Source organism: Sminthopsis crassicaudata, chromosome 3 (assembly GCF_048593235.1).
Source record: "Sminthopsis crassicaudata isolate SCR6 chromosome 3, ASM4859323v1, whole genome shotgun sequence".
Lineage (NCBI taxonomy): Eukaryota > Metazoa > Chordata > Mammalia > Dasyuromorphia > Dasyuridae > Sminthopsis > Sminthopsis crassicaudata.
The window spans coordinates 62,555,471-62,616,418 of record NC_133619.1 but is presented as its reverse complement, the minus strand read 5'-3'; the positions used below and the strand labels follow the sequence as shown (position 1 = coordinate 62,616,418).

General features: G+C 46.6%; 2 protein-coding genes across 12 annotated transcripts; both read left to right on the top strand.

Annotated features, from left to right (window-relative positions):
* The first annotated feature begins 992 nt into the window (after positions 1–992).
* STK11IP (serine/threonine kinase 11 interacting protein) lies at positions 993–13,298 on the top strand. The gene is made up of 24 exons (XM_074298643.1): positions 993–2,212; positions 4,671–4,876; positions 5,089–5,163; positions 5,360–5,455; positions 5,551–5,658; positions 5,749–5,820; positions 5,986–6,112; positions 6,235–6,338; positions 6,487–6,585; positions 7,565–7,606; positions 7,823–7,969; positions 8,163–8,247; positions 8,732–9,094; positions 9,202–9,389; positions 9,526–9,642; positions 9,773–9,941; positions 10,247–10,474; positions 10,796–10,899; positions 11,005–11,102; positions 11,193–11,371; positions 11,558–11,639; positions 12,067–12,137; positions 12,542–12,786; positions 12,975–13,298. Exons 1-24 carry the CDS (start codon positions 2,161–2,163, stop codon positions 13,131–13,133), a joined length of 3,216 nt encoding a protein of 1,071 aa, XP_074154744.1. The 5' UTR covers positions 993–2,160; the 3' UTR covers positions 13,134–13,298.
* A 740-nt stretch (positions 13,299–14,038) lies between these two features.
* Positions 14,039–49,595, top strand: SLC4A3 (solute carrier family 4 member 3). Of its 11 annotated transcripts, none has more exons than XM_074298632.1 (23): positions 14,039–14,056; positions 32,605–32,730; positions 33,051–33,216; positions 33,869–34,155; positions 34,392–34,507; positions 35,363–35,592; positions 37,312–37,460; positions 38,604–38,784; positions 40,669–40,804; positions 40,945–41,128; positions 42,705–42,804; positions 43,120–43,304; positions 43,817–44,042; positions 44,395–44,613; positions 44,768–44,916; positions 45,114–45,308; positions 45,692–45,922; positions 46,291–46,380; positions 47,093–47,259; positions 48,001–48,254; positions 48,476–48,645; positions 48,863–49,036; positions 49,243–49,595. In XM_074298632.1, exons 2-23 carry the CDS (start codon positions 32,677–32,679, stop codon positions 49,318–49,320), a joined length of 3,741 nt encoding a protein of 1,246 aa, XP_074154733.1. In that variant the 5' UTR covers positions 14,039–14,056; positions 32,605–32,676; the 3' UTR covers positions 49,321–49,595. The 11 variants fall into 11 exon arrangements, with proteins under 11 accessions (XP_074154733.1, XP_074154734.1, XP_074154735.1 ...); XM_074298633.1 differs by lacking the exon at positions 14,039–14,056 and adding an exon at positions 31,885–31,902; XM_074298634.1 differs by lacking the exon at positions 14,039–14,056 and adding an exon at positions 31,968–32,196 and having other exon boundaries at positions 35,393–35,592.
* Positions 49,596–60,948: the final 11,353 nt, after the last annotated feature.

The following is a 60,948-nucleotide window of genomic DNA, read 5'->3' as shown; positions in this document are numbered from 1 at the left end:
AGGAAGGTTAACAATCACGGGCTAGGTTTTGGGGTAGAAACAATGAATGTTGTACTAGTTACAGGAAAAACAGATTCGGAATGGGCACTCAAGGAAGACTTCCCAGAAGTGGGGCTTGACTTAAATACCTTGAAAATTGAGTAGAATTTGCCAAGAAAGAAAATTCAAAGAAAGCCTCTTTTTCCTCCCTCTTTTACATCTGAAGAGCCAAGGATAAATGGCCTATTACAAAGCTGTGTCAAACAAAAGGATTTGGGTATATTGATCTTTGGCCACTTCATAGGGACATGGCAATCACCGGAAAGCGCGTGTGCCAAATGAGTGGACGCCTTTTTTGTGGCCCTGTGGTACCCGGGGTCCCCAGTGCAGATGCCAGACTGGGCCAGGATTGGGGGGGAGGGGGGGAGAAGAGGCTGTCAGTCCCTGTCTAGTCCCCAGTGATTCATATCGGAGGCAGATCCCAGACCAGCCAGCAGGCAAAACTCGTGCTTGGCTTTGAAAACCGCAGGAACCAAAAAGCTTCACTTCGGCCGGATTCCAATCTTGCGTTCCGGGTTCAGTTCCTGCATTCGATTCAGCGTCCATTAAATGGCTATGTCTGCGCCAGCTGCTTGCCCCTCTATGAGACCTGGCCTGGTCCCACCTCAAAGGCAGAGCTGGCTCTAACCACAGGGGGAGCATTTATTAAGTGCCTTTGTCTACACCTGCTTTTCTGCAGCCGATGAGACAAGGAAGTGGCACAGAGGGTTCGGCTAGGAGTCGAAGTTTTAGAGCAGGAAAACTTAGCCAGGGTCTGCCTAGCGCATAGTAGGTGCTATATAACGTAAGCTGCTTTCAGTATTATTCCCCTTTTTACAGTCCAGGAAGATCTGAGTTCAAATGCAGTCTCGGATACTTCCTAGCTGTGTGACCCCGGGCGCTGCACCTGCCTGACTCAGTTTCTCCATCTGTAAAACAGGGATAATAACGGCATTCACATCCCAAAGTTGTTGTGAGGAGATAATTTTTTTTAATAAAATATTTACCAAAATACTTTATTTATTATGGGGGATCGCTAGATAGAATCGCAAGATTGTGTGGGAAAAACTCAACACTTTTCCCCCCAGGACTGGTGACGCTTGGATTGGACAGAAAAAAGGGAACTTTATAGTTCTTTACACACTGAAATATCTGTTGATGACCTTTTTCTTTGCATAAAACCGTCATAACCTACTTATCATAAAACCGTTTATTTTTTCCGAACAGGAAGCCCAGACAGCAAAGTTGTTGCTGGAAAGCATTCCCTCCCGGGACCCGAATGCGAAATGCCCGAACCCAGACCACGCCCTCCCAGGGAGTAGAGAGCCGCGCCGTCCGAGGCGTGGAAGAGACGAGGAGGGGTTCACTGATATTTTGCTGGTTAAAATTCTAGTTTGAAGTCTCTTTTAGGTTTCTGTCTTATCAGAATACTAGTGTGTGCTAAGAATTAAACCCAACACTCAAAAACCCAGAAAAATATTCAGAAGGAAGGGATACAAAGTGCAAGCGAGTCAGAAACGAGTCCTCGCGCAGGCGCACACGGGAGAGGAGGCCCAGGTGGCCAGGCCGGGGCCTGGGGTCATCAATCTCGGGCCCAAGGCTCCGCCCCCTGGAGGGAGCAGAAAGAGCAGGCGCGACAGTCCGGCTGTCTCAGGCCAGCCTCTTCCTCCGCGGACTCGTACGCTGCTCCACGCTCACCGCTCCGCGGGACCGAAGCCGGGCTCCGCCCCCTTTTCCTCTTAATCGCCGAAAGAGCCGGAAGTTTCTAAGCTCAACTTCCGTCCCGGTGGTGAGGAGCTTCCGCTTTTTCCCTCCCCAGCACGGGTGTCCGGCAGCCGATCCCGTAGGAAGGGGTGAGCCTCGGAAGGATCGTTCCGGAGTCTCTCGAGGCCGGCCGCGTGCCCTCTTCAAGGGTCCTGGGCCGCTGGCGGACCCGGCTTTGCTTTCCGCACCGCACTTTCTCCTCCTTCCTGGAGCCGTGAAGTGTCCCTTTGCCAGGCCCCCTCCTCCGCCTCAGCTGACCTTAGTGAGGTTGGGGGAGGGGGGGCCGGGGTGTGATCCCTCGATTCTTCCCTCTGACTTCCCGGAGTCATCTTCCCCCGCCCTTCTTTTTTCGGCTCCGCCCCCAAGCTCCCCGTTGCTATGACGACGAGTTCCTTAGTGTGGAAACTAGCGGGACTGCTGCAGGACTCGGGTAAGGGAGCTTCCGGGTCAGGGGGCGAGGGCCTGGGGAGGGGGAAGGAAGGGAGTGTGTTGTAGCTGGCGTGACTAGTTCCTCCTGGAGACCCCGAAGCTCGAGACTTGGGTGTCGGCCCGGAATGGGAACACCTGAGTTCAAATGCTACCCATGCACTTAATCATGCCAAGTCTCTTCCCTTCCCCCTGTCACCATACAAAGGTAATAGTGAGAGCGACCTACCGCATGCGGTGTTGTGACAGCCCAGCGACAGTTTTAAAGGGCTTGTTTAGTACAGTGCCTGGCACATAGTAGGTGTGCCATAAACGTTAGATGTTAGGATTCACATTTTTTCAAGAGATTATCCTGGCACTTTAGAAACGTTGTCTATCACTGAGTAACAGAGTTGTAAACACAGTGCCGAACACATAGTAGGTGCTTTGTGAGTGTTAGCTATCATCGTTATTACCTAGATAATTGCAAAAGCATAGTAGGTACTTTATAAACATTAGTTATCATTATGGAGATTGTAAACGCTTACTTAGCATGGTGCATGACACGTAGGAGTGTTATAAGTGTTAGCTATCAGATGCCCGAGACAATTGTAAAAGCTTATTTAGCACAGTGTGTGACACAGGTGCCAGCTCCACCGTTATCATTACGGAAATAATTGTAAAAGTGCTCATCACATAGTAGGTGCTTTAGTTAACTATTATTGTGTTATGAGGCGATACAATCACAAAAGGGCAGAGAATGCTACCTGACACGTAGTAGGTCTCCTTACTCTGTAACCTGATAGTCTGCACTCCCACTCACCGCCCTGGCCCCCTCCCAGCTCGGGCACGGCCAGAGGCAGTCCCGCGGAGCTGGCCGTCGCCACCACCGCCCCCTGCGGGCCGCGGTCTCGGGCCTTTCCGCCTCTGCCTCCCCTGACCAGGTGCAGCGTGCTGCGCGTGCAGCCAGCGTTGTGTGGCTGCTCCTCCTAGGGATGTTACCGGTGCTGGGGCCCTGGGGCACTTCTTTCCTCTCCCCCTCTCCCCAGTGCTCTCCCAGACTCAGCCTCCCCTCCTGGAGCCCCGCCCCTCCTGGGAGCTCCGCCCCTCGGGGGCTGCTTTCTGCCACTGTCTCCTCTGATAGGAGAGCGGCCTTCTCCTGGAGTCTGACCCGCGCCCGCTGCGGAGGCGGCCCCGTCCCGGCTCTGTCACTGCCGCCGGCCCCTCCCAGCCGCCCACTACCTCTCCCGGCTGTCACCAGGGGCCTCTTTTTCCCAGACCCCGTGCCCCGCCCCCCATGGCCCTCCCTGCTGCCTCTCCGTGGGCCATGCATGGCCTTGCAACCTTGTCGCTCCCCCAGACTCAGTGACCCCCTGCCTTTCGGACGTTCCTTCAGGATGTCTGGCAGACTTCCCAGCGGAAGTGGTTATCCTTCTTTCCCCTGGAGCCCCTCCCCTCCTTTGCCTTCCTGAGGGTCCTCCCATACCCAGGCTAGTGCACGGCGAGGATCCTCTCCTCTGAGCGGCCTCCCGGACGTGGGGGGTAGTGACTGGCAGGGCCCTCCTTTCAGCCACGCCCCCTGCAGGTACCTCCGGCTGCGGGTCCACCACTCCTCCAGCCTCCCTGGCCCCGGGGCTCGCCGGCCTCCCGTTCTGGGCCAGGCAGCCAGAGGCCCCCCTTCCACAGGAAGCATTCCCCAGCCCTCTGCCTATGGGCCAGAACTTGAAACGAGGAGCTCGGGTACTCAGTCCCCACCTTTAAAGGAGTTCGCACAGTAGCTCACGCCCCAGAGAGCACGTGTAGCCGGGAGCCTCAGCGAGGATGGCCTGGGGAGAGCCACTGTCAGAGCGGAGTCCCGCTCCCGCTGCCGCTGGCCGGAGACATTGGGAGGAGAGCGCTCAGAACCAAGGGGAGAGAGCGGCCTCTAGGAAAGCTAGCCGGCCCAGGAAAAGACTCAGGCCTTTGAAGGAGAGAATAAAGGAGGTGGACTGGCTGCATTTGGGGGTGAAAACCCCATTAAAAAGGAGGTGATCACGCCCCCCTGACTTCTCAGGAAGGGAGATGAAAACACCAGAGGAAATGGAGAATCACATCAGATTAGCAGGTCCTGAAGGGCTGGCTCTTAAAGCGGGTGTACGCAAATCCGTCGGTGTGGGAGGTTTTACATAGACCACATAGATTACATTAGCACATAGCAGTATACCACAGGCTACAAGTGATGTCACAAATAATGTCACAAATAACATGAACCAACATGAGGAAGGACACACGTCTGGAATCTAGCCCGGGTCCTGCTGGACGGGAGCCTCACAGATCCTAGACTTGGACTCCACCTAGGTCAGTGCCCTCATTTTGTGGGGAGGAGGCTCGGCTCGGGCAGCCCGGTAAGAACGGCCCGTCGTGGGGCCTGCGAGGGCTAGGCCGGCGCTCACGGGGTCGTTCCCAAGCTCACACTGTCTGCCTTCTCTCTCCCCTCCCCGAAGGTGACCTGGTCCTGTCTGGCTGCAGCACGCTGACTCTGCTGACCTCCACCCTGCAGCAGCTGAATCACGTGTTTGAGCTTCATCTGCGACCCTGGAGCCCCTTGCAGGCCGGCTTTGTGGCCCTGCCCTCCCACCCTGCCGACTCCCCCACTATCCTGCAGCTCCAGTTCCTCTTTGACGTGTTGCAGAAGACGCTCTCACTCAAGGTTTGGGTCTGAAGGGAGCATGTGGGGGTCGGGAGGCTGGGAGCTCCACCTGGCTACGTTCTCAGGGGGCTGGGTCTGCAGAGGCTGCCTTAAACCTGTGGGCCCGAGGTCCGGATAGCAGTGCGTCCAGAGAGGGCGACCCTTGTAATGAGGGGGCACTGTGCTGAGGGAGAGGCATTACTCCCCACCTGAGCTCTGTTCTCTTCTCTCAGCTGGTGCACGTCCCAGGCCCTGGCCCTCAAGGCCCCATCAAGATCTTCCCCTTCAAGTCCCTGAAGCAGCTGGAGGTAGGAGGAGATGGGGGGGGGGGGAGGTGATGGTGTATGGCTCAGCTCAGAGGGGGGGTCCTTGGGAGGGTCCTGTCCTCAAGTCCCTCTCTGCTATCCTTCTGTTTGACTGACTGAGTCCAGCAGAACGTGGCTCTTGTGTGTTCGATCCCCTCCCATCCTTGTCTCCCTCCCTGATTTGGAGCCTTCTCCCCAGCTGCGAGCGGTCCCTCTGCACTGTCTGTGTGGCCTCCGTGGAATCTACTCTCAGCTTGAGACTCTGGTCTGCAGCAGGAGCCTCCAAGCGCTAGAGGTGAAGGACAAGGAAGGCTGAGGCCAGGCTGGTCCTGGTGGGGAAGGGTCTGCGGGGGAGGGGCTGCTGGCACTGACCTTTTCTCCCTATCTCAGGAACTCCTCTCGGCTTGCGGCGGTGACCTCTGCTCTGCCTTGCCCTGGCTCGCTCTGGTTTGTGCTGATTTTAGCTATAATTCGTTGACTGCCTTGGACCGATCCTTGGTGAGTGGGGCAAGGATTTACCAGAGGGCCTCAGAGGGAGGGGGAGCACGTAAGGCACCCCGAGTGATCTTCCCGACTCGTTTCCCTCAGCACCTCCTGTCAGCTCTTCAGGTTCTGAATCTGAGCCACAACCGAGTCACCGACTGTGAAGACTTCTTGACTGTGAGTCTGGGGCTCGAGGGGATCTCTGCATCCCTGAATGGGGTACTTCCTTCTGCCTGATGCAGCCACCTTGTACCAGATCTCTGCCCAGTTAGGCTGTTTTGCACCCCCCCCCCCCGTGTGGGCACGCCCTTACCCTGGTCTGATGCCATCTTGGTCCTGCAGGCCCTGTCTGAGCTGCGGCATCTGGATGTCTCTTACAACCGCCTTCAGTCGGTCCCCGTGGTGAGCCCCGCGGGGGCCGTGCTCAAGACAGTTGTGCTGAGGGGAAATGAGCTTCGAAGCTTGTGCGGTGAGCGGCCCACCAGTGAGAGGGGCCAGGCTGGTGTGAGCCTGCTGCCTGGGTGGGAGGGCCGGCCCCGAGGCCAGTGGGGCTGGGCAGAAGTGCCTGACGCTACTGGTCTCCCTGCTCAGGGCTGGATCAGCTGAAGGGCCTTCGGCATCTGGACGTGGCGTACAATCTGCTGGAACAACACAGGGAGCTGATGCCCTTGAGGGCGCTGCCCGAGCTCCAGAGAGTGAGTGGGGACCTTGGGGGCGGGGAAGGAGTGGGACCCAAGCACCCAGAGTCCACGCGTGGCTGCCAGAAGGCAGGAGTGGCAGCCATGTCCCTTTGGCCTCAGAGCAGTTGTGCTGGCTGCTGCTCATCTCCTTTCTCGTCCACAGCTGCACCTGGAGGGGAATCCTCTGTCCTTTCACCCCAATCACCGAGCAGCTACCGTTCAGTGTCTGTCACCACAGGCCAGAGATGCTTCTCCTCCTGGGGTAAGCTGTCCCCCTTCCCTCGTCTCCCCCCATTCTGGTTTTTCCCTTCATTTCTCCAAATTTTTAAAGCAGATTTTCTTTTATTGGTCTCTTCTGTTTTCACATTGCCATCGTTTCTCCCCAGTTTTTTTTTTTTCTTAAACCAAGGAAAGGATAAAGAAGATAAAAATCTATAAATTTAACATGTCAAAAAAGTCTGATGTCATATGCCCTGTGTGATTGAGCCTTTGACTTCAGGCTGAAAGGAGGAGGGAGATGTCTTCTCCGAGCTGTTTTTGGGATGAAATACTTCTTTTTAATTTTGTAACATTCAGTTTTGATTGTTATTGTTTGTTGTTGGAGAACTTGTGTCTACCTCTTTTACTTTGCATCCATTCATGCATGTGTTTCTCTGTGCCCAGTCTCACTTGTTTCTTACATCACCAGTCTCCCACTGAATTCAGGTAGTGCATTGCTTCACCTGTTTCCAGTAAGTAGGCATCCATGCTGCTCTTAAGCTTTATAAGTCTCAGAGTCATGATGCTCTGCTGTTGTTTATTTGATCACATTCCTTCCCTTCTTCCCCCAAGAGAGGTCTCTCCTGTCACAAATTAGAACAGTCAGGTAAACCAAAGGCAGGAGGCTGAGGTCACGCTTGGGCTTCCTGAGTCACGATGGTCATCGGTCCCTCCCAGAGCTGACATCTTCAGGGTTATTGTCTTTTGTGGTCGTGTTAAGTGTTCTCGCACACCTGCTTACTTTGCTTCCCCCAACTTCCCTTGCTCCCTCTTGTCCCCTGGGTTGTAGAGCCAGCCCTGAGACCTAGGGAACATGAATGGGACCTGTTTTCTCTTGGGCCTGTTCTTGGTGTGTCCTGCACTGCTTCTCTTGGCCTGCCCTCTCTCTCCTCCCAGGGTCGGGGGCAGGATGGGGTGCTCCTGTCCCTTCCACGCTACCTCCCCCTTTCCAGCACGTACTCACTGGCACTTTTTTCTTTCAGTTTCTTCTTGATGGGGAGCCCCTGTCGCCTGCTGACTTGCAGGTCAGTCTTGCCAGGAGCCAGCAGGGGCTGAAGGGCTGGGGCAGGCTGGTTAGAGGGTGCTGGAGAATGACCGGGGCGGGATGGGCAGGGAAGTGAGGGCACCTCCCTGCCAAACCAGCAGCTGTACTCCTGTTCCTTACCACGATTGGGCAAGGAAGAAGAAGCACTTGATCCTCTGTTGTCCTTATAAAAGTGGCTCTCTTTGTGTGCTTCCAGCCTCCCACATCTTCTGGGCTTTACTCCTTGGCCCTCTCTCTAGCCCCCACAGTGGGAAGTGCCTCAGAGACCTCTTATGGCCCTGACTTGAGTGACAGCCCCTCTTCGGGAGGTGTTTTGGGTCGCCTCCTCCCTCGTAAGGCTAAGGTGAGCTACCCTGTGTCTGTGACTGGGGGGGACTCAGGATTCTGGCATTGTTACCCTGCCAGGGATGAAAAGTATCCCCCTCACCCTTGGCAGGTTTCTGGGTTGGAAGAGGGTGTTGGTACCTAGAGACAAAGGGTTTGGTGTTCTGGGGTCCCTCTTTACTCACAAAGGAGCTTCCTTTTGTCATCCTCAGAGCCGAGTCCGTGTGAGGCGGGCGAGCATCTCAGAGCCAAGTGATACTGACCCAGAGTCCCGAACTCCAGATCCCTCGCCTACTAGTGAGACCCAGCTTTTCCTTTTTCCTATTTCCTCCAGATTTTCACTTTTGTGACTTAGTTAGTTGTGCCTTCCTTATTAGTCTCCTCCTCACCCCTCCAGCCCTTGTCTAGTTTTCCACTTGGGAAATGCATCCTTCACTAAAAATGCATCCTTCTGTGGTGCCTTCCTGATTGTGGTGTGTGGCTGGCCCTGGCTTCTCAAGTCCGTGCTCATGGGGACGGGAAGTTCTAATACGTCCCGCCAAGTTGGGAGGTTTTGGGGAACGGTCTAGTGAGGGACCGTGCGGGGCTTCAGAAGGCCTGGTTCCTAGGTGGGCCCAGCGAGCATCTGTGAGGGCCCGGAGGAATTTCATCCCGCACCAATGGAGGCAGCGCCGCCCTCTGTCACTGAAGTCAGAGCTCCTTGAAGCATGGAGGGATCGTGAAGGGCATGAAAACGCTGGAGGACGTGCTCTGGCTGCTCACCCCATTCCTTCTCTTCTAGGCTGGTTCGTGCAACAGCAACGGGAGCTTGAGCTCATGAACAGTTTTCGGGAGAGATTTGGTTGTGATTGGCTTCAGTACCGTAGCCACCTAGAGACCCCTGGGACACCCCCTGTGGGGACCCCTAAGGCCTCTAACTCAGGCACAGTCTCCATGGACCCCCCAAGACCTCAGAGCCTTTCTAGCCCACTGCAGCAAGGGGAAGGGAACAGTAGTTTGGACGAATCTCTCCTGATTGGGCCAGAGCAGGACAAGGTGGAAGAAGAGGTGGCTGAAGAGAAGGAGGTGGTAACAGAGGAGGTGGCTGCAGAGGAAGAAATCAAAGGGGAAGAGGAAGAGGAAGTAGAAGATCAAGAAGTGGAGGGTGAGTGGTCTTGTTCTTGGAGGAACAACAAAGAGAGGCAGAGGGTGCAGGAATGGTGTCAGGGCAGGGAAGTGGAGTCTGAGCCCTTGCATTGGGTCTCTTGGCAGTGGAGCTTTGTCGTCCTATGCTGGTGTGTCCCCTGGAGGGGACTGCCAGGGCACGTGGCCATGAGAGGTTTCTGAGGGTCATTTCGGGGCACTTACTGGAGGTGGAGCTGCAGGCGGCTCGGACCTTGGAGCGACTGGACCTCCGGAGCCTTTGGGCAGCTGAGTTAGAGACAGAGGCGGAGTCTGTGGTGAGAGCTGCAGCTTAGGGAGTCGGTGGGATTACCAGTGAACAGGAGGGAAGGGCTCTGGGGACCACCACCAGCCCGGGCTGGGAGGGGAGCTTTGTCCTGGGCCACAGAGCATATCTCTCCTCCGCCTTCCCAGGATCCTGACTGTGCTGCGGGTGGCCCCGTTATCATCCTGCGCTTCTCCTACATCCGTTCTGACCGGCAGCTGCGGCGATACCTGGTGGTGGAGCCCGACGCCCATGCTGCTGCGGAGGTGATGGCCTGGTATTGGGTCCAGGGCTGCGGGAGGTTCAAAGATCCCAGGGGGGGGGAGGTTGGTAAGCGGAAGGGGGATGATGATGAGGAGGAAGATGACCCTCCTTTGGGATGCATGGACATTTCAGGAGCTGCTGGCTGTCTTGGCCCCCGCTGCAGCTGCTTCAAAGCTTCAGGTGGGGGCAGCGCGAGGCCCGTCTGGAGGCTGGCTTCGGTGTCTCCGTTGTCATCAGATCAGTGAGGTGATGGCTCCGCAGGAGGAGCTGGGTGCCCACGGCAGATGGATGTCCAAGCCCGGTAGGGAGCCCTCCCTGCCCTTCCTCCCTTCATAGATCTGGACGCTTTTCTTCCCTCCTGCCCATCCTGCCCAGCTTGGGGAGGGAGCAGCCCAGTAGAAGGCATTGAGGAGGGCTTTGACAGGAGAGAGAAGAGCTTGAAGGGAGGTGTAGGGACTGTGAAGCTCCATGGAGAATAAGCCGGGAGGGCAGAGGGGTTGGGGGGGCAGGAATAGGATGGGACAGTGGACATGGGAACCTTATTGATGACTGAAGCATGGGGCCTGCTGGGAAGTACCCAACCTTAAAGTCCGCCTCTCTCCACAGACTCCCCACTTCTGTGTCCCATGTGTGGCAGTGACCACGTCGTCTTGCTGCCTTACCATGATGAAACCCCCAGAGAGGAACAGAGGGAGGGAGAGCTGCACTCAGCTTGCTCTGCCCCCCCCAGCACTCCTCCGGGCTCTCCAGATGAGGGTGATGGCGATAAGTCCAGCAGTCCCTGCCTCCGGGCCCAGCTGCCCCCTGAAGCCGACAGCTGGGGCCTTCATCCTCGTGAGTATGGAGAGGACATAGGGGACGTTAAATGAGGAAAGGTGCTGGCTTCAGAGTCAGAAAGCCTGTTTCCAGAGAAGGACTCCAAGTTTCCCCATCAACAAAATGGGAACAGTAATATAATAGCTGCCTTCTAAGCTTGATGTGAGGAAGTGATTGGCAAACCTTTAAGTGCCATCTAAGTGGAAGATTTTGTCATTTATTGTTGAGAGGATCATTTGGTAGTTTTGGGGGAATGATGAGGGGAGACGGGGGATTGACTAGGGAAGGTGTGTGCAGTTAGTAGCTGTCTGGCTGCACCTACTCTGCTCTGGCCTTTAGCTTCTGACCGCTCTGGGCTCCGCTCTGTGGACCACCGGCTCCGGCTTTTCCTGGATGTGGAGATATTTGAAGATGTCCAGGAAGAGTTCCAGTGCTGCCTCAAGGTGGGGCCCCAGTTCTTCCTCTGCTCTTGGGGTGTTCCTCGGCATCCCCTACCAGGCCTGTCCCCGCCCACTTCTGAATGCTCCACATGCTCTTACACACCCCAGGTGCCGGTAGTGCTGAGTGGCCAGGCCGAGGAGTTTCCTTCCCTTGTTGTTGTGTCTGATCTCAGGCTTTACATCTTGGAGGTGACTGGGGAGATCCGGTGAGTGAGGGCCTGAGCAGGGACTGGTGAGGAGGGGCCTGGGCTCCTCAGCTCCCCTCCTCAGTCACGCATCCTTCCTTCTGTCCTCAGAGGCCAGCCCTCCAGCTGGCTGGAGCTGCGCCTCGCCGCCCCCCTGCAGGACCTGAGCTGCCTGAAGCTCGGCCTGGCTGGGCAGAGCCTTTGGCTGGAGTGGGCCGGGGCCGGAGGCTGCTGTGCTCTGCTGGCCCGGGAGCCCCGCTGCTGTCACGCCTTCCTGGAAGAGCTCACTGGTAAGTGGGGGGGCAGGGTTGGAGGGGTGCAGTGGGGTGCTGGAGCATTGGAGGCCTCCAGGATGTCCCTGGGAGTTCAGAGCCTGGGAATGTGAGGGCCGAGGCTGGCAGGGATGGAGGAGGCTTTCCTGGCAGTGAGGTGAGAGCTTGAGCTTCCTCACTCCCCATCTCCCCGGCCTTCTCCAGCCATCCTGCAGCTGCTGCCTCCTGGCCGGAGGTGCCACGTTTCTGCCACCAGAGAGGAAATGACTCCTCAGCACCGGCTCTGGTGAGTCCTGCCAAGTCCCCCACCCCACTTTCCCAACCAGGAAAACCAAGATGGGGTGTGGGGCTAAGAGCTGGTCTGTGAGCCCTGACTGGAGCGGCATCCTGCCCACTGCCCTCCATTCTGCTCTTGCCAGCCACACCCCTCTTGCCATTTGGGGGGCCTTTTTCCATGGACCCCTTCTTCTATTACCCGTATTCTTTTTTTTTTTTTTTTTTTCCCTGAGGCTGGGGTTAAGTGACTTGCCCAGGGTCACACAGCCAGGAAGTGTTAAGTGTTTGAGACCAGATTTGAACCCAGGTCCTCCTGACTTCGGGCTGGTGTTCTATCTATTGCGCCTCCTAGCTGCCCCCTGTTAACCATATTCTCCCTGCCCCTCCACTCAGCCTGGCACTGATACCTATTTCCTCCCATGGCCCCTGCCTCCCAGGCCATTGCTAGATCCCGACTCCAGCCCCGAGGACCCCCAGTTCTTCTACTTGCAGGCGTTTCTGGTTGAAGGTACTTTGTCTCAGGGGGAAAGGGGAGAGAACCTCCTGGGAAATCCCCTCACAGTGGGCATACTGTGACGGAGGGGCCTATCGGCCCCTGCTCTGAGCAGGGTTGGGAGTTTGGGGAGAGGGTCAGAGTCAGTGTGCTGCAGCGGGCTGGTTCTCTACTTACGTGAAGTCTGTCCTATTGGGGGTCCTAGTGGGACCTCCACCCTGATGGGAAACCAAGGCTGGCTCCCCTTTGTCTTGCTGGGGCTCGGAGCTCTCGGGACTAGTGGCGGGACCTCAGAGGGGTCCTTGGGTGTTGGGAGGAATCAGTGGTGGCTACTGATGCTATTGCGCCTCCACGGCCTGGCAGTGCTGGTCTTGGGCGGGCAGGGCGCCCTTCCCACTGTCTCGGGCCTTTCTCTTCAGGCTCCTCGTCCCGCCCGGTGTCCCTGTTGGTAACTCCATCCACCTTGTATCTGCTGGGTGAAGATCCCATGGGGTCCCAGCCCAGGCCCCCTGCAGAGGGACCTGGAGAAGCGCCTGCCATGACTCTTTCCCCGAGGCTGGACCCCTCCGTCTGCATCTACGAGCAGCAGCCACTCAGCAGTCTCAGCTCCATTCAGGTCTATAAGGCGGCCCCCAGGGACTTTCGTCTGGCCTTGTATGATGAGGTGCGTGTGTCTAGAGGGAAGAGGTGGGAGGTGGGCGGAGAAAGGCCCCACAGAGGGCAGGGACCGACTAGGGATCCTTGGGGAGAGGCCAGGGGAGGCGGCTGTGGGCGGGGGCAGAGGAGCGGTGCTGGGGGAACGTTGGCCCTTCATGCCCTCCCAGCCTCCTGGCCCGCTCCTTGGTCCTCTAGGTCTTGCGACTTGAGAGTTTTTGGCCTCTGCGGGTCGTGTGTCCAGAGCAATTGACTGCCCTGTTGGACTGGATCCGAGGTCCCTGGGAGGAGCTTTTTTCCATCGGACTTCGAGTGCTGAGCCAGGAGGCTCCAGACGCTGCGCCGGTTGAGAGCTAGGCAATCGGGGTCTGGCCTGGCCCACTGCTCCGGCCTGGGGAGGGATGAGACGTGCTGCTACGTCCCAAAGCAGAGATGGCGGTCCGGGGGTCAGCCCACCGTGGCCTTTGACAATGGGACGTTGACTGTTTCTCAGGTGCCAATAAAGTTCTTTTCCTTTCCTGAGTGCTTGGCTGCATCTGGGTAAAGGAGCCACCAGGCAGTTGGCTGGACTCTTGGAGTCTTGGTCAGGCTTTCATGGCGCGGGCCATTTGCCCAATGGGGGAGGGGTCTAGGGGTTTTCAGGGCTGGGGGGGATCCCGGCTTTCCTCCTCTGGGCGAGCCATGTGCAGATTCCACCTCGGGGATGTGACATTTCTAGAAAGCAGATGAAGTTTCTCCAGATTCCCTGTTTCGGTGGCGACCCAGGGAGACTAAAAAGCCAGAGGAAAGCTGGGGGTTTTTCCCCCTTTTCCCTGTGACCAGCTGTGTCTCCTTGTTTGATCTGCCACAAGAGGGCAGCGTCTTCAGCCCCTCCAGGGCCTTCTCTTACAAATAGGCCTTGTGGGCCTGGTCACCCTGGTGGTTAGATCTCTGTTAGGAAGGCAAGGGCCCCCTGGGGGCATTCGGGACTCTGCCTCGGCCTTCTTGGACTGGTCAGCTTCTCTCCCAGGGTCTGGTCACAGAGGCCCAAGGGTGTGGAGGCTCCTAGCCTGGAACCAGAGGTTCTTCTTCACCATGAAGCCGTGTTCTGCTGGGAATCAAACAAAATCTTGGACACAGAAAACTTTTCTAACCGCAAATTGCCAAATGAGCACGAGTTGTTGTTGTTTGGTTGGGGGCAGGAAACAGAGTGGGACTTGTGCTGACTCTCTCCTGAACCTCTTAAACTCCATCCTGGGGATCACTGTCCCCATCATCTCATAGAAGCAAAGATCATAAAGGTTAGTGCTGGGAGTGACCCAAGAGATTATTTAATATTTATTTATACAGTCCTCATTTATACAGTGTGTTATGGTTTACAAATATTATTTCATTCGAGTCTCACAACAGCCCTGGGAACGTAGGGGCTGTTATTAATCCTGTTTTACAGAGACAGAGTGTGAAGTGACTTTTCTAAGGTCACACAGCAAGTACTGAGTATCTGAGGCAGCATTTAAACTGGTTTCCTGGGTCCAGAACTTTAGAGACCAAGAATAAGAGTATGCAATTCATCCTAGAGGCAATAGGAAGTCATTGGCATTTAATGAGTAAAGACAGTGGCGAGGAAGGCCTGTGCTTTAGGAGCATCATGATTGCAGCTGTGTCCAGAATAAAGGGTAGACTTGCAGCAGGGAGATCCAACTAGGAAGCCCCTGGGACAGTTGAGAGTTGCGGAAAGGCCTAACCAAGAGGCATGAGTAGAGAAGAAGGGACGCTTGGCAAGAAATGTGCAGGCTGCTGGATTTGGCGAGGGATTGTGAAGGGGAAAGTCGTCCTCTGGCTTCAGTGAACACTGCAGCAAAGGAGGCCTTTGCAGAGGTTAGTTTTAGGGGATAGGGTTGGGCCGAGGTAGACAGCAAAGGCACAGAGTGGGAGGCTCTGACTTAGGAGAGGAAGGAGAGAACTGTACCATGAAGAAACACTGCCCTACTTCAGTTTTTCCTAAGGCAGGCCTTGCATGCCCACTAGTTGTTGTTGTTGTTGTTGTTTTTAATCTCAGTGAAGTTTTAATGAAATTAAAATTAAAATCTTCCAAAAATATTAGCACACATTTAGTAATATGCTTGGATAGCATCTCTTTTTGCCTCAGTGATTTTATACAGACAGGAACTGACCCCATAGTTTTACTGGGATAAATGAGTTGTCTTCCTCAGTGATACAGGTCACTATCTAGAATAGTCTTAAAAAGTTCCCAGGGGAATACAGAGAGGTTCAGCTGCTTATCAGAGTCACACAGCCAATGTGTGATGGAGAACCACATTGGACAATGATTTTTTGTAATTTAGAAACCAGAGCAAGTATTTCACATTGTAAACTATAAAAAGTCAAGCAAGACTTTATCTTAAAAACAAAAACAAACAGTTCATTTGAGATCTTGCAGATTATAGGATTCAAAGGAGAAAGAAACCTTAGCTCACTCTCATTTCTCACAGATAACACAACTAATAGGCTCGGAGAGTCTCTCTTTGCCCGGAGCTGAACAATGCACAGGCACTTCAGGAGTAGGAGCTAGGCGCTCTGACTCCTGTCTCGGGACACTTCCCAACTCCACAATGAGGCAGCTAAGGTTAGAGTTTGTGACCCTGGACAAGACACTTAATCTCTGTCTTTCAGGTTCCTCATCCATAAAATGGGGATACCTAACAGTCATTCTGAGAATTAAATGAAATAAATATGCACAGTAATTTTGGAAAGTCCTTAAAGTGCTCTGTAAATGCTAGTTTTTGTACTATGCTGATTTTCATATATTGACTTTGAAGGAAGTAACTATAATCTATGGGAGGAGATTAAACTTTGTAACCCACAAAGGTAACAAAATTGCTCCTGATTTGCAAACATTTGAGATTTGAGATTGGCTTGTTTGGACAGGAGCTATTTTCATTCCTTCAGAGGTCAGATTCCTTGCAAATGTCTTCAGTTTCTTTAAGGTTGGGAAATGGTCTTCCTGCAGTTGTTCTTTGAGGCATGCTGCTGTATTAGGGGTGTTCCAAGAAATGTTTAAAAACTACCTCCCAGGAAAAAACATGGACACACTTTAAAATTTATTCTGCATCACTTTCTTAAGTCTAGACAATCTATAGAATTCCGAGGAAGTCTAAGCTGAAAATCCCAGTTTCTTAATATGATCTGAGGGGCACCGTGTCCAGAGCCCCTAGCCTGGTATGGCCAGGGCTGAACACAACTACCGCTTTTCTTGTTTTGGACAATATAACTCTAAATGCAGCTGAGAACCAATCTAGCTTTTCTAGTTGTAATGTCAACATTATCGACCCATGTCAAGCGTGGAGTCTACCAAATCTCCAGATCTTTTTTCACACATACTGGATTCTTGTTGCACTTCTCCCAAGAGACTGATTGTTCTATTCACATTCTGCTCCATTTTGTTATTCAGCTAATATTTATTGAGCACCTACTGTGTGCTCGGCATCATGCAAAGCTTTGAGCGGTATGAGGAAATAAGCAAAAATGGCCTGAACCAAGAAGCTTTAAGAGGGTCAGGAAAAATTAAAATTTAAAATGGGACACATGCAGGAAGCTGTGACATAACAATGTGAGACTAGAATAATATGTGCTGCAAGGAGGTCAGCAGGCAAGGACAGAACCACAGATTTAGCATTGAAAAACCTGTGCTAAATCACCTAGTCCAATTCTTGCATTTTACTAGTGAAGAAACTCAATCAGTCGGCCAATAAACATTTATTAAGCATTTACTATGTACCAGGCACAAACGGGCTAGGGAAGTGAGTGGTGACTGACAGGGCTTTTCTTGCTTCTAAACCCAGTGAGTGCATCATTCTCCTGAGGTCCGTGAGATGTTCAGTGAGGTGTGACATTACTGCTGCTTCCATCCATTGTCATTTCCATAGGCATTTTTAGTGACTTTGGAAAATATGATCCCCTAATTTGGTTTGTTATTGCCATGAATTCAATCGAGCCCCCCTTGGCTCTGCATTGCAGTCTCCAAATAGAGTGAGATTAAACCTGAGATTTCATTCATAAAGGCAACTCCCAGAAGAGCAAATTCCTTCCACCAGTACAAGTTTACACCTTTCAGCAGTTTGGTTTTAGAGAGCTTCCAGAAGCATCAGGTAACTTGTGGAGAAAAAAGTGTATGTCTGGGCAAGACCCGGGCCTAACTGGCTTCAAGGCCACTCCTCCATCCTGCCTCTCCAGGATGCATTCTAGTGTCTACAAATTACACTTTTTTCTTTCTTTTTTTTTCCTCTTCCTGATGTTGCCTTCTAGTATTTGAAATTTTGCAGTCAGAAGGGGAGATGTCTGAATCTTAATATCTTCAAAGTACACGACTTTTCAGTCTGGCTTTTGGTTTATTGCATACAAAGTAGGTCATTTTTTTAGTCATCAAATTGATTCGCACTGGAGAGACACTTGCCATATTTTCCTGTTTTATCTTTTGATTCTTTCAGAGCTGCTGAGCTGTCCTGACCAGTCCTGGAAGTCTGCCTTCTATATTACAATTCTTCATTATTAACTTGTAGGCAGTTCCAATTTAATGAGATTTACAACAGGCTGGTCCATTTCCTATTCTTTTTTTCCATAATAATCGTAGGGTTTCAGAGTAGGAAAGAACCTTAGAAATCATCTGCCAGTGATTCTTTAATATATTTTTATTTTATTAAATGGTTCTCAATTACATTTAAAACAATTTAAACATTTCAAATTTTTAAAAATTCTCTTTCTCCCTCCTACCCTTCCCCTACACTTTGAAAAAGCCAGCTATATAATATTGATTGTACAAATGAAATCATGTGAAGTGTTTCCATAATCCACCAGTGATCCTAAATGTTTTTTGTGTGATGGTCTTTGACAGTGTGACGAAGCCTATTGATCCCTTCCTTGCATGCTTGAAGAACATAAAATATCTTGGAATCCCAAAGGAAATCAATAATATTGAAATATAGTCTGTATATATGTGTGTGTGTATATATATATATATATATATATATATATATATATATATATGTATATATACATATATATACACACATACACATACATAAGTGTATGTATTGTAGATATACATATATGTATATCCTACCGCTATATAATTCCTTTTCTTAAAGATAATCCTTTTGTCCTAATGCTACTCCAGAATTTGTTCAGATAACCAATCATTTGATAATCAGACAAGCAGCACTTAAAAAAAAAAAAGTATATTTTTTTCCAACTATGAGTAAAGGTACATTCATTTTTTATAAGATTTTAAGTTCAAATTTTCCTCCCTCCCTCTCTTTCCTTTTTCCTAAGACTGCAAGCCATCTGACTTAGGTTATACATATTCAATCTTATTAAACATATTTCTACAATAGTGTGTGTAACAAGCATATATTAAGCACTTACAATGTGCAAGGCACCATGCTGGGAATAGAATGTCAGGACTGGAGGAGGAGAAAAATCTTTTGGACTCCTTTTCTTTAAGTCTCCTCCTACCTTTAGGACTGGTCTCAAGGCCAGAACTTTTTCTTCATCTAATTTCCTTAATGACTCTCACTCAGAACCTAAGCTAGACTCTCAACTGGAGAGAGTGAGAAGGGGAAGTTTGAGATTCAGTTATGTACCCCTAGGACCTTGTTCTGGTCTTTGTTTTTTCCTAGGTGAAAAAGGCAAGTCAGAGAGTGGCACAGGGTAGGGGCAATAGGATAGGTGATAAGCCAGGAATTAAAACCTTTATTTGGGAAGCCCTAAAGGGACTAAGAACATGGGAGAATCCATGAAAGAAGGGCAAAGTAAAATAAGTAATAAGGGACAACAAAGCTGAGACAATCCTATTTCCAAATTAGGAAACTGCTTGTATTGTTCAAGACAACTTTGCAGAACTCTAAATCTCCTGATCCTCATGGTCACTCATATATTTTATTTTTCTGGGCTCCCTCCTTTCTATCTACTATGTTTCCTGTTCTATTCTCTACAAGTCTCCAGTTTTCTTTGACCATTTCTTCCTCTGCTCAGCCAGATAAGGCAAGAGAATTGTAGAAGAGTGGATTTAGAGTCAGAAAAATCATGAAATCAAAGAATTTTAGCATTGGGAAAGAACTGTGAGGTCACTTAATCAAGAATTGCCCCTTCTGTAGTGACCCCAGAAATGGTTAGATTTTTGATTAAGGCCTCCTGGTGAGGAAGGACCTTCTTCTCTGATCCCATAACAAAGCAAGGATTTATGATGAACTTGTTTCAGAGAGGAGAGCAGAACAAGAGAGAACTAAAGCTGACTAATACAGATTTTGGAGAGGAGAAATTTGGAGAACTTATTTATTTGTGGAATAATCTCTGTCTCCTGATTCTAGTGTTGACATCTGTAAGGGAAGATTGCAAGGTTATTACTGTTATTTTAAGACGGGAAATGTAGATGCGTAGGTAGGCAGCAGCAATGAGAGTATTGGGGGAGTATTAGGGAGAGATTGAAGATATTTGAGTATGTGCATATAAAATAGTGGTAGGAGCAATCTGATGAAGAACATGGGACAGGAGTGTTAGACACATTTCCATCTGTCCATCTCCTTCTTATTTAAGCCACATAGCTCTTCTTGCTTAATTAACACTATATGTCATTCAAGTTCCATTCTCAGATACTATTTTCTTAATCAGATATCTGCCTTTTTTTCCCTAGAATCCTTTGCCTTGATAAGCAATAGTCAAGAAAAGACTATCTAGGCCCCCAGAGTCCAAAGCTACATAATATTTCGTAATTATTTTTAGGTTTTTTCCATCAGCATCTTGTATATCCATGTGAATCACTAGAAATGGGCGGGGATTTAATCAGATTTGACAAATCTGTGGTAATTCCCTGTCATGTCTCAGATACGCCCCCTCTTCATTATTTTCAGCTCAGCAAATAGTTGCCTTAACACCTCTCATTAAGGACTCACCCACTATAACTTCTCTTACTGTCTGATCTCTCAAAGGAGAACTTGTATGGCTCCACAACATCCCATTCTTTAAACAAGTCTTTTAGACTAGCTTCCTCCTCTTTGGAAAAACTCTAATATTCATTTTTAAAAAGCTTAATGCTCTTTTTTTCTTTTTTCTCCTATGTGATGTTTCTTCTACCCTCCAACCTTCTTACACAAGGATTTCCCTTTTACTTCCTTTTCCATCTTTATTATAATATTGAAGAGTTTCCGTTTTTTCAAAGACTAATTCATTTTCCTTGATAATTTGGAAAATGGATTGCCATTTCTCAAAACCTTTTATTTTTCTTTTCTAGTCAGGAAACTAGCCTGTACTTTCAGCATAGATAACAGGCTGTAGATAACATGATAGAAATAGAAATGTCTCATTCTCCATTCAGGTCACTTAAGTTCTTGATCTTGTCCATACTTACTGGAAAGTCTTATCTCTCTTGTTAGAAGCTCCTGATATATTATTTGTTGGAGTCTTCAACTCGGTCCAAATGTGAACAAGTTCTATTGCAATCACATCCAACTCTTTTTTTTCCCTCCTTACCTTATTTAACCAACAAGTTCATTTTTCTGATTAAATCCTTCCAATCCTTTTCTTACAGCTTATGCCATTCTTTCTCTGTATCTCCTTATCTTTTGGGTCCTTCATTTTGTTCTTTTCTCTTCACCTTCCATATTTCTACTTTCTGAATTCATTCTTATCTTTTTTACATTTTTCTTACTTTTTTTTAAACATTTTTTACATTTTACATTTCATAATTCTTTTTTCCTCTTTGGCTCAAGACCTCTGCTTTCTTCCACACAAACTTCTCTGAAGGAATCTAGAAAAATGAGTTCAGTCTAAGGTCTGCTACATTGGACAAGTTACATGAAGTCTTTGGCTCTCAGCTTCTTCCTGTACAAAATGGGGAGGTTGGTCAATTAGATTAGTAGGTCTCTTTGAGCTCTAAATCCTATAAGCTTTTGGATTCCCGATTATGAACTGCCTTACGACTTGCCCCATTTGAGGAGCCCTGGTTTGTTTTTTTTTTTTAGTTATACTGTATCTCCTTTCCCTCACTAAGAACAGTTGCAGGTCCAGAATATTAAAATCCTCAGAGTCTCAAGGTTACGATTATGAATAAATTCCTTCTTTTCCCCGCTGGGTTTCAGTTCCTGCACCTGTAAAAAAAAAAATTCTGAGTCTACAACTTGGAACCTATCATAACTGTGCTATCTCTGGCTCAGTCTCCATTTTATTTGGAATCTCTCTGGCAAGATTTCCAATGATATAATATTCCACCAAGAAACAAACAAACAAACTTAAATAACAATGGCAACAACACAATCCCAAGTAGTCACATGGGAATTATTCTGAGCTTTAAGGAATAGGAGAACACTGCTTGGTTGCGAGAGCTCACAGGGATAGATGTTTTCCTGCAATAGGATTTATTTCTGAAACCTGAGTGTGGGCTTAGTGAGTGGACAGACACCTCTGAATGTTGTGGTGAATAAACTGAACTGTGCACCACAGGAGTGGTGAACAGCAAATCTTATGTTACTATTCTAAGCAAGTGGAGGCGGGGACCAGTCACTGTTAAAAATTGGGGACTTCAGCTCAGTTTACTGTAGCAGAGCCAGGAGCTACCCAAATCTTTCCCTAAGCGTCTTCTGAAAACTGCTGAACTGGGAGAGTTATGGTCAAGTGAGGCAAAAATTAATCAGCATATTAACCTGGAAACCATTAAGTCTACCCAGGAAGTGGGTGACTGATTTAGAAAAAGCCAATTCCTAGGCTGTTTTCCCTTTAGATCTCTACAGAACCTATTTTGCTTTGCCACACATGATATTGTTTTATATCCATTTCAGCAACTTGTTTTAGAAGGCCAGATACGGTGGCTAGTGGGGATCAGTGGTAGATATCCATAGTCTTTGCTTTGAGAGAAGCCAAGGCTGGTGGGTCACTTGATCCAGGATTTCTTAGCTGCAGTAGAATGCCAATTGAATGTCCACACTAAATATGACATCAATACACTGAGCCTCTAGAAATGGAGGATCACCAGGGTGCCAAAAGAGGCATGGACCAGATCAGCCTGAGAGAAGGTTAAAATTTTCATCCTTAAAACTTAGGGATTGGTCCAGTGAGCCAGGGCAAGACTCTAAAGAAAGAAAGAAAAATTCCAACTGGATTTAGTGAAATAAGGACCAGATTCAGTCAAAAGATTGAATTCAAATCTTGGCTCTGTCATTTATTAGTTATATGAATTTGAAGCAAGTCATTTCACTTTGCTGAGCTTTTTACAGGTTTTCCTCTATCAAATGATCATAGCAACCCTTGTACCACCTGCCTCACACAGGAGTGGTAAAGATCACATGTTTTACGTAGTTCTTTATGGTTTACAAAATACACCATTTAATGAGGGAAGTACCACCTATATATTCATATGTACATTTTGAACCAAAGGGCAACAATGAAATATGATTATTTCAGTTATTATTGGTATTTTTCCCAAAGCATATAGTAAGCCATTTGAGTGTAGGCGCTGTGCTGTTTCATTTTTCTATCAGATGTCTGCAAATACCTGCACTTTTCTTGGACTCACTGTGGCCTTTCCCTATATTGGACCTTATGGAATCCTTTGCCATATTGGAATATAAGATCCATAAGCTTGATACTGTGCCTTATCCTAACCTTTGTATCTCTCCCAGTGCCTCTCCTGGATCATCAGTTCAGAAAAAACCCCAGTCATGCTTCCTTTCACTTCCAACTCACTGGACCTTCTCCTGCTCCGTGCCCACTCCCTCACTCCCCTCATCTTCCATTTCTCCCTGTCTCTGTCTTGGAACCTGGAATGTGATCAAACAATGCGGTCATGATTTCTGTATGGAGTGTGTCCCTCGATTCCCCCAACATCCTAGGGCCAATTTCAGACCATTATTCCTTCTCTCCGGTCACCGCTCCCCTTTATGTAGTTTTCCTTGCTTTAATATAAAAGCCAAGAGGACAGGAAATAAAGCATTTATTAAGCACTTACCATGTACAAACCACTGTGATTCAAATAGAAAAGTTAGTCCCTTCTCTCAAAAAGCTCACATTCTAATGGAGGAAGGCAACACATACAGGGAAGGTTTCAGTGGCCAGCCTGATAGGCATACATTGGCAAAGCCTCTTTTTAAATGTCAATTCCATTGATAATATATTGATTTCTGATATCAAATGTTTTAACATCGTCCAGGACTTTGGTGAGAGGCAGCTACGTGGTGCTATGCATAGTGCATAGAGCGCCAGACCTGGAGTCAGGAAGACTCATTTCCCTGAGTTCAAATTGACCTCAGATACTGTGTGACGCTGGGCAAATCACTTCTTCCCGTTTAACTCAATTTCCTCATCTGTAAAATGAGCTGGAGAAGGAAATAGTAAACCACTGTAGTCTCTTTGCCAAGAAAATCGCAGGCAGGGTTGCAAAGAGTTGGACATTATTGTCAAACGATTGAACAGCAGCAAAAGGATTTTGGTGGCAAGAACTTAATTCTCTCCTGTTTCTTGAATGCAGCGATGCCAACAATGACCAGATTGCAGTTTGTTTCTTAGGATAATGTCTAAGGGCAGTGGGCTGGAAGCCTTGCTATTCTCAAGTCTTGGGTTCAGGGCCCTGGGCTGTCTCTATGAACATACTGTGACAGCCCATGGACAATTATCGGAATCTGATGGTCTGATGGCCAAGTATTTGTCTGCCTCATCTTTGCTTTCACATTTGTATGATCAGAGTTTTAGTATAGTGCTTGGCTCAAAGGAAGTGTTTAATAAATTATTTTTCATTCATCTATTCATTCATCTGTCCATTTTCTCATTTGTTCACATTGCTTTGCCCAGAACTTCTATTTAATCTTTATTGAGTTGAGTTGTAAGCTCTGTGATTGATGGTAGGAGTTATATAGAATTTGAGTTAAGATTAACATCAAAAAGGTGTCCTAGGCATCTAGAGTTCTGGATAATACAAGACATCCCAAGATAAGCAAAAATTTTCCAGTGCCAAGCCAGAGAGAGATGATTGATATAAAAAGAAAGGGGGAAGGGAGAGAATAAACATTTATATTAGGCACCTAATCTATGTTAGGCTTTATGTTAAGCATTTGCAAATATCATCTCATTTGATCCTCACAATAACCCTGTGAGGTAAATGCTATTATCCCCATTTTTTAGTTGATGAAACTGAGGAAAACTTGTTAAGTGACTTGCCTAGGCTTACCAGCTAGCAAGAGTTTAAAAAAAGTTACAAATTAAAATTTAAAAAGTTATTATAAATGAAATGAGATTTTAAAGTGTCTTTAGGGAGATACTCAGTTTTCCTAGATGTTGTTATTGATTGTAAAGCTCTTTTGCCTTTCAGAATATTGTATTCTCAACTCTCCTCTCGTTTAGCGGCTAAATCTTTTGTGATACTAACTAGCTTCTATGTACTTGAGCTTTTTCCTTGTGGATTCTTAAAGTAGTTTTTGACTTGGAAACTTTAGATTTGGACTTTGATATTCCTGGGAGTTTTCTGGGATTTCAGGAGGTAAAAAGTGAATTTTTTCTACTTTCATTTTATCCTCTAATTCCAATAGATTTGGTCAGTTTTATAATTCATGTTTTCTTGAGATGTGGTTTCCAGGCTCCTTTTTTTGGTCTTGCTGTTTAGGTAATTCAATAAGGATAGATTTTTTTTTTTATTCATCCTTTGTTTGCTAGGTCAATTGTTTTTGATATGAGATTATTTAAAGTTTCTATTTTCAGTTTCTTGTAATAAAAATAATCTAATTTATTTTTGTTTGGCTGAGAATACATCTTCTGCTGACCATACATATGAGATATATCATCTCTTCTAATTTTTAAAATAATGTGACCTTTAATATTAGGGTTACCTATCCAATTAGAACATATTGTAGATTATGTTGTAAGAAGTTTGTATAAGCCTAATTTCTGCCAGGCTGCTTTCTAGCTTTCTCAGCAGTTTTTTTTTTGTTTTTGTTTTTGTTTTTGTTTTTTTTTTGTTTGTTTTTTTAACTAAGTAATTTATTTTCTTGTTTATCATTTTGACTTTGTTTTAATATTTCATATTGTCTCCGGGTCATTAACTTCTTTTTGGTTCATGCTAATCTTCAGAGAGTTTGTTACTTGAACCTCTTTTATAAATTATTCTCTTTTCATGTATTTTTTTGAGCAAAAGCTCTCATTTATAATATCTTTTTTAGACTCTTGTGTTTCTTCTATGAGTTCTAGCTGACCTTGTGACCAAATGGTTTTCTTTGAGGTTTTGCTTGCAGATGTCTTTGCATTATTTTTTCCTTTAGGTTTGTGTTTTGGGACTCCTTGAATCTATAACAATTCTGATGTCTTTTTTGTTTACCCATTCTACCATCCTTTCTGAATTGGGACTTTTTGTTAGAGCCAGGATCTGCACATTTCTGAAGGAAATCTTAAGACTTTTTGTGGTTCTGATGTGGATTATCTTGAAGTCCTGCTCTTGTTTTCTTTAATCTATCAGTGATACATTCTTTTTTCTTTTGGCAAGGCATTTGGGATTAAATGCCCAGGGTCACACAGTTAATGTTAATTGTCTGAAGCTGGATTTGAATTCAGGTTCTCTTGATTGCTCCATCCATTGCGCAATCTAGCCATCTAGTTCTGTATTTTACAAGGATCTCAGGAATGGCTCAGGTCAAGGGACTGCAAACTTTTGAGGCATGTTAAATGATTTGATTGTTGCCCTCCTTGTTTGAACCTTGCAGGCTCTGGACCTCTGTTTAGATCTTTGTAATATAATTTCAGGTTTCCTTTCAGTAGTAGAGTTGCTGGATCTTGTTCCTATTAGCTATAAGAAAATCTTTTCAAATTCAGATTGAAATGACTGACTAGGTGACTTCTAATTATTCCAGGCCATGGTTACTCAGATGCAAACTCAAGCGAAGGTCTGTAGGTTGAATCTGGAATCTGGCTCTGGGGCTGCCACAGTGCTATTGTAGGCTCAGCCATGGTCTTGCCTTCCCTGCCCAGTTTCAGTCTGCTGGATCTGTGTCTGTTTTTGAAGTCAGAACAATACTGATGCTCTTTCCCTCCTACTGCTATTCTTGCTCCCTGCCTCCAATATAAACTACACTGCTTATAATGAGCTAGAAGGCCCTTCTTGCACCTTTCCTGGACCTACAAGCCTATAGATCATTTCCCTGTAGTGACCTGGTCTGGGAAAATGACATACTATTGTTTGTCCTTGAATTTCTGGTACTCTTTTGCTGGTGCAAATCTTTACTTGAGTACTTGTGAGACAAAACTAGCTTGTGTTGTCATTGTTCTTTTAAACCACAATAATCCAGAAATGGGAATAATATTCATGAGACCATTGTGTTCATAATCCTAGAATTTACAATCCTTTGAATGTAGCTGAGATTACATTACCTTTCTTGATAGCCATATTGTACTGTTGATTCATATTGAGCTTCTTGGAGTATGCTAATATCTTTTGACTTAACAAACTACACTCTAACAAAGCCTTTTCCACATGAAATCCATTGTTTTTTGAACCCGTGTAAGACTTTACATTGATCCCTAATAAATTTCATTTTATTAGAATGCAGCCCAATTTTCTAGCCTCCTTAGATCTTTTTGACATGCAATGTATTGACATCCAGAAGGGGAATATCTTCATTGAATCACCTTCTGTGGGTAGCAGAAAAAATCTCCTTCCAATGGAGAATTTGAGATCTGGGATACTTGTGCCTTCAAGTTCACCACTGATAAGATGAAGTGTGTATACAGTTAGTACTCTGAGAATCACAGTTCCACAAGAAGAAAGCGAGGAGAATCCAATAAACAAAAAGTACTATTGCATATCACGAACTTTTCCTTTTCCTACTCCCAACAATAAGTCAATCCTATTTTAAGGATTTTAAAAAAAATTTAAGGATATTTAAGGAAGATCCTCTGCTTTTTTGGTATAAAACATGTTCGATGGAAGCTTCTCTAGAGCAGCTGCTCTTTGACTCCCTCCAACCAGTGCTTGAATTATAAATCCTTAATAAAGATTGTTGACTGACCAAATAGAATTGATCATGAACTACTCAACCATGACTATTATTTTAAGGGCTGGTCACCACACTTCAAATCTTTCCTTATATATCCAGAGTTGGTGACTCTTTGTCATCACTTGACTGTTCTATTTGTCAGGACCCCAAACTCCCCCTCCCCCATGATGAAATCAAATGCTAGTGACAACTGCTCCTACTCCTTATTATCTGAGTGGTGAGGTGTCCTTTCCCTTGCTCTGCTCCACTGAGGAGGAGGGTCTGGATTTTATTTATTTATTTTTACTATTTAATCAATCTGAATTTATTAATTTTATTATTCTTTTAATTTAATGCATTTATTAAGCACTTAATACATGCTGCAGTATGCTATGTGCTAGGGATACAAGGAAAGGCAACAATAGGCCCTTTCTCTTAAGGAATTTACAATATAACGTGAAATACATATAAATAACTAACATGTATATACAAACTTTATGAAAAGGCGATGGAAGGTAATCTGAGAGGAATTTTTTTTTCTTTAGAAAATTTTCTTTTATTTTTTTTTATTAATTTTATAATTATAACATTTTTAAAAATTTTATAATTATAACTTTTTTTTGACAGTACATATGCATGGGTAATTTTTTTACAACATTATCCCTTGCACTTCTGTTCAGATTTTTTCCCCTTTCTCCCCCAACCCCCTCCCCCAGATGGCAGGCAGTCTTATACATGTTAAATATATTACAATATATTCTAGATACAATATATGTGTGTAGAACCGAATTTCTTGTTGCTCAGGAAGAATTGGATTCAGAAGGTAAAAATAACAGTTTACACTCATTTCCCAGTGTTCCTTTTCTGGATGTAGCTGATTCTGTCCATAATTGATCAATTGGAATTGGATTAGCTCTTCTCTATGTTGAAGAAATCCACTTCCATCAGAATACATCCTCGTACAGTATCATTGTTGAAGTGTATAATGATCCCCTAGTTCTGCTCGTTTCACTCAGCATCAGTTGATGTAAGTCTCTCCAAACCTCTCTGTATTTCTCCTGTTGGTCATTTCTTACAGAACAATAATATTCCGTAATATTCATATACCATAATTTACCCAACCATTCTCCAATTGATGGACATCCATTCATCTTCCAGTTTCTAGCCACTATGAAAAGGGCTGCCACAAACATTTTGGCACATACAGGTCCCGTTCCCTTCTTTAGTATTTCCTTGGGATATAAGCCCAGTAGTAGTATGGCTGGGTCAAAGGGTATGCACAGTTTGATAACTTTTTGGGCATAATTCCAGATTGCTCTCCAGAATGGTTGGATTCTTTCACAACTCCACCAACAATGCATCAGTGTCCCAGTTTTCCCACAGCCCCTCCAACATTCACCGTTATTTGTTCCTGTCATCTTAGCCAATCTGACAGGTGTGTAATGATATCTCAGAGTTGTCTTAATTTGCATTTCTCTGATCAATAGTGATTTGGAACACTTTCATATGAGTGGAAATAGTTTTAATTTCATCATCTGAAAATTGTTCATATCCTTTGAGAGGGTCTGGATTTTGATGTATGTCCAAGCTAAGCTCCTTATGAACTCCTCCTGCCCTTGGAGAAATGTGGCTTAAGGTTCTGTATCTAGGAGCCTCAAGGCTGCTCTAGGCTCTCTCTTGCCTTTGCTGCTCCCACCCCAGATCACAGAAATTTCTCTTTGGAGTTGCAAGCACAGACACCATATGTCGGGTCAGTTGTATTCAATGTGATAAAAGCTCCTTTTGTGAAAATGCGAATTTTGCCTGGGATGCAAACTCTGTAAATAAGTAAATGCAGATGGATGTGCCTGTCAGTGCTCCCTGATTTTCAGAAGAGGCACTAAAACAAAATAATTTCATGTGAGCATTTAAAGACTCATTACAACCCCACGTGTGAAAGGTAAGCTCCTCCAGTGGGATTAATTTGAATTGTCACCCAGAGCTAGTGGCTGAGGCCTCACTAATCACTCTCTCACCAGGGCCTTGTCCTTGTCTGAACCTGAGAGGACATGAGATGGTATGTTTTTTTTTTTTTTTTTTTCCCCCCAAACTATGTGGCTGTTAATTGAGAAAAGATTAGAAGACATATGAGTAAGAGTGAAGCACTGATAGAAAAAACAAGGAGAAGAACTGCTATTTTGGACCTGAATCTACCAACAGGGAGAAGTGAATCGCTCAAGCAGAAATTAGAAATGAACTTAACTTTGGAGTGGAGGGAGCTCCTACTCCATGTTAGAATTTGTGATGGATGAGAGGGAGCTTAGACCTAATCTGATATGTGTTCCAGGCCTTGGGAGAGCAAATTTCAAAATGTTCAAATAACAGGTAGGGGTCCCAAAGTCTACCATTCTGCAGGTCAATCCTGGTAGAACAGGAGACTCTCAAGAATGAATTCTGAAGACCCAAATTTCAAAGAGGAAGAAAAAGAGGGAAACTGTCCAAAGAGATGATTGTGGGTGTATGAGGAACCATTTACCAAGCTAAATAATTTTTTAAATGGAGAATTTTTTTTTACCAGATCTCAAACTTTATTATAAAGTGGTAATTATCTTTTTTTCAGTTTTATAGTAGGAACAAATTTTTAAAAGCTTTTTAATTTTCAAAAGATATGCATGGATAATTTTTCAACATTAATCCTTGCGAAATCTTGTGTTCTAATTTTTCTCCCTTACTCCCACTCCCTCCCCTAGAGAGCAAGTAATTCAATATATGTTAAATATGGTAAAATATATGAAATAACTTTTTTTTGAATGTACCTTATATGTCTTTTTTATAACTTTTTATTGACAGAACATATGCCTAGGTAATTTTTTAAGAATTTTCTTTTACAATAAAGCAAAGCAACTCACTATATTTACGCATAGTCCATCATATGTCTGTAAAGATGAGGGAAGTGCAATTTAGATTTTTTTAAGTTGTATATAAAAAAATAGGTTAAGACTAGTAATGGGAATTGAATAAAAAAGTGACATAGTCCTTTAAAATTTCTTCGTAATTAAAAATGAAGTTGGACAATTAAAAAAGGTTCTTTTAAAAACTAGTGTGGCTAGAAAGAGGATTAAGGAAGGACAAACCTTTTTCTTCCTAATTTTTTTTTTATTGTGATACTTGTACTGAGAAAAAAAAAATGAAGAGTGGGGAACTGAGACCTAAGTACAAAGTATCAAGTTTCCTAATTTAAGCTAACTCACAGGAGCTAGATGAATTTCATCCCATGGAATTGACGTAATTGCCTAGTGTGTTGATAAAGCACTCTTAGGGGGTCTTTGAAATTTCAGTAACTGGGGAGATACAGTAGCTTTGAGTAAATGTCCCAAATTTTTAAAATTTAAAAAAGAAATTTACAAACTACAATTTGGTGAACTAGAGTCTAATTGTTGCCAAATTCTGTAACGTATTGCTAAAAAATTGACTAGGAATCAAGCAATGATGATAAAGCCAGCATAGCCTCATCAAGGATGCCTATCTAACATTACTTCCTTTATTGACAGGGTTAATAATCTGGCAGACCAGGGGAGATTTTAGCAAAACATTTGACGAAGTGTTTCAAATTCATCTCTTGGAAAAAAAAAATGAAAAGATGTGGCCTAGATGACATTACAATTAGGAGGCTCCAGAAGTGATTGAATGACTACACTTAGAGCAGTCATTAATGGTTCAATATCAATTTGGAAGGCAGTTTTTAGTGACGTTCCATAGGGATGGCACATAGGTACTTGTGATGCTTAACATTTCAATGGGATATATTAGTAATATGTCTAGAGGAAGACAACTGAGATGAGCAGGTCATACACATCGGGAGCAGTGGAAGAAATCTGGTATGTTTAACCTGGAAGAGAGAAGACAATAGTGGGGACACAATGATGTCTTCAAATACTCAAGAAACTTATGTGGCAAAGAGATTATACTTGGGAGGGCAGGGAGATCTTTCCGCTTGGTTTCAGAGGAACAATGGAAACTTGGTAAAAAGCTGTTATATAAAGGCTTGATCTAAATAAAAACTTCCTAACAATTATAGCTTTCTTAAAGTGGAATGAGAGGCACCTTGCTATAATGAATAGAGAAGTCTTCAGAATCAAGATCTGAGTTTGAGGTTAGTCATTTAGTGCACCCAGATAATTCTCTAAGACTAAATTTGAGGAAAAGTTGCTAGTCAGAATTGGTGCAGTTTTTCCCCACCAGTGTACCTCTAACCCCATTTGTGGACAAAACACTTGGGAGGAGAAGGAGCTTGCCTTGGGAAGTGGAGAGTGCTTCCTCACCAGAAGTCTTCCAGGGAAGACTGAATGACAATGTGTTGGGAATGTGGGTAGAGATTTTTATTCAGGTTAGGTTGGACGGCTTCTGAGGTATTTTCCATCTTTGAGAATTAACTGTGGTTGAATGTTGCCCCATCGAGAGCAATTGTTTTCAGAGAAATATAGTATTTAGAACTACAGGGAATTTCTAGGATCTAACTCCTTTTCACTTTTCAGATAACAAAACAGAAATAAAGAGGAGAGTGGAACTTGTCTAAGACCCCACAACTGGCTGAGAGCAGAGCTGCCCTTTCTTTGGGACTCAGCACTCTTTTCCCAACTGTAGTCCTACTTAGAGAATAACAGCTTCTTCCATCCTTTTCCTTGAGCCTGTAAAGGTAGCAGGACAGGTATTACATTATCTTTATTATGCAGAGAGGGAAACCGAGGCTCGTAGAGGTTTTTCTCCCAGAGTAACAAATAATAAATAGTAGCGCTGGCATTACAAGTCGAGATTTTCTGAAGATGTTATTCTCACTAGTTCAGTTGTTTCAAACCTGTGAGTTGTGGATGCTACATTGATAAATGAATAAAGACGCTTTTTTTTCTTCTTTTTTTCCGGGGGGTTCGTCAGTATCTGGCTAAACGGAGAGGTTATTTACGTGTTATGTGGCGGTGGGGGACATGAAAGGAGGGTCCCTCTGCAGTGGGAAGGGGTGTGTTTGGAGGATTGTGGGAACTGAAGGCTCCCGAGCAGTAACTCAGGCTGATGTGCCGGGGGCCTGGAGAGCTGCAGCCTGAGGCGGGGGTGGCGCGGGGGAGAATGGCCGGGTCCGGGAGCGTGCGGGGAGCAGGCTCGGCCCGCGTGGGGTGAGTCACGGCCCCACTCGCGCTCTCATTGTAACGGGCCCGAGGCTCAGCGGAGCTGCTGCGCCGGGCGGGGACTGAGGAGGTGGAGCCGCGGGGCTGCGGGTGCGGGTGCGGGGCTGCGGGTGCGGGCTGCGGGCTCGGGCGCCTGCGTCTGGCTGCCCAGCGCCGCCCGGCCCGCCCCGCTTGTCTCGCTCTCCGCCAGAGGTTGCACGGACGCGGAGGCCCCGAAGCGGAGCGTGGGAGGGAGGGAGATGGGAAGCTCCCGGCTCTCGGCGCTGGCTCCTGAGTCCCGAGGTACCGATGTGGGGGGCGGGAGGAGAGGAGGAGGCGGAGGCGGAGGAGCGGGGGCGAGGGACCGGATGCGGGGCGTGGCGGGAGGATAGGGCTGGGGGCTCTCCAGGCCAGAGTCCGAACGTGAGCCCCAGCCTGCTGGAGAGGGCGACGGACTGCGGAAAGGGGGGCTGAGGAGAAGGTCACGGGGATGGGGGAGGGCACCCCGGCTTCCTTGGGCGGGGGCGGGTCCCCCACGAGCATCCAGAGGTGGGGGCAGGGAAGGGATGTGGAAAGAGTGCCTATGGATTGGGGGGGGGCGGTGGAGGAAGCGGTGCCGACCCTAGAGATAATTGTTTGACCCTGCAGGGGGTGGGGATGGGGCATTTTTCCTGATCCTGTGCTCTTCACCTCTGCTCCTTCTACCTTCAGACCTCCCCACTTAGATGCCGTACCCGTTCAGTGACGGGAGACCGCCAGGGACCCACCCCCAAGCCCCAAACGATGGCTAACGGAGGACTGATCCCACCTCCCGGGGGCGCCTCGCCTCTCCCCCAGGTGAAAGAGTTTGTCACAGATGGGCGTGCGTTGGTGTTTGGGAGAGGAAGCTAGTGGGGAAGGGGTGGGGGTGGGGGAGATCATCAGAGGGGTGATCCTCTGGGAGGGGAGAAAGCCTCCATGGGATGGGGTCTTTTACCTAGAGGAGGAGAGGTTCTAGAGAGCTGCAGTGGAAGGACTTGGCCTTTTAGAGCAGCTCTGAGCAAGGCTGACCAAGGCTTGGGACTCTGACTCAAGGATGGCTCCAGCATCCAGGCCTAAGTGGCTTCCAGGTGTGTCCAGGTCAAGGATACTAGGAAGAGGTTATCTGGGGTCTGTAGGTCCGGGTACCGGTTAAGGAGCCTCCTCTGAGCCCCGATGGAGAAGAAGATGATGAAGACTTGGGAAAGACCTTGGCTGTCCGCAGGTTCGGGGACCTGATCAGCAAACCTCCTGCCTGGGACTCTGAAAAACCAAGCCGAAGCTACAGCGAGAGAGACTTTGAGTGTGCGTAGCCTAGGGACCCCAGCCTGTTATCACCATTATTACCATCATCATCATCACCGTTCTCACAATCATCAGCATCAGTCTCAGTCACCCAGTGCCATTATTTGCTGGCTATTGTGCTGGTGATCCACACTGCCTCACCCCATTCTCTACTGCAGGAGCACTAGACATTGGCACTTAAAGTATTAGTAGTAAGATGTAGCCCTACAATCTCTGTCCAGTCCCTCGTTTTTATTTGTTCCCTTTCTCCCCTATCTTCTTAGTCTCCCCCATTTCTCTCCCCTTTGTCTACTGCTCTGTCTTTATATCCCTGTCTCCCCTCTTCAGCTCTCACTTGTTCCCCCATCCCTCTCCTTCCTGATACCTGTCTTCTCTCGGCTTCTCTTCTCCCCACCTGTACCCCTGATTTGGTTGGCCCTCATCAGGTCACAAGGCCCTGGACGCAACTGAAAGGGGAATGGTGACTTAAGGAAAGATTATGGGGAGATCTCTTGTCTTGAGCTAGAGGGGAAAAGGTAGTGTGTAGGCCCAAGAGAGATGGTAGGGACTTGGGAGGAGGGCCCTAGAAACTGTGACTAAGGTAAGGTGTATGGGGGGTGGGGGTTGCCGTGCCAGGGCAGGGGCCTGAGGCCGACTCTCCCTGCAATCTCAGTTCACCGTCACACATCCCACCACACACACCATCCGCTGTCAGCTCGACTGCCTCCCCCACACAAGTTTCGTCGACTACCCACCACCTCTGCCGGTCGGGCCAGGAGAAAGAGGAAGAAGGAGAAGACCTCTGCTCCCCCTTCTGAAGGCACCCCTCCCATCCAGGAGGAGGGGGCAGCTGGGGCAGAGGAGGAAGAAGAGGAGGAGGAAGAGGACGAAGAAGGGGAATCTGAGGCAGAGACATTGGACCAGGAACCCTTGCCTCTAGCGTCCCCAAGCAGAGCCAAGGTAAGAATGACTTCCCTGGGAGTCGAGGTGGGCATGGAGTGGTGTTGAGATGATGATTTGTGAGGCAGAATTGCATGGACAGTGCCATGGGGGTCATAATGGTTGAATGGCCAGGGGAGGGGTGGAGGGAGTAAATGTCCAAGGGACAGAGGGACACTGAAGGGTGTGGCTTTGGGACTGAGTGGGCAGTCGGAGTAGGGAACACAGCTCTGAGGCTTCATCCTGTTGACCCCCAGTTTTCCATTGGGAGTGATGATGATGACAGTGTGGGCATCCCACGGAAAAGTCTCTCCACAAAGTCCTTGTCTCAGCCTGGGCTGGGCCTGGACCATGACTCTGAACAATGCAGCAGGTATTCGCCACTAACTTGGCCACTTCCTCAGGGACTGGACCCTTCCCCAGAACCGAAGTTACTGGGTCGAGGATATACCACACTCCTACGCCCCGCCTTGGACAGAGGTCCTTTCCAGAAGGGTCGGGAGTGGTGCCCAAAGGCACCTGGGCCTCTTTTCTGCCGCTGCTCCCCCACCTCACCTCCCCCTCCTCCAAATTCTCCTGGTCTTAGAACTGGGAACTCTGGAGAAGCCAGCGGAAAGGCCCTGGTCTGATATCAGTCCTCAAATTATGATCTCTAACATTGAGTGGGGCAGCTAAGTGGCTCAGTGGCTAGACTGAGGAGGCCCTTAGATGTTTGACACTAGCCATGTGACCCTGATGTAATCTTGATCGCCTCCCCCCAACGAAACAACGATATGATATCGAGTAATAGAAGTAATAAGGAGTATTGACTAAGAGGAGGAATAAAGAGGAAAAAGGAGCAGGGGAAGGGGTAGAGTGGGATGGAGAAAGAACCCAAGAGAGGAGGGGGGAAGTAAAGGAGGAAGCCAGTGGGATTTAATGGGCGAAGAAAGTTTGGAGAGATGGGTGAGAATGATGAGGAGGGGGCAGGAAAAGGGGGTGAGAAGGGCTGGGGAGAGTACTGACCCTTCTTCTCACCTTCCTTCCTTGACCTTTAGGAGAAGCTTTTCCTCCCCAATACAACTAAGTGGCTGCTGTTTCTCAGGCCTGCCTTGTAGGTTGGGTGGGGAGAGGTCAAGGGCTCTCCTGAGGGGACAGGGTCTTCGATTTTCCCCTCCGGGCCCTTGTCAGGTCTGACTTCTCCCCGAGAGTGCAGGTGAGGGAAGCAGGGGCCTCTTCTCCACCCCAGCTCCCTGCCCCAGCTGTACTCTTCTCCCAGTCCCCCTGTTCCCCGGCCCCGGACCCCTCGAGGCATGGATGAGAAGGCCAGGCCATGGAGTCCATCAGCAAGTTATGACCTGCGGGAGCGCCTGTGCCCTGGCAGTGCCTTGGAAAGCCCGGGCAGCCTGGAGCAGCAGGTGCCCACCGATGAGGCTGAGGCTCAGATGCTTGGCTCTGCTGATCTGGATTACATGAAGAGTGAGTGAGAGGCTCCTCCTGGGCCCATCTCTTAGACTCAGGCAGAGGGGCCCTACTGGGCTTAGAGGCAGGAAGGTGTGGATATTTCCATCTTGGGCTTTTACGACCCTGCAAGAGTCACTTAATTGCTCTCAGCCTCAGTTTCTCTATCTGTAAAATGGGAAAAAGCATAGTCCCCATTTCATAGAGCTGGGAAACTCTCTTGAGATAATATAGATTCAGCACTTTGCAAACTTTAAAGTGAGTTGCATAGATATGAGATCTTGTTAAGACACTGCTTCTCTCACAGCTGTAAAATGGAAATAATGATACTTAGAGGACTTACTTCTTAGGGGGCTTGTAAAGAGATCTTGTTAAGACACAGCTTCTCTTGCAGCTGTAAAATGGGGAATAATGATATTGGAGGACTTCTTAAGGGGCTTGTAAAGATCAAGTGAGGTAACACCTGGAAAGCACTTTGCAAATCTTCAGGAGCTGTTTTTTTTTAAATTATTTTTAAAAATTATTATTATTATAAAATATAGCTTCATTTTGTACAGTGCCCTTTACCTTTTATTGTTCTCCTCTCTCCCTATCCCCTTTGCCCTTTTCTCTCCCCTCCTTCCCTCTCCTTGACATCTACTGGGCTTTTGCGCATTCTCTCTTTATTAGCAGTAGCCTGTTTTCTGTACCACCTGTCATCACTCATGAAGCTCCATGCCCTGGGCAAGCTCTATGCCCACTGACCACACCCTCCTTTTTCCTCCCTCCCTCTCACAACCATGACATGGAGGCGGGGTATGGGGGGGGCTGTTGCTGCTGCTTTGAGCACAGACACGTCATGGAAAGTAGCCAGGGCCTCAGGACAGGGGCAGGAACAATCCGTCCGATGGCAGCAGCAGGATGGTGAGGGGGGGCGGGGATAGAAGGGTGTGTTCAAGGGCCCAGGTGGGGGCTGGGAGTGGGGGGGACTACCCTCTATAGAGGGCTTTTGCTCTCCCTGCTTCCTTCTCTCCCCTCCCTGCCTCTGTTGTGGACCCTGAATGTGAGAGCTTGGTGCCAGTCGGAGTGGGCATGTGGTCATAACACTAAGCTGTGCCCAGTCACAAGGGGGGTAATGGCAAGTAAGCTGGAGGAGGCGGAAGAGAATGGAGCTCAGAACGCTAGGTCTGAGGCCAGCCTGAGTCCTCGGGAGACTCTGGGCTTCCCTCTTCAAGAGCATCAGGCCTCGGAGGACTTTGAGGCATTTGTGCTGGAGTTTGAGGATTATGACCTGTGGGAGTTGATCCGGGGCCATCTAAGCCCCATGGCTGGGGAGCTAGCTTGTGAGTGACTCTCCTGTCTTCTAGGTCGCAGGTTGGGAAGGGGGGGAGGTTGTGGGTCGTTGGGGAATGGTCATGGAATAAAAGCAGAGATGAGTATAGGGATCCTAGCGCTCCCATGATACAGTCAAGGGGGACTGAGGCTGACGGTCATTTGTGGATCTCTCAAATGGGTCAGCAGGGATGTGAATCCACTGTATGGATGGATAAGAGGCTATTCTCTAGAATTAGACTGTGCTAGGCTTGGGTCTGTGCTTCAGCCTATGTGTTTTTGGTGTATTCAGCCTGTATTTAGAGGGTAGACTTGGGGGCTAAGGTGACTGTGTTGGACAGGATAACTAGAGTGGACTTGGCTGTGCTTCTAAGGCTCCGATTCCTTCGCCTTTTTCGAGTCAACAATTACCCCTTTTTCCCCTAGGTCATCGGCTGGAGGATAACCCTGGAGTTCGGAGGCATCTTGTGAAGAAGCCTTCCCGAATCCAGGGGGCAAAGAGTAGCCCTGGAAGTCTGGCTCCTGTTTTGAGGAGGAAAAAGAAAAAAAAGAAGCTGGACCGGAGGCCTCATGAGGTATGGAGACTTAGGGTAGATGGGTCTGAAATGCATCCTTCCCCTCCCCCCCCCATTTTGTGTTCCTGGCCTCAATCTCTTTCCTTGTGTTTAGCTCGTAAAGCCCTGTGCATCCTGACCCCAGCCTATTCTTCCAGTCTCATTGGACATTATTCCCCAATCTGTGCCCTTGTGATCCAGACTGACTCTGTTCTTCATACGTGGTAGTCTAGCTCTGACTCTTTGCCCTTTCCTTATCTGCCCCTATGTCTGAAGTGAACATCTTCCTCACTTCCACCTCTTCCAAGCCCTCCTCTTCCTTCAAGATACAAGCCTTAAAGACAAATCCTTTCCTGGCGCGCCTTCTCCCTCAGCCTCTCCAATGATCTTATGTGTGATTCCCTCATATTTATTCTCTTTAGACCTATTCTGCCTAGATTTCTGTGTCCTTATCTCCTTCAGCAGAATGGGAGCTCCTGGAGCGTAGAGACTGTGTGGTTCCCTGTATCCACAGCACCTAGCACATCTAACTAGCAGACCCCTAACTATTACTTGTGAATTGGTACATTCCCTTCCCTCCTTCAGAATCCCAGATTCTCAGAGTTGGAAGTGACCTCAGAGCCCACTCAATCCATGCTTTCCCTGTGTAGGAATCCTGTCTACAACACAATGAACAAATGCCTGGAAGACCTTTATTGAGGGGGGAAAGCCCTTTCTTCCTCAGTAGCCTCTCTTCATGGTAGTGTTAAACACTGCCTGGCACATAGTAGGTGCTTAATAATTGTTCATTGTCTGACAGTCTATTCTGCAGTTGAATGGCACCAATTGTTTGCTTTATTGCAAGACTCATATTTTTTTCTCTTTGTAAGTTCCCTCTCTTTCTAAGATTCCATTTTTCATGCTTCTCTTCCCATCTTCCATCTCCCTGGTGCTGACTTTATTGATCTTTCACTATTTATAGGATCATAGAATTAGAGCAAGAAGGAACCCCAGAGACCATCTTTCTCAGCCTCCTCATTTTTTGGATGAGGAAACTGAGATCCAGTGACATGTCCAAGGTCATCGGAGTATTGACCATCAGAAATGAGATCTGAACCTCCTCTCTGACTTCTGGACTGGGATTCTTTCTAAGAGGCCAATTTTTTCCTCTCTTTTCTCCCCCAGGTGTTTGTGGAACTAAATGAGCTCATGCTGGATAAGGCCCAGGAGCCTCAGTGGCGTGAAACTGCTCGATGGATCAAGTTTGAGGAGGATGTGGAGGAGGAGACCGAGCGTTGGGGGAAGCCCCATGTGGCTTCACTGTCTTTCCGCAGCCTCCTGGAGCTGAGGAAAACCATTGCCCGAGGTATGAGCTCTTCCCCCATCCTCCCATGTCATATAGGGAACCGTGTAGCTCCTTGATACTTCCCACTCCCCCCATTTGTCTTCCTTATGTCCTGTCACCTCATCATGAAACTTGTTGGTCACTAACACTGGAGGGCTTCTAGAAAGAGATAGATGATACTGGACTGATATGGTATTTGGACTGAACTGATATTGGAGTCTAGAACCATCCATTTAGACTTGGAAAGAACCTCAGTATAGTCCAGTCCAACCCTCTTATTCTCCAGATAAAAGCCATGAGGCCCATGGAGGCCAGCAGATTTGTCCACAGTCATATGGTGGCCAGCAGAGCTGTGATCTGAACTCAGGCCCTCCTTCTCTAGAACTAGTTCCATTTCAACTTCAGCATGGTAGGCCTGGGGCCCAGGGCCATGTTCTTGCATATAATTGGACCTGGTCCTGAGAATGATTATCATTCTCCTTGCTTATCGATTGAGCTCCATGGAGCAGTGATTGTAGCTCCTCTTATCAGTCCATCGTGCTTCATGGCTTTCAAATTTACTTCTTTACATCATTTTCCCTTCCCACATAGGAAGCACTTAATATACTCATTGCTTCATTGAATTAGGTAGGAACTAAGCAAACTTGATTTTTCTTCCCATTTTACAGCTGAAGACACTGAGACATAAATATTATTAAACGAACTGACAGAGATTAAAAAGCTTATTCATGGCAGAACAAGAATTAGAATCCAGGCCTTCTATCATGTAATCACATGCTCCAATGAGAGGACCATCATGGCTCTGGGACCGTGACCAGGGTCACAGGATCACTGCCATGATGGATTCAGTCTGGAGTAAGTGGCAGGGAGAACGGAGTTCTCTAAAATTGTACGACACTGTCTTGTTTGTGTTGGGTTCTGTTCCTTTCCCATATTCCAAGTGCCTCACTCAATGAGGCCATGGATGTCTTCAGGGGTGAGAGGTAGAAGAACCCAGTTGTAGACGCTAGTGTCTTCCTGGGGGCAAAGGGCTAGGACTGGTTAGGAGGGTATTTCTGAGCCCCTTTCTCATCAGCATTCATATGTCTCTTCCCATATCCTTCTTGCTTACCCACTTGTCCTCTCAGGGGCCAACCTCCTGGACCTAGATAAGACCTCCATGTATCCAGGCTATATATATATATATATATATATATATATATATATATATATATATATATATATACACTCCATATTTCTCCTTTCTTTACTCTATCAAAAATCTGCAGTTAGGAAAGAGTCTGATAAATTTATTCAAGGTTGTACAGCATTTGCTTTAGGGATCTGAGAAACTGGGTTTGTCTTGGCTGTGGGTGATCTTGGACAATTCTCTGGATATCTGTTTCCCCATCTATAAAATTCTTGGCTCTGGGTGATCTTGGACAATTCTCTGGGTATCTGTTTCCCCATCTATAAAATTAAGAGACTGGATTTGATAGCTTGAAATCTGTGATACGAAGAGATACAGCATTATGTTGGACACCCTTAGGGAAGGTTTCTTTTTTAACTAGGGTTAAAGTCAGTCAAGGGAATGAAATTCAAATACAGACTTCCGTATATGGATAGAGACTTGTTTTGGGGGCAGGATTATCTTCCTGGCATCCTTAGATTTTGCCCTTGTGCAGTAGGGCTGGCACTTTCTCTTGAGCTGAGTCTGTCCTGTGCCCATGATTATTATTCCTGCTATACTGTAGAGCAGAAACTAGACTCTCCAGTGGCTCACTCAGTGGGACTGTGAGTGTCTAGGGATGAGAGGTTAAAGAACCCAGCTGTAGATGCTACTGTCTTCCTGGGGGCAAAGGGCCAGGACTGATTAGGAGGGTATTCCCCATCAGCATTCATACTTTTCTTCCCACACCCTCTCAGGGGCCATCCTCCTGGACCTAGAGCAGACCACCCTGCCCGGTATCGCTCACCTTGTGGTAGAAACAATGATCATGTCGGACCAAATCCGTCCTGAGGACCGAGCAAACGTGCTGCGCACTCTGTTACTAAAACACAGGTACCAGAGACGCTGCTTGTAAGCGAGCCAGTGTGTGTGTTGGCGGGGCAGGCAAGGCACATGGTTGGGTAATAAACAAACAGAGGAAAGAAGTCTTGTGGGATCTAACCCTTTGTGGTCCCCTCCTACTTCCTGCCCAGCCACCCTAATGATGATAAAGATGGAGGATTTTTCCCCCGAAATCCATCCAGCTCCAGTGTGAACTCCATGCTGGGGAATCATCACGCACCTCCAGGCCATGTTTCTGACAGCGCTGTCCCTGCCATGGGGGATGACCTCAGTGAACCCGCTCCGCTCTGGCCCCATGACGCTGAAAACAGAGAGGTGAGCAGCTCCCCTTCGAAATCTGACCCTAGCTCGAGTCAGAGACAGTTCAGTTTGATTTGAATTAATTAAAGCATTGGTTAAAAGCTTATCGTATGGAACCCATAGCCGGTGACCTCACAGCCCTCCCTTATTACTTGGGTAGGCCATGAAACAGTTACATGACAGAGTGAGACAGCTTGTGATTGTCTAAATGAGGGATGGAAAATGAAATCGGTCTTGCTAAAGGGTGATGACATCACCACCTTATCTCTAGTGATAGGCGAGCCTAAATCTCCTCTACATCTCGGGGTGTTTCAGGTGTTTCCCCGGGTTGGCCCACAGGGTCGGCTTCGGGAGGTCTTGAAGCCCCTCTGTTAAGTCAGAGAGAGGCAGGAATGTGCTCCATGGAGCCCCACCCCCACAGCCAATCATGGATCCCTAAGAAGGTCACTGAAACCCATGGAGGTTAAGACTCTGCCTGAGCTTTTGAGTGACTGTGAAATGGCAGGAGGGGTACTGGGGCATTTCCAAAGCCCGTCACATTTGCAATTTGCTTTCTTCAGGTCAATTCCTATAAATAATGAGCAAGTTGTTGTTTTCTATTTTCAAATGGAGAAGTTGGACGAAGCTGGGAGAGTTGAGGTGACTGGTCTCGGATCACGTAGCTGGTGTCAGAGACTTCAGATTTCACCCGAGTGGCTTTTTCTGTTACCTCATATGGCTGTTCTTTCGCTCAGCCTGCATCCTGAATAGCAAAATTGTTGAATTTCACACTTGAAGAGACATTGTTGGTTATTTAATACAATATCTTAATTGAAAAAAAAAAGAAAGAAAATACATGTGGGAAGTCTAGGATTTGACCATAGTGACTCATCTCCTAAGTGGGATGCCCACCCTTCAGTCTGCTACTTGACTAGTTACCATAGAGGTTCTCTTCATCCTGGATTCCAAGGTAATCCAGGGATATGCTGAATATTTTTTTAATTACTAAAATTGTAATTTCTTTCTCATTAATTAACCAGTTACCTCAGAGCTCCCAACTCAGGTTATTAAATATTACTCATTTAATAAACTGGAGAACAGTTGCTTATCTCTCTCTACCAAAATCCCAATATCCTAGGCTTCAAAAAACATCAGTTACTGGGTCTGTACAATTAACAGAATCTATAAATCATAAAGATATGAATATTTATTTGCAATTTTTTAATTTCAAGGTAGGCTATTGTGCTCTAGTTACTTCTAACCATTACTTTAGTTCTTGGCTTTTTCAACTGTATCATTTTATAGAGTAAGAAACTGAAGGTTAGAGAGGCTTAGTGATAGAGAAAATATATCAAGCTAGGATTTGAATCTGGGTGGTTTCCTGAATCCAGCACACTCTTTTATCTATATCACAGAGTTCAGTCAATTAGTCAATCAACAGACATTTATTAAATACCTCCTGGATGCCAGACATCCAGCAAAGAGTAAAACAGAGTGAACTCTTCCTCCATTGGGAAATTCCCTGACCTGGGGAATGATGGGCTAAGAGGAATAATCGAGGTCACGATCCTTAGTTTGGGTCCTAGTTCCAATGTCGGCTCTGTGTTCTCAGAAGCCCCCATACATCCCCGGGGGAGATGCCCACAGAGGGAAAAGCCTGAAGCTGCTAGAGAAGATTCCTGAGGATGCAGAAGCCACTGTTGTGCTTGTGGGTGAGATTGAGTTAGGGGGAAGAGGGAGCTGGTGGAGGGCTCTGAGACTTTGGCTTTTTCATCTTACCACCTTTACCATCTTACCAAAGGGTCTGCCTTTCCCCTGGTTCTGGGCCATGGCCCACCCAAGCTCATGGCTCCATCTTTATCCTGCCAGCTCTGTGCTGCTGTATCCAGCCTCTGTCCCTTAGTCTTTTTCCCTGTTATCTACTCCGTGTTCCTCCCCGGGCAGCACCCTCTCTTCTCCTTTATCCAGCATCCCTCTCGCTCTGGCCCCCTTTTTTGGTCCGTGTTCCATGGTCACTGTCTCCCCAGGCTCGGTCCCTTTCTTGGAGCAGCCTGCCGCAGCCTTTGTCCGGCTGAATGAGGCTGTGCTCTTGGAGTCTGTCCTCGAGGTTCCCGTGCCCGTGCGCTTCATCTTTGTGATGCTGGGGCCGCGAGAGACCAGCACCGACTACCACGAGCTGGGCCGCTCCATCGCCACTCTCATGTCTGACAAGGTCAGGCCCTGCTCCCAAGCCCGCCCCTGAGCCCCTGAGGCAGAAACCCGAGGTTCCAAACATGCGTCTCATACTAAACTCACAACCCAGATTAAAATATAATGGGGAAATATTTAGCAAAATAAAGAAAAATGCAATAAAGCATATCTAATGCTAAAACATGGTTTTCGAAGTCAATATGTAGGTTGAAGGGATCCTTATGGATGGTTTGATGGCTTTCTGAGTTTGGCCCTGCTGGTTTATTTGATTGTGAGGACACTCACCCACCAGGTTTTTAGGGGGTCCCAGAGTTCCAGTGTTCATTTTTCTTGATTTCTCCCAGCCTCCTTTCTCTCCCCCTTAAGGAAGAGATTCATTGTGGCTCCCTCAATCAGCCCTCTAGTACTCTGCTGCAGGCTGACTCTGAGTGATGGAGGCCACTTTATGGTTGGAGGCGGGTCGGGCTGGCTGAAGAAGCTGTACGAGTGGCGGCCGTCCTTCTGCCTCAAGCCCATGATTCTTCTGTCCCCAAGTTGTTCCACGAGGCTGCGTACCAGGCGGACGACAAGCAGGACCTTCTGGGTGCCATCAGTGAGTTCCTGGACGGCAGCATTGTGATTCCTCCGTCTGAGGTGGAGGGCCGCGATCTGATGCGGTCAGTGTCCGCTTTCCAGCGGGACCTGATCAGGAAGAGGAAGGAGCGGGAGGAGGTCAAGACCCAGATGTCCTCGCCGGATTTGTACAGTGCTTCGCGGAAAGGTCAGAGTGGACTCTGCCCCCAACCCTGCCACGCAGGTGCAGATTGTGAGCTTGGAAAGTGGAGACTGGCACATTAAACCCTTTCATGGGACAGGACCGGGCCTGGGGAGATACAATGAGGGATGCATGAATGTGTGTGTCTGTGTGAATGTGTGTGTGTCTCACAGGGAGCAGAGCCAGGACTTGAATCTCATCCCTTTGCTTATACGTCTGTCCTTCTGTCCCTTGGTTCTTCTGTTTTTGGGACTTGCTCTGCCCTGTCCCAGGCCATGCTGGCCATAAGGTGGGCAGAATGGGTGGGGCAGGCTCAGGGGGCTTGTGACCTCCCGTGACTTCCTTTGCCCCCCCCCAGATCTGTCCTTGCAGACAGGAAGCTCCGATGGGGGCTCAGAAGATGACCCCCTTAAGAGGACGGGCTACATCTTCGGGGGAGTGATCCGAGATGTGCGACGCCGGTATCCGCACTACATCAGCGACGTGACGGATGCGCTGCACACCCAGTGTCTGGCTGCTGTGCTCTTTATTTACTTTGCGGCCCTGAGCCCGGCTATCACCTTTGGGGGACTATTGGGTAAGAGAGGCTGGGGGGCCGTGGGAGGGGGGTTACTGGGCACTGCTCTTCCACTGCTATTGGGGGTCAGCCTGAGACATGGAGGAGTGGAGGGAGATGGGAGTTTGGGGGACAAGGGCCCTGGCTGCCTCACTGAACCCCTGCCCACCACCAGGGGAGAAGACCGAGGGGCTGATGGGTGTGTCAGAGATGGTCGTCTCCACTTCTGTGATCGGTATCATCTTCTCCACACTGGGGGCCCAGCCGCTGCTGGTGGTGGGCTTCACGGGGCCATTGCTCGTTTTTGAGGAAGCTTTCTTCAAGGTGATACCCTTGTTGTCCCACCCCCTTCCCCCATCTGTCCAGTGACCTTTCTGTGCCCCTGCCCCCTTGACCGTCCCCCAGACCTCTCCGTCCTGTGCCTTATGTCCTTGGAGCCTTCTCCCCTGCCCCTCATCCTGCCAGGCCCAGCCCCCTGGCGGGCCTCCTGGGGATGACTTCTGTCCTCCACATGCCCCCAGTTCTGCCAGGCCCAGCAGCTGGAGTTCCTCACAGGCCGGGTTTGGGTCGGCCTCTGGATAATCATCTTTGTGTTCATCCTGGTGGCCGCGGAAGGCAGCTTTCTCGTCCGATACATCTCGCCGTTCACCCAAGAGATCTTTGCTTTTCTCATCTCTCTCATTTTCATCTATGAGACTTTCTACAAACTCTATAAGGTAAAGACCAGCAGATCTGGTAGGGGATGGGGAAGGGTCTGAATCCCCTGGGAGAGAAAGCAAGGGGGTGACCGGCCAGAGGGCCCAGGAGGATGCTCAAGGGTCAGGTAGCTTGCAGGCCTGGGGATGGGCTGATATCTGTCTCGTACACAAGGGGTGGTGCGAGACATTTGGTGGCAAGTTTCCCGATGGGGGCTCACCTTTATAGGTGTGTAACAACAGATCACTTGCTACATTCCCCTGCAGGGCTGTTGGTGATGACCAGCATCACTTTTGCTTTGCGGGGGTCTTTGTGAGTGAGAGACACTCACCGGCAGACTTGTATGTTAAGATTCCCCTGCACTGGTGTGGGATGGATCTGTGTGACATTTTCACCTCTACAGGTGTTTAGAGAACATCCCATACAGGGAGAGTACCCTCAGGATTCAGACTTGCAGAGGGCCTTAGAGTCTGACCAAGACCTGAATTCAACTGCACTGCCTCCCACAGAGGGCCCCCCGGGCTCCCGAAACCAGCCCAACACTGCGCTCCTTTCCCTCATCCTCATGCTTGGGACTTTCTTTATTGCTTATTTCATGCGGAAATTCAGGAACAGTCGATTTCTGGCCGGAAAGGTGAGGGTTGGGCCCAGGAGATCCAGGGAGTGTGAGGGAAAATCCTTTGTCTTCTAGCGGTTATGAAAGGGAAATTTAACCCTTGGATCTTCTCTTTAGTGGGCACAGGTCCAGAACATGTGGCTTAGGGTTGAGCTAGATGAATGTTTTCTTCTTCGGGGTTAAAAGGAATGTCCAACTTTGGGTGGAAGTCTGGGCTTTGCTGTGGGTTTCAGAATATGGATATCCTGAATGTTTGGACTGGGGGTTCAGACTTGGTAGAGAGGAGGGTGGGCCTTCTCTGTTAGCCCCACGCTGCCCATAGCTTGCATCTCATCCATGTTGTCTGCGTTTTCTCCTGCTTTGAGTGTTTTCTCCTCTTCTACAAGGTACGCCGAATTATTGGAGACTTTGGGGTCCCAATCTCCATTCTGGTGATGGTTTCACTGGATTACTTTATCATTGACAACTATACCCAGGTGAGGAAACATTGCTCTGTCTTGCCTCCTTGCCTCCATTCTTAGCTCCCTTCCTACCCCTTTTTTTTTTTTTTATGTATAATTTAATTCAACTCGGCAAATAGTTATTATGCACTTGTTGTTTGTAACACATTGTGCTAGGTATCCAGAGTACCTGAGAAGCCAGATTGACCATTCTCATCCTTCTGTGTTAAGGGTGATGAACTGTCAGTTATTATCCGGGTGTGGTCTGAGTATAGCCATGCCTAAGAGGACCGTTTATTGTCTTCAAGTTTCAGAAATAGCTGTTCTTCAGTCCCTCCATTCCTGTGGCTTCTCCCCACATCCCCGCCCAGGTGTTTTGTTTTTTGTTTTTGTCAACCAGCAGAAGGCTCAGCCAAGCCCTAGCAATGAGCCAGTCAGTGACGTGATCTGTAGCTGAGATCTGTGGAGGTGGGGGAGGTGGAGAAGGGGATGGGATCTGGAAGGCCAGATGGAAGAGGGGCCACCACAAGAATGTTGGTGGAAGAGTTGAGCTCTGGGGAATGTTGGGGGAGAAGGGAGCTTCAGAATTGCTTTCCCTTGCTTCCAGCTTAGTGTAGAATTCTCTATGGGCCCTGAGACTTGGGGGGATCATGGCTTGGATAAGCTTTTGAGTATGTGCTTGTACAGAGCATTGATGGGGAAGGAGGGGGGCCTTGCACCATAAATCTCACTCTTTCCAACCCTACAGAAACTTAACGTACCTTCCGGGCTCTCAGTGACTTCCCCAGATAAGCGCGGTTGGTTCATCCCACCCCTGGGAATCTCTCAACCTTTCCCACCTTGGATGATGGTGGCAGCAGCTGTCCCAGCCCTTCTTGTCCTCATTCTGATCTTCATGGAGACACAGATCACTACGTGAGGGGGCAGGGAAGGGGGAAGGGCGGAATAAGGGTTAGGGTTGAAGTACGGGACCAGGAAGGGGGTGTTAAGGGTGAGAGTCTGGGTTTGGGTTTAGGCCTGGACTTGCTGCTAAAGTTGGTTTCTGGGGGGTATATGGGTATAGATTTTAAATTTCATTTTGGCTAAGTATCTGTATTCTTATTGATGTATTAGTGATGTCTGTAGTTTAACATCTTATCAAATGTGAAGATTTTTGCGTGTGATTTTGGGAGACACACAAAGCGGGGATAAGCTGTAGCTCTTGTCCTCAAGCTCACAGTGTGGTGGAGGGATGAATAGCTGTAATCTCTGGGTGCCCCGGATAGCTCTCTAAGAGGTCTCTAGTTGTGATCCAGAGGCCCAAGAGAAGTCATCACCGACTAGGACTGAGGAGGAACTTCCTGGAAGAGGAGGTGGCCTTTGAGTTGGGCTTTAAAGAAAGGGTAGGGATGCAACAGTTGGGGTTGGGGTTGGGGGGCTGCGGTGGCATTCCGGGCATGGGGAATAGCATCAGCAAAGACCAGCTGCAAGAAAATGGGGACCTGAGCAGTTTTAAGTAGGAGAGAATCCTCAGCGTCTAACAGTCGAGCTGCGTTGCAGTGGGAATATTTCTTTCTCTCCAAACTTTTCTTACCTTTCCCTGTCCCCCATGTTCTCTCTGCCCTCTCCTCCCACCCCCTGGCATGGAGTTTACCTTGTGCCTCCAATCCCTGGCAGGCTCATTGTCAACCAGAAGGCTCGTGGGCTGTTGAAGGGTTCAGGCTTCCACTTTGACCTCCTGTTGATTGCCTCTCTGGGGGGCCTGTGTGGGCTCTTTGGGCTCCCCTGGCTCACAGCTGCCACCGTCCGATCTGTCACCCATGTCAATGCCCTCACCGTCATGCGCAAGGGCATCGCACCCGGGGAGAAGCCCCAGATTCAGGAGGTCAGGGAGCAGCGGCTCACAGGAGTGTTCGTTGCCGGCCTCGTGGGTGAGAGTCTCTGCCCCTCGGTCTCCCCGGCAACCCCTTGGGGCTTGCTCTTGTTCCACACTCGCCCAGGTCCCCCATTCTTGCTCTCAGCCCTGCTTCTGGGACCCCGCTCTTTCTCTGACTTCCTGACTTCATCCCCATGTTCTTCCCCATGCCCTGGCTCTTCCCGTGGAGCACGATGGGGGTGCACGGAGGGGTCAGCTTTGCCTCCTCTCCCACAGGCCTGTCTATTGTGATGGGGCCGATGCTGCGTAGGATCCCCCTGGCCGTGTTGTTTGGAATCTTCCTGTATATGGGAGTCACCTCTCTGTCAGGGATACAGCTCTCAGAGCGGGTAGTGCTCTTGCTGATGCCTGCAAAACACCATCCTGATGAGCCCTACGTGACCAAGGTGTGGGATTCTGAGGGAGTCCGATGGCATGGGAAGGGAAGGCTGGGCAGAGCAATGCTCCCATCAGTGCAGTCGGCCCATTCGTGAATGGCCTCCGGCCTGGTCCTTGGCTCCAGGCCCCCACAGAACTTAGATTCTGCTGACAGATGTAAGGGACAGGTGGGAGACAAGCGTCCCCCAGCTGTGCTGCCTGGTAACCCGCTCTGTCTCCCCAAAGGTCAAGACTTGGCGTATGCACCTGTTTACCTTTATCCAGCTGGGATGCATCGTGTTGCTGTGGTTGGTGAAGTCCACGGTTATCTCACTGGCCTTCCCCTTCGTGCTGCTGCTCACGGTACCACTGAGGCACTGCGTGTTGCCTCGGATCTTTCACGAAAGGGAACTTCAGGCGGTGAGAATGTGGAGGGGCAGGAGCTGGCATGGAAGGGGGCTGCAGGAGAGGGTCGTCTGGGGCCTGGGCAGAGGAGAGTCGAAGGGAGAACTAGAGACATGGTAACTGTGGGCAGTGAGAGCCGGATTTGGGTGGTGAGGCCAGGGAAGGAACAGGAAGGAGACCTCTGAATTCCGTCCCTTCTTTTTCTTATTCCCCCCAAACAGCTGGACTCTGAAGATGCCGAACCCAACTTTGATGAGGATGGCCAGGATGAATATGATGAGCTCCACTTGCCAGTGTAAAAGTTGGAGAGGAGGTCGCTCAGAGACCATTGGGATGAGGGGAAGCCCCGAGGTTCCCCCCAGCTTAGCCATGGGGTCTGAGCAAGGACCCGGCCCCGCAGCTGATGAGACATCTGACTGCTCAGAGATGTGCCTGGCACTGTTACCAACCCTCAAAGCAGAGGGACCTTCCTGACTTTCACCCAGGACACTGCTTCCTCCTCTCCTACACCCCCATTCCAGACCTTCATCCCAATTTAGCTTTGAACCTCATTACAACCAGACGGCTCATCTTCTGTCTGACTCGTTTCCTCTGTTGCATCTTTCCTCTCCTACACACAGGAGGCTTCTTCCTTCACATGCTGCTTCCTGAGATCCCATTCTTAGGGTGGCCCACTTGATGAAAGCTCAAGAGACAGAGCCTGAAGGGCACGGGGGAAGGCCAGAGTTTTTGTGGACTCTGGGAAGAGTCTGATGGGAGGGGAAGGGAAGGCTGGGCAGAGCAGTCTGGTGGTCTGTTAACCAACGCTTCAGTCAGTGCAGTCAGCCCATTAGTTGAATACTCATTAAGTACCTGGCCTGGCCCTCTGGGCCATATATGGCTATACAGGAGGCACTTCTTCCAGGCCCCAGTCCTTCTCAAGCTCAATGACCAAACCCATTCCAAGACAATGACTCTCTTCCCCATCCCAGTGTACAGGGTTTTCCTTAGAGAGCCATCAAAACCTGGTCCATACCTACACCTGCCATTGCTGGAGGGATGAGGCCATACCTGTTGTCTGGGTAACCTAGAACCACCATTTGCCTGTCTCTTTTGGAATTCCTTCCAATGGTCTACTGAAATGGTACCTTGTTTCACACATGGCAGTTTGGGCCCTGAGGAGGTTGGTGCCCAAGAATCTTGGGTGGTCATCTGGAAAACTAGCTCCTCTGAAGTGAAATCTGTGAGGGAGTGACATGAGGGTAATGAGGAGTTAGAGAGGAATACAGGTGGACCAGGATTCCTCCTCGGTACCATCTGTTCTTGGGACTCTGATGATTTCTCCCCTCTCTGTCAGTCTCCCCACTTCCTCTCATTTTCTTGCAAGGCAAAGTGACTTGTTGACTTCCAGGTTTATTAGCAAAGCTAGATTGACATACCTGGTCATTGGCAATCCAACTCATTTTTCCTTTAGTTCTAAGCACAGAAAGTGAGATTTAAAAGGAAATATTAAAAAATTCTTCTAAATAAATTTAAACAAGGACAGGCAACTAGTACAAGACTGTGGAACTGGAGACCTTAGTTTTCTCACTAGCTCTGGGATCTTGTCACTTTTCTCAGACATGAGATAAGGAGATTGGACCCTGGTTGGTCTTTCAGGTACTTTTCAGCTCTAGAATTCTTTGATTTTTTAGGGCAAAACAAATACAAAAAAGGAACAGCATAAATGTGAATAAATCCAAACCTTTATTAAACACTAACTGCACACAACCCATTGTATGAGACTATTCCGGAAGATAAAGTGATTGAGTCTGCAAGAAGTTTACAATCCACTGGGAAGATAGGATGGATACACAAAAAACTATCATAAAAACAGAATGTGATTTGCTATAGGAAAGTTTACTAAGTGCTTCAGGAGTAGGAAGGAAGGAAATATTTCTGGTGGGAAGATTGGATGAGTTCAGGCTATTTCAGGCAGGTATTGCCCGTGGACATTTAACTAATTAGGTGAATGAGAATCGGGCCCAGGAGTCATGAAGACTGAGTTTAAATATGGAGCCAGACACACTTATTGGCCTTGTGATTCTGGACAAAATTTTAAACTTCTGCCTCAGTTTCCTCAACTGGAAAATGGGAATAACATTTATCTCAAAGGATGGTTGTGAGAATCAAATGAGATATTTGTAAAGAGCATTTAGCACAGGAATATGTATACCAGGGATACCCTGGTATCTGTTTTTATTTGGGTCTTTTCCGAAGGGCATGGAGGCCTCAGTTCTTTTTTAGAAACAACTCACTGTCCCATGGTCCTTGGGGAAATTTTCCAGCTTCAGGACTAGAGCTTGGAATGATGGAATTTGTGGGGTGTGTGTGTGTATCTGATCCTATGTGATCCCTAGTGAAGTAGGGGAAGGGTTGAGGATTACTAGCTGACTTAAGTATTTCTCTTATCTCCTGTGTTATTCTTATCCTCCTCTGAGGTAGAAAAGGGAGGGTGTCATAAGATAAAAGAATTAAAAATTACTCCAGGGATTATCTGGCACTGGAAAGATTTCTGGTTTTACAGTCAGAAGACCTGGAGTCATATCTTTCTCGTTCTTGGTGCCAGGCCACTTTAGATAAGGCATTATTGACATGGAGTTTGGTTTCCTCATCTGTAAAGCAAGAGGGTTGGACTTTGAAGTTTTCAAAGTGCTTCATATGCATATGGATATGATATATATATATTTAGATAATGTGTAGGGGATTGTATAGAAATGTGTATAATCTAAAATGTGTGTGTGATTATAAGTATATACACACATTTAGATAATGCATGTGGGATTGTATATGTTTACAAACATCTAAATGTGTGTAGATATACATAATTGCATGTACAAATACATATGGATACACATATACATTTAATGTCATGATTATGGCATGTATATAAATGTGCATATACATTATATATTATATAATGTACAATGTATAATTATGTATACAATTATATGGATTATATAATGCATATCACGTGTCCATATACATATCTCTACACATGAATATGTGTACACATGTTTATACAATGTAACATAAGATTATAAAGGTATATATTTAGGCACATATGCATATGTGATACTATACATATTATATAAGGCATGGAATAATATGAATGTATATATGTGCATACATTGTTATATACATATATTTTAAAATTTGATGTTCACACCAACCTTGAGTAGTCCATCTTACGGATGAGGAAATTGAAACTAAGGGAGATTGAGTGACATTTTCAGAGCTATGCAGAGAGTATCTGAGACAGTATTTGAACTAGTTTTTTCCAAGTCCAAGGCCGTTGCTTGGCTGATAGATATCTCCTAACTTTAATGAATTTGTTTTACATACAGGAAAGTTGGGGGGGCAGGGAAATGATTAAGGTCACATAGGTTAAGTAGGGGAGTTGGGATTGGAACCCAGGCTCAAAGAAGTCTAAATACTGATGCGGGGAAGGATGAATGTTGCCTTCAGGCAGAGACTCTTGGGAGCCTGTGTGGGGGACACCTGCCTGAGAGGTCCTGGTTATTTCTTCTCACAGGGCAACGGTACTTGGGATGGGGAGCTGTGTGGAGTGTGGCTGTCTGGCCTTGGTCATCGGGGCTGACCAGACACCACCAGTGGCTAGGTGCCCCCGATTTGGGCAGGAGCATCATTTAGTGTCCGGGTAGGCTCCGTCCCTGAGGTAGCTTGGGAGCTGGGGTACCCCGTGCCTTTCCTGGATCACCTCCGGAGTCCCCAGACCCGGGACCTGGCACTCTGCCATTCTTATTCTGCCCCGAGCCGCCCTGGGATGCAGGCGCCGGGGACGTCAGAAACCGGAGCTGGTCTGTGTCTCCGTTGCCAGGCAACACGTGGCCTGGGATTCGTGGAGGCGCCTACGATGGATGCCCTCGCGTGGCCTCGCCCTAAAGCAGCAGGCTCATCTGGAGCAACGCTGTCATCTAGTGGCCAGCCCGCAGACAGGACCCCGCTGCTTCTTTCTCTCCCCTGCAAAGGGGAGGAACGCGTAGACGCTGCTTCTTAGGGCCGCCTTTCTCTGTGCATCGCCTTTTCTTTTCATGGTCCTCGGTCCGGTAATGTGAAGTGAAATCGCTCATTGATTCCCGCCTCAGGAGGAAAAGCTTAGAGCGGCTCTGGAGTGCAAGAGTGAATCTGGAAGAGATCCCAGAGGTGGACAATCTCATTTTGCAAATGGGGAAACTGAGGGCGAAAGAAATGAAGCCACGAGTCGGGACCCAAATGTCAGCCAGCATTTACTGAGCCCATTCGGTGCGCCCTTAGGCACTGTGCTGAGTAAGCGCGGGGGCTGCAAAGAAAGGCAAAAACAGTCTGTGATCTCAAGCCCCTTACAGTCTGATGGGTGAGATGTTAAACCGGTGTACGCCGCATAGTTACATACTTATACCTGTACACAATGCACATATACATCCATAATATATGCACATCTTTACATAATTATGCACACTGCATATATACATATGCAACATGCACAATATACATACACAATGCATATTTACACAATATACCTGTACACAATGCACATATACCTCCACAATATATACACATATTTACATAATTATACACAATGCATATACACACACTATATATACATACACATATACACATACATATTTGCACACATGTACCTATACACAGTGCATATATACACATGCAATATATGCACATACACATACTGCGAGTATGCATATACAAATATACACATATATACATGCACAATACATATTTACACAATATACCTGTACATAATGTAGATATACACACAATATATATACACATATACAATCACACATACATATTTACACACATGTACCTATACACCGTGCATATATACACACAATATATACACACATTCACACATACACATATGTACACAGATACATATTTACATGTACATACCTATACATGACACACATGAATAGTATACTATATAAACATACATAAATACATATTTATATACATATATCTGTATACAATGCATATATACATATAACATTTATACACACATATGCAATACACAATATACATATATACATGTTACACACATATATTAGGTGGAAGGTAGTAATTGACATGCACAGCACTTTCTTTGATTTAGATATACCATGAACACTTGCCTCACTTGAGTGAGTTCACCATAAAATAATCTTTAATAAATGAAGTTCCTTCAATCCAAAATATTTCTCTCACCTGGGTGCCACAGTGATGATTGAGTTGTTACCATTATAGATGATCCTGTGGGCATGCAAAAATTATGCAAATTAAAGAGTACCAACCAGGATAAGGAGAAGAGTTTAAAAAATTGAGTGGTCAACTTCAAGGGGTAGGAGTAGGAGGGGGGGGATGTTTGGGGGCTGGGCCAATATGTGGATTGGCTGGGGAGGGTTAGAATCAGGTGTTTCCTTGTATCCCTTCAGATGTTCTGAGAGCCCTGATTCATCCCTGGTCAAGTGATTCTAGGGCCTGAGTCCTTCCCATCTAGCTAGGTCCCCTCTGATTTTCCCCTTTTCTGGGCTGAAACGTATTTCTTCTCTGATGAAAAGCAGGTTCCAGACTCTTGAGATCTAGGTTAAAAAGAAAGGACTGTCCAGCTGGTCCCAGAAACAATTAACTGAAGCCCTTGTTAAATGATGTGCCAGGCACAGATAATTGAAAACTAATGAGGTGATAAAGGCTTATAAGTGTTTGAGCAAGATGATCCACCGTCCGATACTGTCAGTGAACAGAACAGGAATGAATGAATGAACCCCAGATGGTCCAATTGGGAAGACCAGCAGCCTCTAGCACTTAAGTATTCTTAATCTTAGAGCTTCAGTACCTTATAATTGTTTAATTTTGGCATACTTCCTTTTCTAAAATTTAGGGATAGAGACTGAACCTGTGCCATCTTTTTTCTTTTTAAAATTTTTATTTTATAGTTAACAAAAATAAATTTCTCTTACTTTCACTGTCATCTCCTTCTTCACCCTCCACATTGGAAATAACACAAAACAAAATCCTTATAATAAATATATATAGTTAAAACAAATCCCTGCATTGTCATTGTCCATGTCCAAAAGATATGCGTCATTCTTCACCCTAAGCTTATCACCTATTTGCCAGGAGGTGCATAGTACCTTACCATGTTTCTGATCTCATGGTTATTACTGAATTAATCAGAATTCTTATAGATATCAGACTTGTTTATTTTGGCAGCGTTATTATGTAGATTATTCTTCTAGTTCTCATTTCACTATACATAAAATCATATACATTTTACTAAATTTCTCTTAACTCCTTTTGTTATTTCTTATAGCACAATTGGGTCCTAAGTCTAGGTGGCACAGTAGAAAGTGTGCCAGGTCTGAAATCAGGAAAATCTAAGTTCAAATCCAACCTTAGATACTTACTAGTTCATTTAACCCTGTTTACCTCAGTTTCCTCATCTGCAAAGTGAGCTGGAGAAGAAAATGGCAACCCATTCTAGTATTTTTGCCAATAAAATCCCAAATGGGTCACAGAGTCAGATGTGACTGGAAAATGAACATATAGGAATATGTCCTGCATCATGAATTATTCAGCTATTCCTCAATTAATGGATACTCCCTAGTTTTTCATTCTTTGGAAAAAAAGAGATGCTATGAATAGTTTTGTGATTCCACTGAATAAGGAACCCCTGAAGTTTTTTTTTTTTTTAAACCAGAATGCCAGAAGCATTTTTTTTGCTAACTTTTGATTTTAGAGAATCATTATACATTATTAGAGGTTTTAAATCACTTACCCAGAATCACGAATTCAATTTAAGTTAGAGGTAGGTCTGGAACCCAGGTTCTGAAGTTAGCTCTATGCCCATTTTTCCTCCTCTTCTCTAAAAATTCAAATGAATGAAAATTAAGTCACGATTATAGGATTGGAAACATGAAGGAATCCTATATGATCCAGTTCAGTAGTTTTTAATGTTTGAGCATTAGGTCTTCTTTTTTAAAGGGCTTCCTCCAGGCCCAGTACCCATGGGTAGATCAGGTATTTAGAAATGTAGTACCTGATTTTGAATTCATTTGTCCCCTTGTATCATCTCAAACAAATAATTTAATCTCTCTGGGTCTCAGCTTCCCCATCTGTAAAAGACAAGGGTGTTTTATGACAGCTAAGGTCTCAATCCTAATTCCTGTGATTTTATGACATGATAGTAACTGTAGTCTCACCTGGTTGAAAAAATATATAATTGGAAAACCTACTTTGATTCAGTAATGCTTTTAAAGGAATTTAATTTGTATTTTATCAGTTGCAACAGCACACACATACATATGCATGGCTACGTGACATTTAGCCTGAGTTCTGACATGTGAATTTGTTGTCTGTACAACAATTCCATAGTTTCTATGGAGCACAGATTGAGACCCATTGATCTAATCCAAATAACATTCTAATTTGACAGGTGAAGAGTCACTTGTCCAGGGTCACATGATTAGACTATGAGAATTTAGTGAAATCCTTTAACTCACTGGAAATCTTTTAGAGTGTGGTAAAACAGGGGATAACTTTTAAAAGTTAAATAATATAAAAACATTAGTCAACAACTATGTTTAAGACATGGTGCTAGGTGAGTTGAAAGGTGAAAAGCAGCCTAGTCTTTTCTCTCCAGGAATTTCCAGTCTGACAGGGGGAATACTGTCCACTGATCCACAGATAAATGTGCCAAATGAGATAAGAACAAAACAGATCAAGAAAAAATGTTCAAAGAAGAGAAGCAAGGAGGGAGAGATGATTTTCATTTGGGGCAGGGGAAAATCAGGGAAGACTTCCTAGAGGAAACAGAGGTTCTGGAGCTGGTTCTGGAAGAAGTATTTTCAACAGAGATGAGGAGGGGATGTGCTCCAGCACAGGAGTCAGCCTGGGCAAATTCAAAGAGATGGGAAAGTTTTGGATGAAATTAAGGGAGTCCTGTTTTGCAGAAATGTTAAGGGAAAGTTACTGCCCCACAAAAGTGTCCTCTAAATGTTGAAACTACCCCAGAGCATGTATCTAAGCAAGATTCTTTCCAGAGCAATCTGGCTTATTTCTCTGCAGAAGGAAAGAAGCAGCCTTGTTCTGTGTCCTTGGGTGTATACACTCCCCACCCTCTCCCAATATTCTTCTTTATGCCTTTCTTAGTCATCGACCTTGAATGCGGTGGGGGTGAGGGGTGCAAGTCTTGTAGGACTCCTTAATCTTGATTTAGGCAGGTTAACTTCTTGCTTCCTTGAAGAACCTCAGATTTGGCTGCTTATGATGTTTGGAGAAGAAGGGATGATTGCTGGAACTAAATTTCCATGTTATTTCTTGATACTCAGCTGTATTTCAGAGAGCTACTCTGAGGAAGAACTATGGAGCTTGAATTCTCTGTTCATCCATGATGGGTGTATGGGACTCAGTGATACCCAGAGGCTGCTCCTGGTATGGAGGAAATTATTGATTGGACTATTCTTCCCTTGGGTAGCAATAGAAAGAGCACTAGCTTTAGGGTCAGAGGAGCTGTGTTCAAATCCTGCCTAAAACTTACTACTGGTGTGATCATGAACAAGTCACTTCTCTCTTTTGACTTTAGTTTCCTTATCTATAAAATGGAAATGATGATTTCTAAAGTCTCTTCTAGCTCTAAGTTTATGATTTTATGATTTCTCTCCTTTGCCTTTAGCCATTGAATCTCAGAGTTGGACCTAGACATCCAGTCTAACACATTCTAGGCAGCAAGGTGGTGCAATGGATCCAGTACGGGGCCCGGAGTTCAAATATGGCCTCAGACACTTATTTGCTGTGTGATTCTGGGTAAATTACTTAATCTTGTGTGCCTCAGTTTCCTCATCTATAAGGAAATTGTAAATCACTCTAGGACTTTTGCCAAGAAAATTCCAAATGGGGTCACAAAGAATTGGGTTTAATTAACTTTGTTGCCTCAGTTTCTTCATCTGTAAAATGAGCTGAAGAAAGGAATGGCAAACCTCTCTAATATCTCTACCAAGAAGAAGTACACATGACAGAACAACAACTCATTCATACTGGGAAAAACAAATTCTTTTACAACATACCCAGCCTTTGAAGACTTTTAATGAAGGGGCATTCAGTACCTCCTGAGGCATTCCCATTGAGATTAGTCTGGATCTGGGAGGGGTCTGAAGACACCAGGGAAGGTCCCCTAAAGGCAGAGATGATAAGAAAATGAGTGACTAAGCACTATGCTGACAAACAATTTGTTGGGAAACATTTAAATCTTCTGTGGATAGGGTGTAGTTGCTTGTGGAGGATGGGCAGGTAGAATATGTCATTGGAACAGGCTCTCTTTACTGCTTCTCACTGCATTAGGTATTCCACATTTAACTCTTTTTTTCATACTCTGGTGGTTTAGAGGCTTTTAAAGTGTATGCTCATATTTCTTCCTCCAGTCCATAGTGATACTAAAATTCATGTGCTGTCATTTCCTGTGCAGTATTTCCCAACATCATTGGCATTTATGCTTGAGTTGGTGAAAACAGCAGTGATGGGGATGGCAGGGCTAAGTATCTATTTGTTCAATGTTCTGTGTTCATTTGCCTGCTGATAGTTTAGGTATTCAGCCGTGTCTTGCTCGGGGCCTTGCATGCAGTAGATGCTTAATAAGTATTTATTGAATTGAATCTAATTATCACTATTATTTGCTTTAGATTGGCAGCTCCTAGAAGGAAGCAGTCCTGTGAAATATAGCATTTGACAAGTGCTTTTGGATGGTGAAGATAATAGTAATAACTTTATATTTATAGATTAATTTATAGTCATGAAACATATATGTTCAGAATTTCTACTTTATTTTATATATTAGTTTAAGGGGAAGCTATATGGCACTGTGGATAGAGCACTGGCTTGGTATCAGGAAGATTTATCTTCCTGAGTTCAAATCTGGTCTCAGCTGTGTTACTCTGGCCAGGTCACTTAATGCTGTTTGCCTCAATTTCCTCATCTGTAAAATGAGTTGGAGAAGGAAGTGGTAAACCATTCCAGTATCTTTGCTAAGAAAACCCCAATAGAGTCACGAAGAGTTGGAAATGACTCAATCACATAATATGAATTTATGGACATACATATCAGGTTATATATTTATATGTTGATTTTTGGTCACAAATTTCTATGCTAGTTTATGATCATCATATGTAATAACATAAAGAATAAGCATTATCACAAAGAGGAGAATAAAATAAAATAGCAATACAGCTCATTTTAATTTCATTTGGCATGTCAATGAGGATTTATTTAGTAGCTACCATGTGCCCAGGCACTGTGCTAAGCATCCAGGGAAACAAAAGCAGGCAAAAGATAGTTCCTTCCATCAAAGAACTCAGGGTCTAATGGAGGAGACAACATATAAACAAATATGTGCCAGCAAGACAGGGACTTTAAATGCAGGCTCTGTGATTCCAGATTTAGTATTCTACCTCACAGGAGTGTTTTGAGGAAAGAAATTTGTCAACCTTAATTTGTCAACCTTAAAACCTTATGTAAATGTGAGTTATTATAATTATCCTCATTTTATAGATGAGAAAACCGATTTTTAAAGAAGTTAAATGATTTGCCCCCGGTGACATTGCTATGAAATGGTAAGAGCCTCTGCTTCTCTGCCTCCAAATTCAGTGGGATTCTCCATTATCCAACAGTGCCTCTGAGGGGCCATCTGGGCATCTGCACATCTCCTAGCTCAGTGGCTCACTGATCAACCAAGATGGTGGCAGGGATTACATAGGCCATTGAGGACTTCTGCCGGATACTTTCACACTCACCAACGACTTGAATCCCTCTCAAGACCTGGATAGAGGCCAAATTCTTTCCTTTCACTGTTGGGCAAAGGAAGTGGCTGTCATTTCACCATCCCCTGCTGAGAATTCTGCCTATAGAAAGACATTCAGTGTATTTGCAAAAAGCTTTTGGCTGTCTGCATTTGTGGCCCATCTGTTTGGATGGCATGAAGCTTGCCCCTCTAGGGCACAGGAGTCTGGCAGGGAGGCCTCTGATATGGCATTATGTATTTTTTTTTGAAAGGAGTTCTCCTGCGGGAGGGGTGGGAGTGGGATTTTGCTGCCACTTCTTCTTAGGTGTCCTTTTAGTAATCATAGTGCTAGTGTGCACTGAAATACCTCAAAAGGGAATACTGATCAAGGAAGGGAAAAGGGATGCAGATTCAAGGGCACCTAATTTGCTTGCCTGCCATATGGATGTAATGGAGCTCTTGCTTAGGAAAGCAGTGACAGTTTCACTGGGGATCAGAATGGATGGATTCTAGGCAAGCACTGGGCCGTCAATCCCCAGTGCAGTCATGACATACAGGAAAAGAAGAAATTACAAAGCAAGAAATCCAGCTGGTGCTTAAATATATGACTGCCCCAAAGTGAGGCTGATCAATTACATGACTCATGATTACTTGCGTAAGTAGCAGACTCAAAAATTTATACTGTTTATGTTCCAGGGGAAGGATTTCATATTTTAGACCTTTGCTTGAATTATTATTAATTCCTTTCCTTGGAAATAAACAGTCAAGGGAATAAGGGGACCATAGGGATTATGATTCAAGTACCAGCCCTGCAGGGGTCTTAAAGTACCAAGCTTGCAAATTTAATAAGTATTTAATGAATAAATGAATGAAGATTGCCCCTGAGGGTGATGGGCACATTAAACTAAATACCAAAAAAACCTGCTACCCTCTATATCAATAACTGCTGACATTTATATAGTCGTTTCTGGTTTACAGAGTACCTTACACCTATTATCTCAATGGAGCATCATAGTGTCTTTAAGGTAGGTTGATGTTATTCTCACAGTTTTAAAGATGTGGAAATTGAGGCCTAGGGGAGCTGGGTGATTTTCCAAGATCTCATAACTTGGAAGCTACAAAAACAAGATTCCAGACCTGA

What these genes read in the sequence shown, in the direction of transcription:
- STK11IP (XM_074298643.1), top strand. Translation starts at nt 2,161, where the DNA reads ATGACGACGAGTTCCTTAGTGTGGAAACTAGCGGGACTGCTGCAGGAC. An exon ending in TCCTCCCTCGTAAGGCTAAG is followed by an intron (nt 7,970 to 8,162) that starts GTGAGCTACCCT and finishes TGTCATCCTCAG; the next exon opens with AGCCGAGTCCGTGTGAGGCG. An exon ending in AGTTCCAGTGCTGCCTCAAG is followed by an intron (nt 10,900 to 11,004) that starts GTGGGGCCCCAG and finishes TACACACCCCAG; the next exon opens with GTGCCGGTAGTGCTGAGTGG.
- SLC4A3 (XM_074298632.1), top strand. Translation starts at nt 32,677, where the DNA reads ATGGCTAACGGAGGACTGATCCCACCTCCCGGGGGCGCCTCGCCTCTC. An exon ending in CACCTTTGGGGGACTATTGG is followed by an intron (nt 44,614 to 44,767) that starts GTAAGAGAGGCT and finishes GCCCACCACCAG; the next exon opens with GGGAGAAGACCGAGGGGCTG. An exon ending in ATGGAGACACAGATCACTAC is followed by an intron (nt 47,260 to 48,000) that starts GTGAGGGGGCAG and finishes AATCCCTGGCAG; the next exon opens with GCTCATTGTCAACCAGAAGG.